Consider the following 70,613-nt stretch of genomic DNA (forward strand, 5'->3'; position numbering starts at 1 on the left):
AATCACATCCATAACGGGTGAACAAGTTTCATCATAGTTAATCCCGAGGCGTTGTGAGAAGCTTTGCGCAAAGACGAGCTTTGTAATGTATAATTTCATTCTTCTCATTACGCTTCCAAACGAAAATCCACTTGTAGCCAATAGGCTTCACATGTGGAGAAGTAAGAGCTATAGGTCCAAACATCTTACGTTTTGCAAACGAATCGAGTTCAATTTGGATTACTTGTTTCTAATTTGACCAATCAGTTCTACGTTGACATTCCTCAATAGAACTATCATCGCTCAACATGATCTTAGTAGCTACTGCATATGTTAATGCATCGTCGACGATCATCTTATTTCTACACCACACATCATCTAAGCTAGCATAATAGACTGAAATCTCACGATTCTCGAGAGGTAGATTCATCTCTTCAAATACGCTTCTGTAATCTAGAATTTCCTCATGAGTTAGATAGAATGAGTAAGCGATGATCAAATTCACGATAGGCTCTTCAGGTGTTGTGCAGCGGGTTTCCTCTTTCGAGGGTGTGAATTCTTTGAACCAAGCGGTCTGCCATGCTTTTGTGTAGGGACAGATGATTGGTTAGCTGATAACATACTTAGATTGCCAAAGTTGGCATCCCAGGCTTCTAGGAGGGAAGTCCGTCGTACATTTGGTACATCCATCTTTGCAGGCACATTCACAGCTGGAATATGTGATCTTGTCACTCATGCTAAATCGGTGAAAGCATCTGGCATGCTCTGAGTTATGCTCTGAAGATCTAATATGCAATGCACTTTAGTCTCAGACTGAGTGGTGCGGGGATCTAAATGAGACAAAGTGGGAGTCATGAACGATAATTCACGTCGTTCTTCAGGAACGTTGACGTTCTTATCTCCCCTTAACGACAGGAAGATTGTCTCATAGAAGTGACAATCTACGAAACGAGCAGTAAACAGATCGCTTGTCAAAGGTTCTAAGTAACGAATAATCAAAGGAGAATCATATCCAACAAATATTCCCATCCTTCGATGAGGCCCCATTTTTGTACGTAAATGCGGCGAAATCGGCACATAGATCGCATAACTAAAAACACGCAGATGCGATGTCATGTTCATATTTGGTAACCAACTAAAGGGCGCTAAATGGTTGGGTCGCAACAGGCCTCAGACGGACCAACATGGCTAAGTGCAATATTGCAAGGCCCCAAGCAGCGATCGGGAGCTTGGTACGTATGACCAACGATCAAGCAATCATTTGTAAGCGCTTAATGAATACCTTTGCTAGGCCATTTTGGGTGTGAACATGGGGTACAAAATGTTCAACTTCAACCCCAACCAACATACAATAGTCATCAAAAGTTTTAGATGAGAATTCTCCAGCATTATCTAATCGAATATATTTGATCGAATAATCAGGGTGGTGAGCCCTGAGCTTGATAACCTGAGCCAACAGTTTGGAGAATGCAACATTCTTTGTAAACATCAAACACACGTGTGACCAATGTGTGGAAGCATCAAACAAAACCATAAAATATCTAAATGGTCCGCATTGAAGGTGAATCAGTCCACAAATGTCCCCCTGAATCCTTTGTAGAAAAATAGGAGGATTCGAACAAATATTGTCATAAGAAGGCTTAATAATAAGCTTTCTCATAGAACAGGTTTGACATGTAATTCCTTGAATCGAACCTAAACTTCGGGTTAGTGGATGCCCGTGTGATGATTTGAGGATACGGCGCATCGCTGTTCGTCCAAGGTGTCCCAAATGATCATGCCAAAGTGTAACTTCGTGCGTGGTCCCAGAGGTAAAGCCGGCCACATAGTGGCTTTCTATAGGGTGTATGGTCGTAGTATACAGACCACTTAGGATACGCTTAATCATCTCTAGAATACATTTCTGACCATATTCGTAGGAAGTTACGCACATAAATTTAACTCCATTTTCTACATAGGTTTTAGCGTGGAAATTATTATCTCTAATGTCCTTAAAACTCAACAATGTTCTTCCGAAATGCGGAGAATAAAGTGCCTCATCAATGGTCAAAATTGTACCATTGGACAACATTATACATGTCTTACCGTATCTTTCGATCAGGTTGGATGGGCTTGAGAGGGTTGTCAGAGGTGCATTCTTAGGTATGAAGTTAGTGAAATATAAGCATTCAAATAAAACGGTGTGTGTGGTTCCACTATCTGCCAAACAACTAACTTCCCCACTAGTCATACCTAGAATGAAAATTAGTTTGAATCGGTCACATGCATAAAAGTTCTAAAAACAAATATCCATTCAAAATAATTTAAGTATCCAAGGATGGTAATTAATTTAAAACTTAATATCCAAAAAACAAATCACCAACAAATAATCTAAACATAAAGGAAAATTGTTTAAAATTAACCAAAAACAAAAAGGGGGGTTCAGCCATTAGGTGGAATTCGGTCCCATTGTCTAAATTTCAACTAGAAAAATAGTTTATGTCAAAGATTCTAATCTTCCATAGGGATAATAGCCTCTTGAAAGTCAGAAATCTCCATCTTGGTACTCTACGGTTCATCCACTTGCACAAAGTTTGATTCAAACTTTTTACGACGAGAATGATATTCAGCTACAACCTTCTGGGGAGCTTGGCAAACATTGGGACCATGGTCATTTGAACCACAGTGATATCACATATCCGCATCCATGGTTTAGGTGCTTTGCCCTTATTCTTGAAGTTTGGGGCCTTAGGAGCGAGATTAGGGCGTTTCTGGGCTTTGTTTCCTCCCTTGGATGAGTCTTGGCTCTGTTGACCTTGACGACGTAGCTTTTGGCCACCCCTATTTGGCTCTGTTAACCTTGACGAGGTGGCTTTTCGCCACCCCTACCATGCTTATTTTGGCGTTTTAGGTGTTTGTTTGTGTTATAGTGTGCATCAAGCACATCAGTCGCCCTAATAGGTCGAGCTTGATGATTTTTCATCAACAGCTGATTTTACTTTTCAGCGAGAAGTAAAACAGAGATCAAATCCAAGAACTTAGTGAATTTTGAGCCCTATATTGTGTTGCAAGACAATATTAGTAGCAGAGAAGGTTGAATAGGTCTTCTCTCGGAGATCCTCTTCGATTAAGGTCTCGTTACAGAACTTGAGAAGTGATCGGATTCAACAAACTTCATAATTATATTCCTTCACAGACTTTAAGTATTGGAAGCACAAATGCTGCCAGTCATGTCTTACTTCAGGAAAGAAGATGTTCTTATGGTGATCAAGGAGATCAACCAAAGTGACCCAGAGTGCTCGTGGATCTTCCTTAGTAAGGTACTCGGTTTGCAGTGCATCATGAATATGTCTTCAGATGAAGATCATGGCAATGGCTTTCTCAGCTTCACCAACCGAGTTGTCCGTCTCATCTTCAATGGTGGGATGTAAATTCTTTGCAGTGAGGTGGAGCTTTACATCTTGGACCTACTTGAGATAATTCCTTTCAAAGACCTCCAAAGCGGTAAAGTCGAGTTTGTTTAAATTTGACATGTTCCTATCACAAAATAAATGGATAAGATGTGATTAGTGTAATGGATAAAAAAAAAAATCAATCCATTCACATAGGAGTAGAACATTCAGGTTCTAATAGACATGTATTGGTTTAAATTCGCATGAAAAAAGCTTCTGGTTTTCATGAGTGATGTTTTTAAGAAAAACTTTAGGTTTTCAAACAAGGCAAGTTTGTAGAAACTTTAGGTTTCAAAATAATTACGAACTTCAGGTTCATATATTCCTACAGACAAACACAAATATATATACAGAAATATGCAACAAGGAAATATGCAAATAAAACTTCAGGTCTATAATTATATTTGAATTAATTATTTAGAATTCGGGGCAAATTTAAAGTGTGGGTGAAAAAATAATAAAACTCAAATTGTCTAAAAAAAAATAAACAACTAAGCTCAGGGCCCAAAAACATGGGCCAAAACCCACGTGTGGGCTAAGCAAATTTGCACCTTAAGGTCTAGGCCCAAAACTGGGCTGAGGTGGGCACAGGTTGATCATGCCTCAATTGGTGTTTGGGCTGCAGACCCAATAGCAGGAAATAGGCTACAAGGATTGGGTCTAAGAGAGGCCCAAATAGCTATCAGATGCAACGCGATGCAGGTGCACTAATGCACTAGCTGCAAACTAAGATCCGGTGCATCGCGGGTGCAAGGACACCATAGCCCTCGGGCTAGTGTCACATGTTGGACTGAGCCATGGTTTTAGGCCACATCAGACGAGCCCCGTTACCAAAAAAAAAAAAAAATTGCCCTCGGGCTAGTGTCACATGTTGGGCTGAGCCATGGTTTTAGGCCATATCAGACGAGCCCCGTTACCAAAAAAAAAAAAAAAATCCTTTTTTTTTTTTTTTTTTTTTTCCTATCATAGGCCGAGATGGACAGCCTAATTGGGCTTGGGGTTTTAGCCATAAGAAAACCCTAGCTTCATTGGGTGTGGTCACCGAGGACGAAGGTCCGCACCGCCGCTGCAGGCGATTGTGTTCTAGTCAAAAGAACTCGAAACGAGTTGTTGTGTTTGACATGGAACTGGGATGGTGTGACGAAGAAGGTCTCGACGTCCAAAAACCAAAGAAAAACCTAGGATTCAATTTTGGGTTTTCGAAATCCGTGGAGATTCATACGAATCTCAACCAAAAACAATGTCAGCGACGACTGTAGGTCGTCAGGGATGGTAGCCGTAATGGCTAGGCATGGCTGCAGGCCATGCTTGTTATGCCGTGAAGGGCGTCGGGGTTTTTGGGCTGGGTTCCAGAAGTTTGGAGCTTCGGGCTCATGCTGTGGCTTGGGTCCCTAGAAATTATTTTTTTTATTTTTTTTCTTTATTTCCATATTATAATTCAATGCATATTGACAAATAATTTAATGCATGAGTAGATATAGGATGCAATTTATGGAAAATATCAAATTCACATAATTCAACAATTATGGATATAATGCATATACAATTTATGTAGAATCTAAAATTCAAAAAACATAAAGTTGGGTCATGCATTATGGTGAATGTTCATGCTATCAGGGTTGCAAAAATATCGACATAAAAACCATTGTTTTGGAAGAACCTTATTGTGTGATGATATTTGTGAACTGGTTTGATGTAGAAAGCTTCCACGTCAGATTCCTAAGGGCAATGGTAGGAGTGTGCGGATAACGTGTTGTGGCCTATTTTATCTGACAAAGGAAGGGGGCCGGCAACATAGAGAGAGAAAATAGAGAGAGATGTGTTTGTAGGGTTGTGTAGAGGAATGTGTGTGTTATTCCCCCTACACAGTGTCTTTATTTATAGTAATAAGAGAGAGAAGAAATCATTCTCCTCCAAGGAATACAAGTCCATATATGAAAGAATAACTATAATCAAATCCAATCTAGAATTTACACAATCACACTTAAACTAGAAGTTTACAACATATATATCCTACTAAAATCTATATTATTTTTTATCACTTAGATAATTTTGGTATTTAAAACATAGGCATGTTTGGAAGTGCTTTTAAAATGATTGAAAGCACTTTTGGCCAAGCACTTAAAGTGCTTTTCCACCATTTGCTAAGATTTTTACTAAGGATTGGTTTTAAAAACATTTCGCTTTCAATCATTTTTTTTTATAGTAACGATAGTAGATTCCATTCAACGAAAAGAAATCGATGAAACAGCATGCAATCAAGCCATTTACAAGCAAAGCCCAAGTCAATTACAATCAGATAATAAAAAGTTCGAAATGAAATCTGGTGGTTCCTCAAATCATGAGTAGATGGTAGAGTCGTTGTGAAGGAATAACGTGCTAGATGGCAAGAACAGTGGGGGAGCCAGCATGGGGTCATTGGTCGCCCTTGACCCCAACAACGTAAAAAACTCATGTACACTTGTTTGTGTGTTCAATGTATTAAAAAGTGAAGGCATGGGCAAGGCATTTCATGGATAGCCCCCTCCCTAGGCGAAAGCCTTGAGGCGTGAGGCGAATCATCATGAGACCTAAAATTTTTTAATATAAGTCAGTGAAAATTAGGTCATTGAATTGATTTTTCGGTAAAATAAGTCCTTAAGTTCATTAAAAATTGCTAATTTCATCCTTACTATTACATTCAAAGTTATTTTACCAATTTTTTGTTAATTAAATCACTTGACACACTTTAGAGTGTAATATCATCATTTTCTCTCCTATAAGCCCTTAACATTTCATATAGGTTGTGAATCTAATGTCTAATTTACCCTCTAAAGTTAACTCCATGCACTATTTCTTTATGAAAAATTACCAATCTACCCTCCAATGTGTCTCACATGCAAGTAATATGACTTAAATTGACGGAAAATTGAATATAGTAGCTTCAAATATAATATTAGGGATGTAATTGGCATACTTTTATAATTTCAAGGATTGATTTTTTTGAAAAAAAATAGTAGAGTGACCTAATTTTCACTCTGGTGATAATCTATGGACTAAATTAGCAGTTCACCTATGTATATATATATATATATAATATACAATTATATATAATAAATAAATAATATAATACTTTGTAAAACAAATATTCACTATTATTCAAAAATGCATAAGTCACAAACTCACATCACAAACAAGTTTAACAAAGCAATCAAATTAATCAACAAACAAACAAATAAAGTAGAAATCAGACATCTAGAATCTTAAGTAAGTGCATATATATGTGTGTGTGTGTGTGTGTGTGTATGAGAGTTTTGAGTAATACTTGGTTAGGATATGTAGTCTTAAAAAAAGAAATAAGATCATAAAGTTTCTTTTCAAAAATAATAAAAGGTTAAATAATTAAAAACAAAAAGATGTTTACTTTTCTACTGGCAGAATATTCAGGAAAATATGCTTCTTTATCATAAAAAAATAATAAGAACAAAAATTAAAAGATGCTTATCTATCTTGTAGATGAGAAAAAAATAATATAAAAATTAAAAAGTGAACATAAAAGAAGATAGTAAGGTAATAAATGTTAGAAAAGTAGGGTCATTTTAAACTTTAAAGAGAAAAAAATATAAATAAATAAAAAAAGAAAAAAAACCCCTCACGATTCATCTTCTTTGATGGGAAGACAGACATCCTACAACTAGAAAATTTTTAATTTGAGCAACTCAAAAAGTAAAACAAGGACGCCCAGTGAACACCTCAGGCGCGCCTTGGCCGTCCAAGCACGCCTTGACAAAGTTAGGCAAGTTTTTTGCCCACTCACAAAACAGAGGCGATTTTTCTCCCGCCCCCCTCTCCAAAGCCACCTAGGCGCGCCTTGGGGCGAGGTTTTTAAAATGCTGATTGTATTTCACCCCTATAAACAATTAAGGTAAACTAAATTACAAACTCATCCTCCTACTTCTATTTTCTTATGTTATATTTGTCTTTCTTTTCTTTTCTTTTTTATTTTTTATGTGCGACTTTATTGTACGTACCATGTACTCGATGAATTATCCTAGTTGACAAGTCTTGGCAATCTTCAACATTACTCCACGGTATCATATCCACGTTCAACAAGCCTCTACAAATAATAGTAATTGTCGACATATATTGGCACAAACTTTTGACATATGTTGGCAGGTATTGGCAGGATGCCTGCTAGGTGCTTGATGAAATAGCCCAATGAAACTTTTTAGTTGATATTATGACCTCATTATTTGAAAATCCTGGCCACACCACGGGTGAGCAATACAATTGGCTACACCACTGAGTGAGCAATACAATTGGCTTCATGACGAGTGTGGTCAACTATAGCTCCAGTGATCCTGAGGAGCAAACCTTCGCATCATCCACAATATGCCTCGCATCAGACATGTTAGAAGAACTTTTCTAAATGAGTCATACATGAATTCTGTTCTCTTTTTTCTTTTCCTTTTTTTTTTTTTTAGGAATACTAATGAAAAAAAATTTAAAATTTTTTTGTTTTGATCAAAATGACAAAAAAATATTGTAAGTAAATAGTGCATGAATGACTTTTTAAAGTAAAAATGTTTTTACCGTTAAAACTAAAAATATTTTTATTTTATGGAACTCTTGTTACTCTACGAAGAAATTGTAATACCCCAAAGGGCCTATAGAAAATAATTTTCTTTTTCTTGGTGACTCTCTTGACAGCCAAGCAGCGAGCAGAGGGAAATTAACTACCGTGAGTTTGCACCAAATCTTTCCGCCTTTAACCTCCTTTGCATTACGCTTCGAATTGAACATCCGAATCCGAAGTTATTAACTTTCATGAGGCCCATACAGCTTCCGGAGCCGCCCGGTCCCAAACTGCGCACGCCGGAAATCTTCGAAGGCGGTGTGTACGGCGTCGTTAGGCGCGCCGTCGTGATTGGCAACGGCTCCCCGGGTTCGGAGAATCAGAGCATCGGCTTGGTTTGCGCTCTCGGCCTCGCTGATAAGCATGTCTTATATGTAAGTTACGTGATTAAACCTAATCATGGGCTTAATCCTTTTGATTTCTCCAAATTATGGTTATAATTTTGTATGCTAAACTACCCATTAAATATTTCGTACTAATTTTTGTGTGATGGTTGTAATTTCAAGCTCAAGAACATATCGCAATTGTATGAATTTTAGTCTTTTACAACCTAAATGCATGTTTTACTAGGTTCTTATTAGAAATTAGTATACTTTTTGTTTGTTGAAATTATTTTAGTTGAAAGGAATATAAAGGTGTTGGCAACTTACTGAAGTATAATGTTTGATTACTCTAGCAGTTAGACAACGATGTTTTATTGGTGTCCAGTACACGAATCTGTTATAGGTTTATTTATTTGTTGCATACTACTTTTGAATGTGTTTCCACTGAAAAGCGGCCGCGTTATTCTTTGAATCTGTTTCCGTTCATTGTTTCCTGTTTCGTTAAAAGTTTAATAAGGCTTGGTTTTTGCGAACTGAATGATTTGTTGTCGTTGTTTAATGTTATAAACTCCGTATTGCTATTCAACTTGGATGTTTGGCAATCCACAAGACCAGCCAGGTTACTTGTAATGGAGCGAGTTTAAATTAATCTTCTGAAAAGAAAAAATGCTGTCGACTTACATATGTTGGGGTCAGTGCCAGTTCAGAAGTTTTCCAGTACAAAGTTGGTATTCAATATCTGGTTTCATTAATTGGAAGTGAGGTTTAACCATCAATCCATTGAGTTGTACACCTTGACGGAGTTAATGACAATAGTTCAATTCATCTTATCGACCAAAAGGAAAACATACACGATCGCTTAAAGAATTATAACCATTCAAGACTAACAATGAACTGCAAAACATATGACATTCAATTTTTTGTCAATTAATCCTACTGGACGGCTGATTACAAAATGTGCCCCTTGTGTATTTCATCCTCAATATTTCATCCCCACTTTGACTTTAAACTAGTTTAGGCTGAAATAGATTTCTCTATCAAATCCAACTAGAATTGGTGTGAACCAATTACATTTTTCGAAAGCTGCATTGTTCTTCAAGACGTATGAGATGTTTTATTGGTTATTGGCAGAGGGTTCTGTGACTTGCTTTGTTACTATTTGTCAATTTTTATAAGAATAATTAGTTGGTCTTTGATGTATTGGTGTCTTCATCAAAGGTGGTAGCCATAGCAACTAGAAAAGGTTTTTGTTTTTAGATTACTTGTGTCTTGTGTTTGGAGGTCATCCTTGTGATTGCTTGTTACAGTACCTTTCTTGCTGTAAAGAAATTATTGCTTCTAATACGCGTTTGAAGCTTAATTTTATTATAAATTTTGCAAGTTTCAATTAATAATTTGAGCATGCAATATGCATGTTAACTATATCTCCTTTGTGATGCAAATGTCTGAATTATTATCTTGCATTGTTACTTTCTTCCTGTTTTTATAATATGCATGTGATTCCCCAACTACTTTGCGATTTGAAAAATACTATTAATATCACAAGTTGCAACAAATTATTGTCTGGAAACACGGTGTTAACATCACTGTAACCTTTTGTAATTAAGAGTCCCGCCCCATCCCCAAATTTATTCTGACATCAGTTTCACTTTTTGACTCTGTTTATCTTTTAATTTTGACAATGTTATGCAGCGGGTTACAAGGCCGAAAGGAGGATTGAATGAGTGGCTTCACTGGCTCCCAGTTTCTCTTCACAAAAATTTATATTACATTGTAAGACAGATCTGTATTTTATTAAAGTATCGGGGGCAGAAAGTTTTGCCTCAACCTGCAGAAAATGGTGGCAGTGTGGGGTTGAAATGTGTTTTAGAAGCTGATGTCCAGCAGATTGTGACAATGGTTCGTCAGAATTTTGAAAAGTAAATATTTCTTCTCCTCTTTCACAGTTCACTGTTAGTTATAGGAAGTGTATTCTTCAATTGTTTGCCTAAATAATGTATTCAGCGGCATGAGTTGGTTGAGTGGACCTCAGGTTTGCTTCCACGCGGTCTGGGGTTAAATTCCTTAGGGAACCTATTAGCTATTTTCTGGAGTTTCCTGTGTCCAAAAGATTGTACGGTTGCTGGGGGCATAGTTTCGATTCTGAGTCGGCAATGCGGTTTGGGAGATTTCTGGGTAGCCTAAAAAAAAACAAAAGCAAAAATAAAAAAGTTTATTCAGGAAATACACTTGCTAATATCCAGAATAGCATTTGCCTCTTAAAATTTAGAATGTGGTGCTTGACTTGATACCTGTCTAACTTTTGGTACTCATTCTTTTCTTTTTCAGGGATGGACCTATATTGGTGGTAGCTTCTGGAAGGGATACCATTTCTGTTGCAAGTTCTATTAAACAACTTGCATCTGACAATGTATTTGTTGTTCAGGTTTGTCAATGGGACCTTGTTTTTCCTGTATCAGTTATTAGCTATATATTATATTCCGAAATGAATTTGGACTTGATTTTTTTATTAAGTTACATGGTTTAGCGGTAAATGCAGAAATGACAATGAATGAATATGTCACAATGTTTATATTTATTGTGACAGTACGCTTGCAGTATCCTGTTGCACTAATGATTTCATGTACGTTTTGCTTGAGTTAGGTCAACTTGAGATAGTTTCTGGATATTTTACTTTCGAGTTTTATTTTTGTGGTTAAAGTAGTTTGGAAGTGTGGTTTTTATTTTTTAACAAAGAACAACCTTCTTGGTGGTGATTATATATAGTCATCCATATTATTTGTTTTCAACATTTCCTTCTACCTTTCCTATAGTTTTCTTGGCTTTACCAGGCCTTTGAATTATGTAGCAATGGCCACTTTGAATTTATATCTGTATGCTGTTTCTACATCAGACTGATGCTTGTTATTATGGAAAACACTACTACTGCTACTCGCTGCCTTTTGCACCTAATTCTGTATGAGATTTTTGGTCCCAGATATACTGTTACTGTTGTAATGGATAAAAAGGGTAATTTAAGATTTTAGATTGAATATCTGGCTTTCAAAATCTATGTATATCATGGTTTCCCTGACTCTTACTTTTGGCCTGTGCATTCTAAGTGGTTTTTACACATCTTCTCAACTTCTCAACCTTACAGGATCTAAACTGTACTATGTTATTGTTTTGATTGAGTGAGTAGTTTTGGGTATATGAGTACACAAATGGGTTTGGAATTGACCCTTTTCTTTGTTTATTGGTTAGTGTCAGATTTCAGTACTCTTTGATTTGTCTTTAGGGTCATATTCTCTCATTGATTTCGTGAAGTTAGTATCTCCATTTCTGTTATAAAATTTCAATTGATTTCATCAAGTATGTTATGAATTTGCTTGAGTATGCCTTTGCTCATCTGTTTTGCAATGAGGGTTTAGTTTTTGGAAGTGCACAATTTTCTCTTCAAAAGAAGTGCACAATTTTCTCTTTATTCATTGCTAAGGTTGGAGAGATCTTTGGAGTGGATGCCTCTTTAGTTCAGTTATGGAAATCATTTGCTTGCTTGCCTAGAAAGGACTTTTAGTCTGTGAGTAGGTTCATAATTTTCAGTAGCTCAACAATCCAATCTTCTTTTCTTTTGGTGGCTGCGGCCATTTTTGCCATGTCATTTGAATACCCAAAATGTTCATTATCTTCTAATTTTTATTGACACCACCATTTTCCATCTGTTTCGCAGATACTACATCCCAGGTTGCATCTAAATAGATTTGACTTGGTGATTACCCCTAAGCATGATTACTATCCTTTGACACGTGAAGCACAAAAGCAGGTTCCTCAGTTTATTCATAGGTGGATAACTCCACGTGAACCTCCTGACAGTCATGTGGTATGTATGATGATTGATGACTTTGTTATATGCATGCATTTCATATATTTAAGAAACTTTAACCTTGTTTAATATCAACTGCTCCCAGTACTTCGAAACTGGAGGCTATCTTAATTTCCTTCCCCTCCCCCTCCCCCTCCCCCTTCCCCCTCTCTCCCCTCCTCCAACATATGACATACTAAAAACTTCTAAAATCAGGTTCTCACTGTTGGAGCTTTACATCAAGTTGATGCTGGTGCACTTCGTAATGCAGCTAGTGCATGGCGTGATGAGTTTGCACCTTTGCCGAAACCCTTACTTGTTGTGAACATTGGTGGCCCTACAGGTAATTTTTGATATAATCTGAATCTTTGTTGCTTAATGGTTTATGGGATTGATATATAAGTATTTGAGTACTTGATATATAATGTTTTGATATAATCTGAATCCTTGTTGCTTAATGGTTTATGGGATTGATATATAAGTATTTGAGTACCACATCATGATTGATATATAATGCCTGCTTCATGTTAGGTTAGATTAAGCTCTGTATGCGGGGCAGCTGGTAGACTATTAGTGTTTGGATGTGATGCTTTTCTTTCTCCTTTCTTTTGTTCTTTTATATATTAAATGTGTTACTAAAAAGGGGGACTAGAATGGGTGCTCAGTATACATGGTGTTTTGATTTGTAAGTGTAGTATATCTATGAACTTTAAATACCTGTACTACCTGTAGTTCTAGCATTGGAACAATCAAAGCAAAGACAAAATATATCTCTAAAGGTTACGACAGTAACTTTCTTGTCCTAGAAATACGTCTATTCCTCTCCTTCGAAAGGGTCCACAACACTATGTAAGGAGGAGATTGCCAAGTCAATGGCCCAATTTTGTTACAAGAACACCCTTGCTAACACTCAACACCGAAGGGCTAACAAAAAAGGCACTATGCACTGGATACAAAAAAGGCACTATGCACTGGATACTTATCCGTTAATTTGTTTTGGGATTTTCCTTTATCAACTAGTTTTTTATTAGATGTATTGTCTAAGCCAATAATCAGACTCTGGAAGTCTATACCAATTCATTATTTTTCTTATAGACATAGTATGAAATGTGGCAATAACCTGATACTGGCACGTGTCTTTCAATGTCACCAAACGAGCATTTAGTTATTCTGGAAAAACTTTGGTTCAAATTATTTGTGTTCTTATTTATGCACAAGTTCGTGCCATCCTGCCAACAAATGTTGTTTTGGAGGTCGGGATTTCTTTAGAAGAATGCATTCCCTTTGACAAAGGGAGTGACTTGTGTTGCGTGGTATACCCTTTTGTTTTGTGTAATATCACCGACCTAGATTTGAATCCAAGTTTATTCTACGATGGATAATGGAATTTGTGTCTTTTTTTTGTAATTTGTTTGAATCTCGAGTTGAAATCATTATGGCCTAGTAAAGCGAATGTAGGAAATGTGAAAATGTTTTATGTTTTTTTAATGTTAAATAGATTTTTGTTGCACGTTAGTGTTCACGATTTAGTAGAGAGATGATTACTTTGAGGAGTATTAGATCATTCATTTTCTGAGTTTTCTGAGATGTTTGGAACTATCTACGTTGTTATTTTTGTTGCAGTAGTCCACTTATTCCAGTTGGGGCTTGTATGATTTGTATCCTTTTTTTTCATTCAATAGGCAATTGTCGTTATGGTGTGGACCTTGCAAAGCAATTGACTACCAACCTGCTCAGTGTTCTTCCTAGCTGTGGGAGTATCAGAATATGTTTCTCTAATAAGACTCCTGAAAAGGTATTGCTACAGATATACAAGTTCTTACTTTGGTTTTTTGTGATACTCAATTTTTCCTTTTTGCTCGTCAGGTATCTAATGTTATAGCGAAAGGGCTTGGCGGTAATCCAAAAGTTTATATCTGGGATGGCCAAGGTATCATGTGACTCAAAAACAATTTTCAAGTTTTAGGCCTTAAAAACGTGTTTGGTAGGACGATTTGCAAAAATTGAACTCAAGACTAACTAAAAAATATAGTCTATTCTCTAAAAATATAAACAGTGAGTTTTTAGAGTTTTTAAACTTAAACTTACTCCTTTCTTTTTCTCTCACTCCAAATCTCTCTTTTCTTCTTTCTCTCTCTTCTTTTTTTTCTTTTTTTACCTTTATCGTCTCTCCTCCAATCTGCTCTCTTCATTCTCTTAGTTCTTTCTCTCACTCATCTTCCTCTCTTTCTCGTCGGATCCTCTGTCTTCTTTCTCTTTCCTTCAATCATCTCTTATTTTCTTTCCTCCTCTCTCCTCTTTCTCCTTCTCCTGCGACCCCCCTCTTTTTAGTTCTCTTTGTCTAGTTTAAGTCGTAAGATATAAAAAATTGAAATCGCAAACCAATCAAGTTTTTGAGTCTTAAAGAAAATTATTTTCAAGAAATGTTCTTAAGAAATGTTTTGAGAAATGATAACAATTTTCAAATAGGTTACCAAACAGGCCCTTAACTTTTTCTGAGTTTCAGGTCGTTTTTAACTTTGATATGAATTGGGCTTTTTGTGCTGTACTGATGAATATTTTGGTCTCCAGAGCCAAACCCACACATGGGCCATCTAGCCTGGGCCGATGCATTTGTTGTCACTGCAGATTCTGTCAGTATGATAAGCGAGGTTTGCAGCACTGGGTATGATTGAGGAAATTATGTCTGTATTCATGATATTTTCTTTAATGTATTCTTTATTTAAGCATTTTAATTTTGTCTGTCCATATTTCTAGGAAGCCTGTCTATATTATGGGAGCTGAGCGATGTACTTGGAAGTTCTCAGAGTTCCATAAATCACTTAAGGATCGAGGAGTAGTTCGGCCATTCACAGGTTCTGAGAATGTAAGTAAAAACCAATTTGTTTCCATAACTCTTCCATACAAGGTAGCAGATTATAGAGGATGCCCTTCTTAGGATTGCATTATTCGTTCATCATTCTCTGTCAACATAGATGCTAATAGAATAAATTGACAGACAACATTGGGAAATAAAAGAGACTGGGAGTACCGAGGAGGAGAGGTCATTTGTTTTTTTTCCCTTGTAAACACTCACAGACACACACACTCTCTGTAGAACTGCTACAATAAAATTGCTTTGTTATCCATTCCAAAGGATACCAAAACTGAAGGAAATATTCTTGCTTGCACACATTGTAATGGCGGATTTTGTCATGCAATTCGAGGATAAGGTTTTTTCTCTTTCTTTGGAAGGTTTATGGGCCATTAATAGTTTTAAAGGTGGTTCTTCCAAGTTTTCTTTTCTTGATGGAATCACAAATGTCTGACTTCAGTTTGCTAATAATGATAATATATCCATTTGGAATGGTTGGAACTTCCGTATATTTTGACAAACCTTCCGTATATTAACTTCTTTGTGCTTTTCTTTTTCTTGATTCTAACCGCATTCTCATTTATTCTTGATCACCATCTTTACCGAATGAATATTGGTCTCAAGTATACTTCTGGCTTTCTCTATCTTACGATCTTTGTTGCTTTGTATATTGACAGATTTCAGAGAGCTGGAGTTACCCTCCGCTCAATGAAACCGCAGAAGCAGCCAGTCGAGTGTATAAAGCACTTGCAGAGCGTGGATGGAGATTGCGACCATAGCAAGTGAGTTGATAACCATTGTTACTTGTAGACACACTCAAATGTTATGTTGAAAGACACCCATTGAAGGTTAAGCTTTTTGTGATAGCACGTATAGGAATGACAGCTAGGCTGTTGTAGCTCTTATCTTTGATTCTTCCCCTTCCGGGGGGTCTTGAGATAGAATAAAGGCTTTCTGTAATTCTGCGGCTTGTAAATTACGAAGAGGGGCGAGCATTTCTTTAGTCTAAAGGCGGGATGGTTCTTGTTCGAAAAATAAATCATTTGTAATTTAAAGTGGTTTTCTAGATTCTGTTTGATATTATCGAATTGGCCTTTGTAAACCAGTTTTCATGTAAGTCTTTTGAGATTGGACTTCGATTTGGCACAGTGACGGTCTGTTCGCTTCACCCATCACAACCAAGATTGAAAACGAACCAAATCAAATTGATTTGGTTCGTTTAAGTTATGTTCAATCAATTTCATTTGGGTTGTCCAGCTTCGCTCCCCAATCCATCAACGATGTTAAACAGAAAGAGTGGATGACGGGTTGGAGGCGCGGAGGACAGGGTCGAGGCGTGGATGGAGGTTGAGACGTCGCAAAGGAGACGAGGGATGTTGAGATTGTGATGGAGGAGAGTGAGATCGTGAGGGAGATGAGGACTCTAGGAAGGTAAAGGTCGTTCATAAGGAGGAAGATAACCTTAGACGACATAATTTCCAATTGTTTCGTAACAAAAAGGAAGTAAAGAAGTAAGACGATGATTTCTTGGAGGGATTTGTTATAAACGCTTCAAAAATATTATCATAAATAATGATATTTCATTATCTCATTGCTGCTTAATCATCCCACCAATAACTTGATCCATCATCCAATATACTAACATATATACTAGTAATTAAGTAGGGATTATACTCACAGCATGATCATAAATATCAAACTTAATGCTTTAGCTAGGTTAATCTTCATAATTAAACACTTTGATTAGCATTTGCTCATGATGTTGCTTAATTAGTGGAGCAAGTGAGCTTTTCGGCAACAACTCCTGTTCCTCTATTCATCTCCCAGTTAAAAACAACATTAAAACTAACACATTAATTAATCACTGCATATCCCTATATAAACCCCATCCCAGCATTCCTTTGATCATGAAAAACTAATTCCATAACATGGACTCTAAAAAGAGTGGTGAAACAGTAGCAATCAGTACCGATGAGAAGGCGAATTACGGTGCAGAAGGAAAGACTGCTGAAGTTGCTCCTCCTCCTGCTGTGGTCACCACAAAAGCTACCAAAATCCAGAATATGGGAGGAGGATGGAGAAAGGGTTTGGCAATCATAGCCTTTGTGCTGCAGCTTGGTGCCGGTTCAGCTGCTCTTGCTGCTGCTTACATTACGGGGAATACCGAACAGATTCTTCCTTTCTTCACGCAGTTCTTCCAGTTCCATGCTCAGGATAATGATCTTCCAACTTTGACGTACGAAACATATATATACGCTTCGTTTAAATTTTGAAATTTTCTTTTGAGCAAACAAATTAGTAGTGTGTTTGATTAGGGTTTTGATGGATTCCTTGATATATATGGGCAGGTTTTTTGTGGCTGCGAATGCAGTAGCTGTGGGATACATATATAGCCCTCTCCTTGCCCTTCTCTATAATCTGCATTATTCGAACTCATGCAATAGGGCTAAGGCTACTGCTCGTTATCCTTGACACAGTAATATGACTAACAAATTCTACTATTCCATACCCACATGGCATACTGATGAGTCCCCTTTTTTATTTCTTTGTCGTGATTGACGAGTGTATATCCGTTCAAATTGTAACACGTGTCAAATATTGTTAGTATTTAAATTTTTTAAATCTAAATCTGAGACTAATTAGTATACGCATAGTAATCTGAGTTGATTACACACTATATATACACTACATCAACATGTCACGTGATTCATCCTTTTAAACCTAACTAATAATTTTTTTATCTATTAAAGAAATAACGCTCTAGAGATGATCAGTTACATGTATATGGGAAATCATAGGTAAACTCTTTTTCTCCTCACACACACGACACACCCGTGTTGAATCATATCCATTATATTTGTTTGATATCAACCAATTGCCATGAATAAAGAAGGATATGTCGTGTGTGAGAGACTAAAATGGATATGTGAAAATCAGCTACCATGGTATATATCGCAACTCTATCGTTAAAGAGCTCCCCGTTTTCTCTTTCCTTAATTATGTATATGTTGATCTATATATATTGACTTACTGAAAACATTGCAAAAACTATTCCTTAAATGCTTTGCAGGTGATGGTTGCTCTAATCATAGCAGCAGATGGTGCTTCATCTGCAATTGTGTACTTGGCGCATAACGGGAACATGAACGCAAACTGGCTTGCTATTTACAGGCAATACAACGACTTCTGCCAGGCACTCAGTGGGGCTCTTGTGGCTTCACTTGTCGCAGCAGTCTTTTTTGTGTTTCTGGTTGTGAATTCTACTTTTTCTCTTAAAAGAAAATGAGAAATTAAGGAGCTTAATTACTGTATAATGGTATTGTTAACACTTCTAAATTTCAGACATGCATGTTGTCCATTGTGTATATTATTAATTCCATTAAAATTAGGGTGAATGTAAACTGATATAAGTAATGATAGATTTGTGTGGATTGGCTTCAAGACATAGATGCTAGCTAAAAGTAGTTTTTTGTTCGTTCGTTTTGTTTTTCTTTCTTTATTTCCCTTATTTTTGAGAATCTTTCATGCTAATTAACAACTCTCGTACTAAAGAATTCTAAAATCATTTTATATAATTTTCTAAAATTTGTGATGATTTTTGTTTGATTAACCTAATAAAGTTTAAGTTTCAAACCCGGAGCATGTGACATATAGCAATCTACTACAAACATTAACCGTGTAGGTGAATTGTTATCTTGTGGTGGTGGGGTGGTGATGGCAACAATGGTTGTAACTTGTAAGGTGGGGGTTCTGGCAATGTTGGGGACTGCTAACCATGGACATATGGTGGTGGTGGTACTAGTAATGGTGTGTTGTGATCTTGTTATGGTGGTGACGACGATGGTGGTGGTCATGGACAATGTGGCAGTGATGGTAGTCGTGGCAACAACGATAATAAGGGTAGACATATGTAGTTGGGTTTTTTTAATTTAAACTCTTACTCATGAATTTTAGAAAGAAAAAGGCTTTTTTCTATTAGCACCCCACAAAATGTTGAATGCACCCCACATTAAAATTTAATATTAAATAACTTATTTACCCCGCTATGCAATGACAATTTTGACCTTATTAGGTTTAAAAAAAATAAAAAATTTCTAAATGCACCCCAAATCACTATTAAAACGCCTTCCACCCTCCATTGTTGAACGGAATCCTAACCAATGAAACTACACACATGTTGATTGAGAAAAATTATTTTTGACGAATGGAACACTAAATCGATGTACCTTCCACTTGTATTGAGAGAAGGTAATTTTGAAAGTCTAATGGAATCATTTGGTGCCAATCCCCATCAAATTTGTTGGTTCTTTTATGTTATTTGTATTAGAAAGATGGAGACCTAGTTCTTCAATATATGAATGACAAAATATACCTGGGAAAACCCGCCTTGTCATCCCAAAGAGAAAAGTTTAGCAATTAAGAAAGGCAACATTTTCTATGGCCACCCTTGAGAAAAAGGGTAGCAACTATAGAAATCTATTTCAATTGAATGTTAGACAGTGTCAAAGAATGTGAAATGCAATTAAAAGACACATAACCCTCTAACCAAGAGAAATCGAAGAAAATGTTCACATTCAACAAGAAAGGGCATTCTTTAAGTCATTAGAAATCGTGACCCAAAACAATTCCCAATACTTATCCTTTATTTTTTTAATTCAGTCTCCAAATGTATGCTTAAACATCATGGTATTTCTTTCTAGACAAACCATCCAGAACATTACCATTGCACCAGTTCCATAAAACTCTTACCTTTTTCTCTCCATTATTGAAAAAGTTCAAATGAATCTAAACATTTTTCATATCATTCATTTTGAAATCATTCGGCAAACTAGAAGTTCAAATGTTTAGATTCAGTCCCTGAAAATTAAAAATGAGTGTTATAAGATTTGAGAAATGTGGGGTGTATGTAGAAAATATAAGGTGTATATTGAGAATGTGGGGTGTGGGGGTATTATGGGGAAGTATGTGGGGTGTATTAAGATAATTTTTAAGTGAAAAAGTAAATGCGAGGTGTATTAAGTATGTAGGGTTTATTCAACAATTTGTGGGGTGTTAATATAATAAGCCTTAAATTATATAGGAATTCATTCAATTTTTTTTTGGGCTTTTTTAACTTTAATTCTTCAAGAAGATTAAAATTTAAAATAAATCTGGTGTTAGATTACATATTGATTATAATCCCTTGATGTGTCCTTAATTCAAAATAATTAATGTGCATTTTATTTAATGTCTCCCATTAAATATTTAAATTTATTAATATACAAATTTGAATTCATTGACCAAAAAAGAGTTTTTTAATTTTTTAATTTTATTTAACATCTTCAAACTTGAAAGATTCAATTAATGTACCTAAATATTAGTACCGAAATGTGTGTACCAAAATGTATTATATTGAACTAATGTATTTAAATGTTAGTACCTAAATATATGTACCGAAATATATGCACCGAAATGTATTATATTAAATTAATGTACCTAAATGTGTGTACCGAAATGTTAGTACCTAAATGTATTATATTGAATTAATGTACTTAAATGTTTGTATCGAAATGTATGTACCGAAATGTGTGTACGTAAATTTATGCTCCGAAATGTATTATAATGAATTTAATGTACCTAAATGAAGAAGACAAAGTACATTGAAAATATATTGCATAACAAAAATTAGTTTATTTAAATGTTTACAACAAAATATATTACGATAAATGAAATGAAAATTATAATTATAATGAAATAAAATTAATACATTAAAAATTTGGAAGAAAAAGAGAAATAGTTAAAAAATCAAAATATACTTAATAAATGAGGTTATTAATGTATTAAGGGACTAAAATTAGATTTTGATCTTACACATGGTTTTAATCTAAAAATCATCTTTGCCAAGAATATATATATATATATATATATATATATATATATATATATATATATATATTATCACACGAAATTTATAAATCTTTAATTAATAATAAATGCCCTTCTCTCAAGAAATACCAAGAAGTGGCCTTCGTTTCAAATTCACTCTTATATATTCGAAAATCTTATTGATCTCTTCAGGAGTTCCAATTAATTTCATATTATCAACATATACCACCATTGCAAACCCATAATTTAAATTTTCCTAGTCAAAATTTCATTAAGACAATTATACCACGTCCTAATTGATGGAGTACATGTTCTATGATTGCGTAGTTGTTTTCGGCGAATTTAGTCATTTTGGCACTTTCATATAGGTATTGGCATCTAATTCCGCATATAAGTGTGCAGTGATGATGTCCATAAGACGCATGTCTAATTTTTTCTAAAACTACAATACTTATTAACTAACGAATAACAAGAGAATATTGTTGAAGGGCTTTCCTATTGGCTAGTCAGACGACCACCTGTTATACTACTAAAGTTTCGTTGGATGATATTTGCCTCCCAAGAAGGTTTGGGTCTTTGAAGGTTGCATTAGTGGAATAAAGTTCTTATGTGTAGACATGTTTGCCTTCTTTGTAAAGGTGACAATAATTTGTGGGTTAATTGGGTATCTATGTATCATCTTATGAGTAAATGCTTCGGGACTAGTATTCCTTCTCAATCTTGCTCTAGGTCAAGCTGTAGTTGACAGTAATATGAGTTGAATATTAGAGTGTGCGACAAACAAGATTACAAAATAATAAGAATGTTATTAAAGAAACAAAATGTCAATACAGAGCCTGACTTACTTATCAACCTAAATTACAAGCTATAATTATAGAAAACTAAACCTAAGAAATCCTAACTCGGATGGGCTAGGCCCAAATCCTAAACTAAGAAGCATAACTCAAATACTAAAATAAACATAAATACTAATATTTTCCAACAATATGAAAGTGAGTAGCATTGTAAACGATGTTCGATGAATACTTTTGAGGCGAGCCTTGGAATCAGAATTTTCATCAACAATATTCTTAATGTCAACTCTCGTAATAAAGTGAGGCCGCTCTGATAAAGTAACGGTATGTTCTTCACTTGGTCGTCTTGGCAACAAAGAGCCTCTGAACCTAAAGTTTCTTGGTCTAATCCGGCATGGTTCAATCAAAATGATCCTAGTGAGGCCTTTGTTCTTTGGCTTGCTACTACAGATATAATTCATGTTTACAACTTCAACATTGATCAAAGGTGTCCTTTGTAACTCTTAATTTGAATCCCACCAGCACCTCTTATTACTTTAGTCTAAAGTAAGGGGAACGCACTGTGCAATTTTGGCTCAATTTCCCTTTATTTACGAGTTTTCCACGGGGCTGAGGGGGTAACGGCATTGTGCAATTTTGGCCCAATTTCACTTTATTTAAGAGTTTGCCACCAAGCTGATTTCAGCCTAAATTTTGCTTTATTTACAAGATTGCCATTGGGCTTAAGAATGGGTCTTCACTCTTTGAGGCTTTTGACTCGAGGGGAGAGAGGGAAGGGCGATAGAAGGGTTGAGAGGGAGACGTTCGTCGGGATTTCGAGGAGAGGATTTTCAGGAGAGACGTGCGTTTGGATTTTGAGGATGGGAGGCCATGGCGCTACTTTTGATCCACGAGTGTGTGAGTCGTTGCTTCAGCCAAAACAAGTGCTCTCTCCATTTTTCATCTCTTCTATACTCAAACCCTAGCCACTCCACCTCTCTCTCCCAAACATAAGCAAACTCCATCTGAAGGCCAAAGAATCCAAAGGTAAATCCTTCGAACTCTTCGATTATGAACATCTGAAAGCCGAAGAATCCAAAGGTGCTCTCTCCATTAATTTAAATCGTCTTTTTTCCCTTTATTTCTTTTTCCTTTGCTTCGCTTTTGCTACTGCTTCTTCTTCTTCTTCTTCTTCTTCCCCCTTTTGGTTCCCCCCTCTCTTTCTTTATTTCTTCTAATATTTTCTCTCTCTCTTGCTATCTTCAAATCCCACAACAGTCTTTGGAGTTGGAGGCTTTTGCTCTGTTGGGTTTTTTTCCAATAACTCAAAGGGCCAAAAGGTATTCCCTTTTCATGTTCTTCTCTCCTAATTTCTTTAGGGTTAATTTCAGTTTTCTTATGCTATTTGCAATGGTGCTTTTTAGGGTTTAACTATTTGATTTCACATATTCATATTGAGGCAAATGCATCAATATCCAAAACTATTAGTTTGTTATAACAGTAAAGTGTTAGTTGAGATAAGTAGTGGTACAATATGTAATTAGTCGTAGTTAGCTAAGGGTATTGTTGTACAAAGCCAAGGGCTATATATATACTCTAGTGTAATAACATTATCAATCAATGAGAAACATTTTATCCTAATCCAATCTCTCTCTACTTTTCTCATTTTCTTTCTGATCTATTTTCTTAGTCAGGAAGATATTGGTTTTTACATGGTATCACGCTACCCTGCCTCACGACGATCAATCCTTTTTTGCTGTTAAATCGATGAATGGTCATTGATTTCTCTACTGATTTGTCTATTCTCTCTGTAATTTGTGTTCTAATTTGATCTCTATCAACTATGGCGTCGCCCTCGGATTCATCTTCTCCGATTGAATTAACATTGCCAAACCCTAATTCTTCCGGAATTTCTTCCACTTTCGAATTCATATACCTCTCTGACAATTTAGAATATCGGTAGTAGTCCCGATCAAACTGAAGCAATCAAACTATCTTTCATGGCGTGCCTTGTTTATGTTGATTCTCCACCGGTACAAACTCATCGGCATCATTGATGGCACTGAATCATGTATGCCGCCGCTCTTGCCTGATTGTTCTCTCAACTCTTCCTTCGAATTGTGGTATGAAAATGATCAAAACCTTCTTATTTGGTTGAACTCTACGCTATTTGAAGAAATTATTCCCTTCACTATTGGTGTTTCATCATCGTGTGATCTCTGGTTAAAACTTGAGCAGATATTTGGGGAAGTATTTGATGCTCACATTCATCAATTACGCTTTCATCTTCAAACTGTCCAAAAAGGTTCTCAATCGATCTCGAAATATCTGCAACAAATTAAGGAAATTTCTGATTCTATTGCAGTTGTTGGCGCTGCAGTTCCTGATAGTGATTTAATTGTAGCGATTCTTCATGGTTTACCTAAGGAATTTGAGTCCTTCATTGACTTGATTATGCTTCGAACCTCATCTACTTCCCTGGATGAACTTCATGGTCTACTATTTACAAAGGATCTATCTATGGCCCGCCGAAAGCAAGTTATATCATCCATCACCACTGAGCCCTTTCAGGCTTTTTCTGTGCAGTCTCAGGCACTTCTCCTCCCCACTCATTCACATGCATTTTCTATTCAACATGAGCCTCTGAACAATTCATTCAAGCATAATTCCAATCACGGTCGCAATAATAATAGCAACACCACCAGAAGGTTCAATCGAAGGAATTTTTCTCGTAATACCTATTCAGGCAACAATCAAAGCAATTTTTCTCGTGGCAACTATCAGGGTTCTCCTGGCAATTTTTAGTACTCATCATCTCACACAGGTTCTAAAGTTCCCAGTCAAATTTGTGGTTCCACCAGCCATGAGGCCATTAATTGCTTCGATCAGATGAACCCCAAGATCTTTGGAAAAGTACCACCTGCAAAATTGACTGCCTTCTGTGCTCATTACTTTTCTAAATCGAACCATTCTTGGTTGATCGACTCTGGCGCTACATCTCACATAACAAATGACATTTCTAATATCTCAGCTCATTCTCCCTATGCCGATGAAGATAAGGTTTATATTGGCGATGATAAAGGTTTGTCCATCTCTCATGTTGGTCATTCATCTTTGAATACTCCTCATGCTTCTTTTAAATTGAGCAATGTCTTACATGTTCCTCACATGACTCATTACTTGTTGTCAGCGTACCAATTCTTAAAAGACAATAATTATGCATTAACTCTTGACCCTGATGGATCCACTGTAAAGGATTGTATTTCGGGGAAGATGCTTTTGCGGGGTCTGGTTAAGGATGGATTATATCTCATTCAAGCATCCAACTCAACACCTACATTTCCTTCAGCTTTCATAAATGTCAAGGCTCCTGTCCAAGTTTGGCACCAACGACTGGGACATCCCTCTTCATCAATTTTTCGAAGAATCTTGTCTAGTAATAAAGTTGCACTACACGGAAAATCTGTTGTCGATTTCTTTTGTAATGATTGTGCTCTTGCTAAGAATCACAAACTTCCCTTTTGTGTTTCTAGTTCTTCATCCACTCAGTTTTAGAGTTGCTTCATTGTGACTTATAGGGACCTACCTCCAGTGTTTCACCTAGTGGTTTTCAGTATTATATGTTACTTGTTGATGATTACAGCAAGTATAACTAGTTTTTTTTTCCTTAAAAGCTAAGTCTGAAGCTTTTCATACATTTGTTGTATTCAAGTCTTATGTAGAGAACTATCTTGGTAATAAAATAAAGACTTTGCGTATGGATTCAAGGGGTGAGTTTACTTCCAATGTTTTTAACTCATTTCTCCAAACTCATGGCATTCTTCACCAGTTAAGTTGTCTCCATACACCTGAACAAAATGGTTGTGCAAAGAGAAAGCACATACATCTTGTTGAAACTGCAAGAACTCTACTTGTTGCCTCCAAGGCTCCTCATCTCGATTGGGTGGAAGCTTTCTCCTCAGCTTTATATTTGATTAATAGGCTGCCAATTTCTAGGTTGTCACAGTCTCCATGGGAATTACTCTTTCACAGGCCTCCTGACTATTTGCATTCCCTAGCTCAAACCTTATGTTCAATCAAAATTGGATCCCAAAAGTGAAGCTTGTGTATTTCTTGGTTATAGTTTACAACACAAGGGCTACAGATGTCTCAATCCAAATATTGGCATGATGTATATATCTAGACATGTTCTCTTTGATGAAGGCACTTATCCATTTCACAAGTCCACCAACCTATCATCAGCTCCCAATGCTTCTATTGGCTCACCATCGGTTAATTCACAATTTTCTGTGCCTATTTCTTAAATCAATTGGATATAAGCAATGTCTTCCTTCATGGTGATTTAAGAGAAGATGTGTATATGGAGCAACCTGCAGGTTTTATTGATCCCTCAAAGCCTCAGCATGTTTGCAAATTGAGAAAATTCCTTTATGGCCTAAAACTGGCACTAAGGGCATGGTTTGACAAATTATTTCAGGTCCTACAAACTTTTTGTTTTGCCCAATCTTCTTCATATGCATTTTATTTGTTCTCAAATGACCTACCTTGGTAATAGTGCTGGTATATGTAGATGATATACTTGTTACAAGTCCCAACATTGCCCCTCTATCAATCTTTTATTCAGAAATTGAGTGCCATTTCCAGTCAAAGATTTGGGCCCTTTGCACTACTTTCTGGGACTGGACGTTTAAATAACACCTGAGGGTATCTTTCTTCACGAAAGCAAGTATCTCATTGATCTCCTTTAAAAAACAAATATGGAAGGTTCTAAACCTTGCTACACTCCTCTCAGTTCTACCAAACTTGATCACAATGGTCCTCTTCTATCTAATTACGCTAATTACAGGTCTATTGTTGGTGGTCTCCAATATTTGCCTTAGACAAAACCTGATCTCTCCTTTGCAATGAATCAACTTTGCCAATTCATGCATGCTCCGAGAGACCAACATCTGCAGGTTGTTGAACGAGTTCTTCGATACTTGAAAGGAACAATTTCTTAAGGCATTTGGTTTAAAAAAAGTTATCTTCATCTCACTGCATACTCAAATGCCGATTGTGCAGGTTCCCTATTTGATTGTAGATTTACTAGTGGTTATAGTGTCTTTCTTGGTTCAAATCTAATCAGCTGGAGTGCAAAAAAATAAGCTATTATAGCTCGATCATCCACCGAAGTTGAGTATTGGTCCTTGGCACACACAGCTGCAAAGCTTACCTAGATATGCAAAATATTTCATGATATTGGCTTTCCTCTCAGTTCTACTCCTACCCTATGATGTGATAACGTCTCAACTATCTCTCTTGCTTCAAATCCTGTTTTTCATTCAAGAACCAAACATGTCGAAATAGATTATCACTATATTCGAGAGTTGATTCTTACAAATCTTATCAAAGTTAAGTTTGTTTGTAGGGAAGATCAGTTGGCCGATATTTACACCAAGTCTCTGTCCAAAAACAAGTTTTGTTACTTAAAATCCAAGCTTCCCATTGGCATTCTTGCTGAGTCCAATATTAGCTTGAGGGGGTGTATTAAGGTAAATGCCTCGGTATCTAAAACTGTTAGTTTGTCATAACAATAAAGTGTTAGTTGAGATGAATAGTGGTACAATATGCAATTAGTCATAGTTAGCTAAAGGTATTGTTGTACAAAGACAAGGGGTACACACACACACACACGCACACACTCTAGTGTAATAACATTATCAATCAATGAGAAACATTTTATCCTAATCCAATCTCTCTCTACTTTTCTCCTTTTCTCTCTAATCTGTTTTCTTAGTCAGGAAGATATTGGTTTCTACAATTCATTCTAGACAAATTAGGATTTGATAGGATTTTAATAGACTTTGAAATCTAGGTGTAGTTAATTAAAATTTTAGAAGAGGATTTTAAAATATTCTGAAATCATGATGTAGTTAAATTAGGATTTAAGAGGATTTTAAAAATCCATTCAAATTCAGAGGTAGTCAATTATGATTTTAAAAAAGTCCACACAAGTATAGGTGTAGTCAAAATCTCAAAGATTTAGTAGGATTTAATTAGGTGAAGGATTTTGATGGATTTTAAAGAGGTGATATAAATACCAAATGCCATCCAAAATTTAATCCTAACCCCTCTAATTCCTTTTCACGCCAGACGAAGATGAACAGGCCATTCCATCTATCTGTCAAGAAACTATCTTTTTCACCGATGCTCATATCGAGCAGAAGAAAGTGTCTGATGCCATTTGGCTTTTGATCTCTCTCAATACGACGCTATTCCTACTCCAGTCAAGTTGATTCTCTGAAATATCTCAGGTATGATTTTTCACCCAGACCTTGAAAATTTTCTTTTCATTTCTTCCAAACTTTGAATAATTTTTTTCTACGTTGTATGTTTCGAAAATGAACTTGTGGTTGTTGATTGAAACGGGAATCACAATTTATCTTTGTTTTGTGACTCTCTGCATTCCCAGTTCCACTTTCCACTTTTGTGGGTACTATGCATATTTAGCCTCCAAGTTGTTTGATTAAATGCCTCCAAGAAGTATATGGGAATCATATTGGTTGACTACTGCAACCTGCAAAGGTTCTAATAAGGGCACCTTCGAGTTAGGTCAGGTGACGCACTCAACTGCTTCAATGATTAGTAAATCTTTTTCCTTGTGTGTGATGCCCATGTAATTCATTTTGGTTTGTATATTGCACTATGTTGAATAAATAAGCAAGACATAGGCAACTGGTTGTACTTAAGGACAAGAAAAGCATTTATCAGTTGAGAAGAAGATGATGATGAATTGCTGGACAACAATTCAATTGATGTTAATTTATGATTTCCTTCTAGCTTTTATATAGTAGGAGTTTGACTATGACTGCAAACTATATTTATAATTGAATGGCTTTTGCTAAAACAGTTAGCAGACTCACTGATGAAGTGAAGAATTGGAAATTGAGACGCATAGAATAAGTGAGACAAATTCAGGATCTCCTCATCCAGTTTCATCTCCTGTACTTCGTGGAAGGGCTCCGCTGGCTCACAGGGACTTGTTTAGTCCAACTGAATATGTTAGTGCAAGGAGTCCAGCTCTTTCTGGTAGTAAGAGCTGAAAAGGTTCATAATGTAGTAGGAAGTCTGGACGTGTTCCGTTGATATGCAGTGTTTTAAATATAGTTATGCCAGAACGGATTGCACCTTATATGCAATGAAATGTGTTCTGAAAATTGTTGGTGGTGTAGGTGCAAACCTTTTTTTTTTTTTTTTAAACAAATGTTGCACTTTTGAGTAAATGGGGGACAATCATCCAGCAAATTCCACTTGTATTTTGCATGCAGATGTAATGAAATTTTTTGTTAAAATCAGTTATCATTGTATAGATTTTGGGTTTCGGATTTTGAATAAAGTAGCATTGCAACGAGGTTACGTTCTTATCTTCTTTTCCTTAAACTAGGAATAAGAAAAATTGCACCTACGTCTACTAAACATTGGGTTGTATCCCTAATTGCCCTAGGAAATCCATAAAAATCTTAAGAAATCCATGAAAAAACTTCATACAAATCTGTCAAAATCCAAAAGAATTGTAAACTCTATTAAAATCCTTTAAAATCTGTCATTGAAAAACAATCTATTAAAATCCTGAGAAATGCAAATTGACTACATCCCCTACATAGTTACATTTTAAATTTGTATTTCATAACTTGGTTACTTGATTCTAATGTCGATTCGTTACAACAGTAGCGAACTTTTTCTTTCAATAATTTAATCTGATGTAACTATGTTTTTGTGCTCTCATGTCTAGGTTGGTCGAGGACATGGGGAGAAGAGCATTTTGGAAATGGGTACGAAAGGAAATAAACTTGCTGAACTGCATTGTCATCTGTTGTTCTGGTTTTTCTTAGACAGGTTAACTTGCTCTCTCTTTGCAGTAAGGTGCACAAATATGGGAAAAGCACGACAGGGGAAAGCTGGGATATTGTTGTGGATGAGGAGACCTATTACGAGTAAGAGGCTGGACTTGGTTCTGGTTCTGGTTCTGTGCGCATATAGTATGTTGAAGCAGTCAAAAGGATTTCAGGGGAACCAAATATAAATAATTTAGATTACATCTTCTGGTATTGCTCTTACTGTAAAAGTAATTTTGATCTTTCACTTTTTGATGAAGGGCTGAGCCGCCTTACGGGTCGGCAGATGTTGTTGGTGACTGTAGCCAACTGCTGTCAATTAAGCCTCGGGAAAGGCCAGCCGGCGTCTACCTTGCCCTTGATATTGGATCATCGTCACCTTCAGTTGATGAACCACCAGATGGATTTTCTCCAATATCGTGTGGCTCAAAGAATTTTGTATGCATTTTTGCGTATTTTTGTACTCTGAATAATTCTAATCAAATTCCATTGCTCCTAAGCTAAGGTCAGAATTTGTAGCATATAAGGGAAGGTTAGCAGATACTTGCCAATTATCCAAAGCTGGATATTAAGGTCTTTAAGCTTAATATCTTTTGGTATGTGTAGCATCTGCTTGGAAAAGGTTTCAACTTTGATGTCTGTATGTGTTATTACTCTTCACTGATTGTCAAGAACTAGGATTAAAGAAAAGCGTCCTTTAAAGTTTAAACTGGAAGGGGGCAGGTTATAAATTACAGGTGAAATGAAACTAGAAATATATAGTCTTATGATTTGTGTCTAAAAACACAATAAAGAATATTACGTCCATCCATGATAACAATAAGATTGTTTTTTTATGTGGTTCACCATGAACCACCTCTTTTTGATCAGCTATTGTACTTGAATATGATTTTCAATTTGTTGGTGCTACAACAAAAACATGTCCTTAACTGTGACAAGTAAGCATTATAATTCCACTTTGTGGATTGATATTAAGTTGGCTTATGGAATAATATAAGGTCGTGTCATGGCTGAACATTTCTACATTCTTTATAGCTAGGATTTTTTTTTTCTTTGTGAAATTTTGACCTCGTGCTTTTCAGTTAAGAAGCCCGATTACTGTTGCAATTTGTTTATGGGAAGTTTAACAAAACACTCCTGGTACTGTTCACTTTTAACGAAAAACCACATTTATACATTTCTCTGGCATTATTCACTGTACCTTTAAAAATGACTTTTCATTAAAATTGAAGTTTTTTTTTATTTTTCGTTAGTTTTCCTATTTTATAACACGTCACTAATAAATATTCGTACATTATTTTGATTAACCAAATTTCTAGGAAAATGGCTTTTGTGAATTGTGGTTAGACATAGTATTTGAAATTTTTTTTTTTTTTTTCCTGTTGAAAATTGCATGGCACGGTTAATAATTTCTCTATCATTATTTTGTTTGAGAAATTAGCTTCTCTATCAAATTTGAAGTCTGAATATGCCAATAGAACCATATAATTATAATAGTTGGGACAGATCTTTTTGTGACTTTTTAATGGGTATATTGTTCCATTGCTTTCTTGCAGCCTGCAGGTATATATATTTTGGCTATTTGAGAATGTGAAATAAAGCAGTTGTGAAATAAAGCAGCAGAGTGTTGGGCAAACTTTTTTGTAAAAGTGCTTTTGAAAAAAAAAAGAGCAGTATTGGTCTTTGAAGATTTTCTGTTTTCTGATTGTGTTTCTTGCTAGAATTTGAATGCCGATATGGTTATTTGTAGAGATTTTTTCGGTATTTATAGGATACTGATTGTATTATGCATGGTTGGTGAGAGGTAATACCTAGGCGTTCGACTAAACACTTTTTTTTTTTCCTTTTTTTTTTTTTTTTTTTTGTAATAACGCTTTTACTTGTTTTTTAACTGCACTTTTTAAGCAGTATGAGAAACGTGGGAAGAATTGAAGAGAACAGATTAGTGATCCTCAATTCTTCCAAACGAGGGAGACCAGGTTATTCAGGCTATTGCATTTGGTTCAGACTCCTATACATGTGTTGCTCGTCGTGGAAGGAAAGACGGATGGAAAAGCCGAGCTCTCTCTCAAGCATGCAAGAAGGTTCGACTCTCTCCCACCCTTCTCTCGCTCCCAAACCTCGACTTCTCTCTTTCATTTTCTTGTTGAAAACGATTGTTTCTTCAGTACTTTCACTCTTAAACTACAAACCATAATGTATTCTCGCTGAAAATAGTGAATATGATGTCGATTTGAAGAAAAACTTAGCCCATAAAAGGTATTGTTTTCTGTGAGTTCTCCGCTAGAGTAATTTTATGTTTTCAATATTATGTGTTTAGATGTGTAAATTTGGATTTACAAATAGGTTTTGTGTTCAAATTTTGTTTTTGTAATTTTGGGGGGTTTTGTTTCTAACCTCGGATTCTATATCTTCGTGTTTAATTTGGTTTTGTTTTCAGACTCGGGAGACTTTTTTTTTTTTTCCTTCAGATTTTAGGGCTTTTCTGTACTCAAGGTAACATTGGCCTCGAGGTGACATCTATGAATCTGACATATTGCTATTTAAATTTAATGAAAATAAATATGACTTTAACCCTTCAAACTCATTTTCTTTCATATAAAACCCGACATAAATTTTTTACTCGAATAAAACCTAATGATTAGACTCCACATAAGCAAATTCATTAATTATGTTTGACTTTACACATTTTAATTTTTTCGAATGCCTATAATACCCCTTTTTGCATGTTTAATGTGCATAATTAAACATATGTAGATTTTAAGGAGGATTAATGATTTTACAAAAATAAAAAAAATAAAAAAGGTACTAATATTCTAAATGCATTGCATGTTATATGAGAATTCAAGATTTCCACATTTTGTAATTAATTTGGTTGATTCATGTTTCTCTCACTCCATAAAATTTGCTTCTAATTTGATATAGGAATTAATTTGGCAAGTTTTCTTAATCTTAACAACATTTTTTCAATTTAAATATATATTTTTTTTTCGTGAAATAGTCTATCTTTTAAAATATTTATCAATAAAATAATGTACGTATTGTTCAAATTTTAGGATAAAAATTTACTTGTTCTTATTTAACAATAATGTATCCACAATGTTATTTTTGTATGAATATAATTTACCTACTTTTTGATTTTATATGAATCTAATACTGTGACAATAATGCATCTACAATACTACATAAAAGATTTACCTTTTTTAACAACAATAGTGTATCTACAATTTTGTTTTTGTATGAATATAATTTACCTACAATTTAACTTTTCAAAAAATATATCTTCTATTTTATGTTTTACTATCATATGTATGTTTATGTGTTCTCAATTTTATGTTTTACTATCATATGTATGTTTATGTGTTCTCAAAATAATATAGTTAAGAGATATTGTAATGCATTTATATTAATCCATTATTAGACTGGTAAAAGAAATTGTTAAAAACGTTAGCCATAATGGTTGGCTAATAATGGTTGTATGAGAACAGTTATAGAAAGTTGTGGCATAAATTGTAAATAACTTATATTAATAGGTTACTTGTTTTCTTATGTTGCAATTTATTTCAATTTTGGGTTTTTATTGGATGTTGATTCATAGATGGGTTTTTATCCGAGATATATGAGTTGTATGGGCCTATATCTAAACAACCCCTAATATTATGCTTGGTTTGAGCAATGAGGAAATTAACAAGACTGCTGTTTTCCTTTATTAGCTTTCTGTTGAAAGGTTGGGTTGAATGAAGAAGTATGTACATGTTGTGTCCTTGCCTTCAAAGTCACTTTTCAGAAAGTGAGTATACTTTCTTCTTATTTTTTATCTTGTATTTTGTATACACTTCCATTTCTATTAATCAGTAACTATGTTTTATGCCTGACAGCTTCAATCTTCTGGATTCCCACGTATGGCTTGAATTCTATGGATCCCCATCTGATCGCAATGTCGATCTCTTCGGAAATTTATATCCGTCCACCTACTTTCTTTATGTATTTTCGACATTCAACATCAAACGCTCTTCTATTATTTTTACTAATATGTAGGTTTATTGGGATATTTGTGCAGGTTATTCAGTCATAGTGTGTCATGGGATGCTTGGGTGCCTATATTGTTAGTCCTGAGTGATTCTGCCTAATTGGTGATCTTAGATACATTCGAACAGCCATTCATGATTGATTTTTCCAAGTATAAACATTTGAATCGAACTGTAAGGTAATCGTGTTGTAATTAGTGACTCGAATTGTTTTGCTTTTGTCGTCAAATTATGTAGCAGTAGCCAAATATAAACATTTGAAATAACATTGCTTGAAAGAGCGGTTTTAGTCCGAACTCAATTCTTTTCGGGGACATATTGTAGGTTGATTCACATTCTGGGATGTAATATAGTTGGCGTGTTGGGGCTGATCGTGGAGATTCTGTTTACACTGTAATTGCTGTTGTAAAGAGTCCATATATGCTGCTTAAAGGCTGGTATCGACTGATTCATGATCTGATTACTCGAGAAGGTCCATTTCTTGAAATAGCTTGCATCCTTATTGCTGGTTTGACAAGCATTCTGTGGCTAATTGTGGTTGTTTCAAGTATCGTGTTGGCAGTTTTCATGAACATTTTAATTGGATTGTATGCATCAGTTGTAGTATATCAGGTTTGCTTACACCAGACTATAATCATTGTAATCTCCTTGGCCTTTCATGATAAGTAAAATTATACATTTTTTTAACCGTTTGGAAATGCAAGAGAGATCTTAGGAAAGGTGTGGTACATGATTGCAATGATGGCTGAATTTGATGAGTACACGAATGATCGGCTATATCTTCAAGGGGGATCAATCTTTCCAAAGTTAATGACTTTCCCGCTTATGAAATATTGTTCCTTAAGCTCATTAAGTTTTACCGCAGAAAGTTACTTTCAGAAAGTGAGTAAACTTTCTTCTTATCTATCTTATATTTTGGTCATTTCCATCAATCAGTAACTATGTTTTATGCCTGACAGCTTCAATCCTCTTGATTCCCATGTATGACTTGAATCCTATAAAATTGGCCATTGGGAATGAAAAGTCGCTTCATTGCTGTATATTTATCATTTTTGGTTGTATTATGTGAAATTAAGTGTCGCTTGATGAGCTTAGATTCCTAAAAGGTTCGATATTAAAATGACATCAATTTGCACAATGAATGATTCAAGAGGTCTCAAATGAGTTTTATCGATATTAATAACAAAAAATCTTGATATTTTAGTATAGCTAGCGAAAATGAACGGTTCGATATTAAACTGTTCAAATTCGTGGATTTGGGTAAGAAACTAAGAAACCCTGATATTTTCTTTCGGCTTTAAGAGCTAAAATGGACATGCATGTGCTTTTCTTTGTGAGATATAAGAAATTGAGAAATTTTTTGTTTATCATTCTGGAGTGGGAGGGGTATTGTCAGAAATAAGAGAATTAGCAATTTTAATCAATTTGATAAATTAAGACTATAGAGGTAGCGATCTACACAAAATATGTTAATAAATTGGTTGATGGGTTTTCAATTCCGTGTTATTATTGGCTCTGATGCTTTTGTTTGACTTATGTGTATGATAGAATTGATATGTTCTGTGTATGTGAGCTTGCTTAAAATATAGCTAGGAAACATCTTTCCTTTTTCATTTGGGCAAACATTTATGTCCTACACTGTTAACTTTCTTTAATGTTTACTCTGGATTTTATAAGTTCTTTTTAAAGTTTGGCACAAAATTGCTTTTCTTTTCTTGGGGTGCAAGGAAACGGAGGAAGGGAAAGAATCAAAGTCTGGATTTATCAAATACTTGGTAGATATTCCATGCATTTTGCAGCTGGAATCTTTTGGTAGATACTTAACCCTTTAATCAAAGCCTATATATCCCAATAAGTTTTGTAAGTGGCATCAAATAATTAATTGCTTTTTTCTTGGTAAGTACCAAAATGTTTACACTTTCAGCTTAACAGAAAATGATAAATTGAGACAAACTTGGAACCTAATAATCAATATTAGCAAACCCATAAACTTATTTCGTGACTACCATGATATTGTTTCAATATTCTAATTTTGCTTGCAATTTTGTTCTTTCTAGGACATTAAAGTGCATTTTTGGTTTTTAAGTTTCACCATCAAACACCAACTGTTTGATTGTGATCTCTCTGTGAGATTGGATATATGACTTAAAAATTATGTTAATAAATGTTAATTGTGATTCAATTGTTTTTTCAATTATGTAGGGAGACGCAATCTAAGTGACTGTAAAACATGTCGACTATGCTTTACTTGATCAAAAAAATAGAAACTGCATGTGTGTATTATGAGAAGAAGCGGAGAGCAATCTGTCTCAGTTTTGGAATGTATTGGAATCAAAGAAACTAACTCAAGGTGCTAACTTTGAATTTTCTTGAAATATATTAATTATTTTAGACGTAGGAATTCCCCGTGTTTTATTTGGTAGTTGAAAATATAAATTTGGGACTTCTTCCATTTAGTTATTTGGGAGTGTGAATTTATAAATGTAGATTTTTGTTTGTTTGCCCAGTTGGTATTTCAAAGCTGGAGGAGGCATTGTGGATTAATAATAGGAAATATGATGCTATGTGGTGCTGGGAAATGCTTAAACTGCTTGCGCATTATGCACTCCGGACCAAATGAGGCAACAGTTCCAAAAGGTGTTGCAGTGCTTCTAGAAGGCTTTCAAATAGGTACTTCCACTTACAAATCTCAAAGAAACTATATTGTTTTTTCAACTTTCAATGTGTAATAAGGAGGGTAGTGAGATTGATTGCATAATTTGTAATTTGGTCTTAGTGACTTATAAAATTGCAATTTCAAAGATCTTAAATTATAGCTTAGTTATCCATTTTTGAAATTCCTGTGCAGAGTAATTGATAGATGTAATGCTATTTAAAAATTGTTATTACTGTGATTGTGCAATGCTTACTATGTATTTGCTTAGCTTAATTATAAATTACGGGTGGTTGAAAGTTAGAATTTTATTCATGCAGTTTGTGCAGAGAAGAGTGTCTCATTACAAGGAACTCAATCCAATAGAATATTTACTACTTTTAAAAGCATTTTGTGAACTAGCTCAAGTGAATCCTTAATTTTCATCTACTTTTTTATTTCTTTATGTCTAGGTGATTTACATGGTTTGTAACCATTAAATCACTCAACTTTATATTTACAATTATGTTTCTAATTGCTGATATCAATTAAAATACTATTATTCAGGTTATTAGATTTTATGCTATATGTTAACATATTCATTTTAATAAGTACCACTTGGTTTGATGCATTAAAAATGCTAATTTTGTGACAAGAAAATAATCTTATTTCCTGTTTAATAAAACTTATAATTAGAGAAACTGTTAGAAGAGAATGATACATAATTACTCATGCAATTTGTAATCCCACAGCAACGCTCAAACATTACTAGCTAGTTACACCTATTGTGATGGGATTTGTGTGAGCCTTTTGAGTAAGTGTAATGAGAATTGGCTTTGTTGTCCATTGCCAAATTTTTATTGAGAAAGTTTTTGATAAGTGGAAGGGTAAGCATTTGATAAATTTGATTTAAAAGCTTTGCCTAGCTTCTACTATTTATGCCGTATGGAGAGAGAAACAAAATGATCTTCAGAAATGAAAGCAAGAATTCAATGCACGACTCTAAAGACCATCATCAACTCTATTTAGTACACTACTAGGCTGCTGAAAGTTCAGCACAGCAGCCATTCTTGCTGATATCTAATGACAATTGAATACGTGCTTACTTTTTATTTACAATTTTAATTATTTAAACACATGTTTAAATGTAATTGAATATCAATAGGAGCTGTGTTGAACTTTCAGTAGCAAAATAGTGTTCTTTTATTAAATTGATCTCTTTCAATTTTAAGTCTTTGGTGAATTGGTGTACCTTTTTGAAATGGATCCCATCTGGATCCAAATTGTGGGATCCTAGGATCCTCACATTTTAGTCATTCATCTTGCATTGTGCGGTCAGAAATCATTTGATTTTTTTTATTTAAAATTAAACACAAATAGTATCTGATGAAAATTGATCGCACGATGTATGATAAACATTTAAAATGTAGAATTCCCTAAGATCCTTACAAAGTAGATCTAGAGAAGATCCTTTTCCTTTTTTGTTGCCTTTTTTTGAGCTGGTCGGCTTTCGTGCCGAGTTGTTTTCTTTATGGATTTTTTTACATGTCTACGTGCCTTTTTGTTTGGTGTTAGTCTTCTTGGGGCTATAGGTTTTTTGTGATTCTCCTTTTTGTTGGATTATTGTCTTTTTTTTATTTTTTTTTTATTTTAAAAAGACTAGTAGTAAAAGAAAATGATGATACAAATAATTAGAAGGACCGTATTTGATACCTAGGTTTCACGCCCCATCTTAAGAATTAGCATGAATCTTAAATTACAACGTGAATTAGCGTAAATCTTGAATTAAGACTATTAAACTTATATAAATAATTTTATTTTTTAAAACAACGGACTAACTAGTAGCTTCTCCACTAAAATTATCACTCTGGGGATTGGGAAGATTTACAAAAACATTTCAACCTCTCATGTCCATCATCGTGTGATTCATCAACACCAAGAATCAAACCCATAGCATGCCTGTGAAATATGAGTCTAAAATTCATCCCAACTTCTGGGTCACTCTGTGATGGTTTACATATCTTAATAATTCTTCTTTTGAACAAACAACATTACCTACACTAAGGGGGAGTGGATAGGCTAAGCCTCACTATAAGCTATTAATAATGTGGTTCAAATTCGCCTTTGACGAGAATAAAATATAAGACCTCTCACTTATAAGTAAAGAGAAATACTACTTGTAACATCCCACATCGCCCAGGGGAGTGGATATTGTAAACCTTATATGTATATTCTCATCTCTACATAGCACGAGGCGTTTCTGGGAACTCACACAAGAATTTCCCAATGGGTCACCCATCCTGGGGTTGCTTTCGCGTGAAATCGCTTAACTTCGGAGTTCCTTCGGAATCTGAAGCCAGTGAGCTCCCAATATGCCTCGTTACATAATCCACTCCTCTGGGCGATGTAGGATGATACAAGTAGTATTTCTCTTCACTTATAACTTATAAATGAGAGGTCTTAGGTTTTATTTTCGTCAAAGACGAATTTGAACCACATCGCCCAGGGGAGTGGATCATGTAAGCCTTATATGTATATTCCTATCTCTACCTAGCACGAGGCCTTTTGGGAGCTCACTGGCTTCGGGTTCCGTAGGAACTCCAAAGTTAAGCGAGTTCACGTGGAAGCAATCCAAGGATGGGTGACCCACTGGAAAGTTCTCGTGTGAATTCCCAGAAACAAAACCGTGAAGGCGTGGTCGGGGCTCAAAGCGGACAATATCGTGCTACGGTGGAGTCGAGCCGAGGATGTGATGGGGACCCAAGCCGGGATGTGACACTACTAGACCGTAGTACTAAGTAGCTACTTATTTAAATAATTAAATGGGAAGAAAACATAAATAAGAAGAAAAAAAAAAACATTTTTGCTTTAAAAATTGAATAAATTACATCTAATTTCACAACTCATAAACTACTAAAAATTTGCACATGAGTAGCTCTTATTTCAAACAATAGAACAAAAGCCATCAGAGCCTTCATTTTATTTTATTTTTTGTACAAAGCTACATATTAAAATTCTAAAATGGTATGAATGAATACAATTTGAAACATCTTAACCGAATCCGTTAATCAATATAATTGAACACCCAAACCATGTCTTTGTCCAAAAAGAAAAAATAAATAACACCCAAACCATGTCTTATTTAATGCTTATACCACATGATTTGAGTGATTGAGTTTGGACTCAATTCGGCTCAAAGAAGTCCAAATGGACAAAATTATTAATTGTCTAGGTGACCTTTTTTTTTTTGTTGAACAAATGATGTTATCTACACTTAGGGGGGATGGGGATGGGCTTAGTCTCATAATGGGCTAGCAATAATGTGGTTCGAAATCACTTTTGGCGATAATCGAACCTAAGAGCATCTCCAATGTAAGTCTCTATTTAGGGACTCCTACCACCACTTTTGAGTACTTATTTAAGGACTTAAAGCAAATCTTTGAGCCCCTAAAAGAATATTGCCTCCTAGGGCTGGGCAATTAAAAACAAAAATCTAGACTGACCAAACTACACCAACGGTTTAGTTTGGTTTTTTGTTTTTTTTTTCTTTTTTTTTGGTGAGTAAACCAAACCGCACCGACTAAATTTGGTTTGATGAGTGGTTCCTATAATTCTTGAACATTGGTTAACCGAACCAACCCGTGTGTTTGCTTTTATTTGTTTTAATCAAAATAGAGACCTTAGTGGTGATGGTGGTGTTTCGTCTGTATGTCTAGGATGACTATTTTGTTGCCTAGTTTGTGTCGACATCACATTTTCTTTACTTTTCTTGCCTTTTGGTTGTTTGTTCTTATGGCCCCATTTTGAGTGTTTAATGGATAACACTTTTTGGCTATTTGTTCTTGTGGCCTCTTTTCTCTCCCCCTTTTTTCTCTCACTTTCAGACTTAGTTCTCAAACCTAGCATAGCAGCCTCCCAGCCGCGTCCTCCATTCTTCCTTCCTTCACCACCATTGTGAATCTTTCCAGATGACAGTTTTCTCTCTCTTTCACTCAGGCGTCATCCACAAACCGAAAACCAATCAAACCAACCTGCCATTGTTGGTCAACCGACATGATCAGTTTTAGACCCAACTTGATTGGTTTTGGTTTGAAATTTTGGCCCAACCAACTAGCTCGGTTTGGTTTCGGTTTTGACCCAAAAGCGACCCAACCCAACCCGCGCACACCATTATTGCCTCCAATGGTAGAGTCCTAGGAGAATTCCTAAATTTGAAGTTTTTACAATTTTATGTAATAATTTGATTAGATGCGCATTTTTTGTTTATGTTAACTTTTTTTTTAATTAATTAAAACAATTAAAATAAAAAGCATTAAAAGCATTAAAATCTTCAATCAATATTGTGGGTGACACACTCCGACCCAAAATGTCCACTAGGAATTCGAATCGAGCTGTGCTGACCGACACCTGAAAGGTGATGAAGCCATAAAGTACGGTGATGTGGAAAATGTGAATAAATTTAAACCTAAAAGTGCCTAGGGACCAGAGTGCACTACGAGCGGGAATGAACCCCTTTCACACATGACATCAGAGTATATGCGAAGTACAGTAATGTGGGTAAGGATCATACCCTCGGAGGTAGCCACCAATACTGAGATTTTCCAAGAATCCTCGTTGATACGGACCTTCATCAGCTAAAACCTGAAGAGCGCAAAAATAAGGGTGAATGGGCCTGAAAATAAAGTTTTTAATAAAAACCTTTTGAAATCGTTATAACGTCTCGCTGTAGAACACGTATAACTTTCCAGAAAATAATAATACATACGTATATAGAAATCATGCTGAGAGTACTAAAAACCAAGTATATGCCATGTCAAGTATCACAGCAATGAAATAAGTAAGTTGGGTGAAATAAATCAATGTAAAATGATATGCCAACCAGAGTCACCTAACGTGACCTGTATGGCTAAACCTATTGCTCATCAATCCAGCCGGAGTCACCTAATGTGACCTGTACGGCTCTAAACCTACACACGAGTCTGAACCATCTAATGTGGTCTGTACGACAGGCTGGGTGTAAATAAGTATGCTCAAAAGCTACGATCACGTGAAGGTTGTGCGATGAATCGTAGGTCACCTACGAGTCGGAACCACCTAATGTGGTTTGTACAACAGATTGGCACCTGACTTGGATCCAAGTTGAGTGTGTGGTGCGAGAGGTGAATGATCACGTGAAGGCTAGGCCTTAGCCACGGGCAAAGCACTAACATCGGGGGTGCAGGACAATGAGCTATACGTGCATCAACTCATAATCAACTACCATGCAACCATACTGTCAATATATACTCACCTGAACTTACCTGGGCCTCCGCAGCATCATGCAATATTATGCAAAGCTATACTAATGCATATGCTAAAATGTGAAGCAACCATGACATGGCATTTTAAACGAAATTCCATTTAAAACCATTTCTAGGAAAAATGGAAACATATATACGTATATATAAAAAACCAAAAGCCCGCTCACCTAGAGTCCGCGCTACAACTCCTTAGCACAAACATCAAGGCGTCACGAACGATCGGCGCCTAGAACAATTTATCAAATCATGTCTTAGAATTCTTATCAATAGAACTCTTAACTTACATATCATATTCGGGAAGATCCGTACGTCGGATTCCCGATCCGTACGTCGGATTCCCAATCCGTAAGTTTCCTAACATCCTCAAATATTACGTATTATAACGTATCAAATTTTGGTGATGATCCAACAGTCGGATCGTCGATTGCTATAATAATCAAGTGGCGGACCTTAATGGAACTACGTTCAAATGACGGAAATTCGTCAATCGGACTTCACCAATGGAATCATGGTATTCAAATTTAACCTAGGAAGGTCAGTGGATGTCTTGGCCCACGCGCCACCGCAGGTGGCGGTCGGCCGCCCCGACTCTCCGGAAAATTCAATTATTTCTAAAAATTACCAAATTTTACAGGGATGAAAATCTCAATGAGAGAAACAACTTTCATACATGTGGCCAATGCCAATTTGGCAAGGTAAACAATTGAAATCCACCTCAATCTGCTGGAAACCCTTGAAGTGGGTGTTCTTGATTCAACTCCAAACAAGCTTCGACGCCTCCAAGGTTGATTGGTCTTTGTTTATGGGTTCAAGGAAAGTCTAATAGTGGTAGAGATCGAAGGACTTTGCTTCAAAAATTGGCGAATTGCCACCAAGAACACCACGGTGTCGCCGGTGCCATTCTCACGAAGCCAAGACCAAATCTTGTCTAATTTCTGTGGAAAATTGAAAAAGAAAGGCTGGTGAGAAGTTCCCAGGTGATAACTCGGTGTAAATCGTCGGAAATTGGCTAGAAAACCATTGAAACCCATCGGGTTTCACAGTTTCCATGGGTCGGGTCGTAGAGAACCTGTAAGGGATTCATGATCCCGTGGTTCTCACCCTTCTCCTTTCCCCTCCTTTCTTTTTTCTCCATTGGTCACTCACCATCTTTCTCTTCTCCCGATTGGTTTCACATCCCCATCCTTTCTCTCCTTTATAGCCTATCTCCACCGCCCATCTTTTCTTCTTTAAATATGGGCCACACACGTGGCTCCACCAGATTTTACTCCAAAAATCTGGAGTATTCCAGAAAATAATAAATTTACAATTTTACCCTCGACTTCATTTGTTAATAACTCCTTCGTTGTAACTCCAAATTGCGTTCCGTTTGCGCCCACGCGTCCGTAGTGATGAGTACTACAAGAATACGGCAAGAAAACGAGTCTTACATGACACGACATGGCAGTCAACAAAAGTCAACACTTTGCCTCGAAGGGCATTTTCATAAATTCACTTAATAAAATTATTAAGATTGTAATTTTTGGGGACGGGTCGTTACAGTGGGCCTCATTTTCACTTAATATTGTCCTCATATAGTCCCTATAGGTGAGAACATACTACGTATCCTATGAGTCCCTATACCTTTAGGGACTCACCTTCCGATCTATTAGAGATTTATTTTGTCCCTGTATTTGTTTTATACCCATTTATAGGTGGTTGTCCCTATCTAGGGACTCCACAGGAGATGCTCTAAGACCTCTCACTTACAAGTGAATAGGAATACCACTAGAATTGTCTAGGTGACTTTAACGAAGTTGAGAATCAAAATCATCTCGCATGAACTAAGTTGATTGACTCCTCCCCCACATGGTAATCAACCTAAGGGAACTGAACACGTGTTAGCCTATAGGTGTCCAAGCGTAGGGGAAGGTCCCAAGGTGCTGGTTTTTTGTTTTGAACGAACGATATTATCTACACTAAGGAGAAGGGGGTGGGCTTAGCCTCACAATAAGCTAGCAATAATGTAGTTCAAATATACCTTTTGCAAGAATCAAACCTAAAATCTCTCACTTTTAAGTAGAGAGAAATACCTTTAGATCTTAGTACTAAGTGGCCAAGGTGTTGGGTTTGTTCCACTGTGTGAAAATATTAAATTTTTTATTTTATTTTGTATATTAGTGTTAATTGTTTAGTTAAGTGAGTGAACGCATGTTAAAAACTTAGAGACAGCAGACGCGCGGCCGTAGCGGGTAAGCACACGTCACGTGGCCGTCTCTCACCCTCCGTTAAAAAGCAGCCTCCCGTTTTCTCCCTCGTGACTTCTCTCTTCCTTTTCACATCGACATACCTTCCTCTCTCTGGTCTTCTTCTTCCCCTCGCAAAATCAACATAAACCCTAAAAAAATACTTGGGAATTTGAAATATTAAATTAATTTCGTTCAGCTTTTGCAGGTCTCAGACGCGTTGCGATTGAAGCTTCAGAAGAAGGCTGCGTTTCTGTACTTGTTCTCAGGTGAGTCGCCAACTCGTGCTGAGTCAACCGTAGGTTTTTTTTTTAATTAATTAATTTATGTAATTGTCAAATTTCGTTAATTGTGTGTGTTTTGCGAGTGGGTCTTGTTTGATTATCTGATTAGTGTTTTTCTTCCGTGGTTCTTGGAGTTTTGGATTTTGTTAATCGGTTATGCTGGGTTTGTGTCTGTTTGGTTGCTGAGAAAATGCTAGGAAAGGGGAACAAAATTGAGAGAAAGTAGAAAGATTAGGTTTTTCTGGTTTTGTGCTTTTTGATAAAGTGAGAAGATTACCCAAGTTTTAGTCTTGTTTGAATTTCCTTTCTTTTTCTCAGAAGCCAAGCGGATCGTTAGAAAGCTGTGTTCTTTTTTGTTGATTTGTCTTGGAAATGTATGGTGTTTGTTGCGTGCAGCTTGGGGTAGTTGAAGATTGAAATTTTTGGCAATTTTTCGGGTAAAATTCGAGTAGCTTAGAGGGTTTTCTTGTTTAAAGTTCGAGCTCTGGGTCTCATGAGAATTGTTAGGGGAATGCAGAGATCGTTTCCCGAGGAGCAGAGCGTGCTGGGCTGGAAGAAAACCTTCAGCCAAGGGATTGGCGTGACTGTGCCCAAGGCCAGAACGCGTGACAAACATAACTCTAAGTTTGGGGTTTTGTAAAGGATATTAGGCTAGGATTTTGAAGACGTTAAACATTGAATGCAATGACTCGAATTCTGGTTCAGCGAGGTTCTTCGAGTGGTTCTTCTTCCAACCCAACTCGTCCTTCTTCCTTGTCTGGGTCTTCTTCTGCTTGGGCACAGCCACAGGTTAATAATCCTCAGGTTCTTTCGGTTGTGAAAGATGAGGAAATTGTAGAGGAGGCACAAGAAAATGTTATTTTGGATGAGCTGCCAGAGTATTGTGAGAATGGTGACAATAAGGCTGTGAAAGGTGAGGATCTTTTGACAGAAAGCTTTAATGATGACAATGTGAGTCCAAGTGATGAACTAGCTGATGGGGAGAAAGTTGGTAAAAATGACATTGCAAGCCCAGGGGAATTGATGAAAGGTCTAGACGGGCTGAGGATTTCTGAAAGGGTGACAGTTGAAAATGTGGACTCGAGCAGGGATTCTTTACAAAATGTGATTGGGAGCTCTCAACCACCACCTCCTCCAGTCCCTCCCCCAAAACTTCCCTTGGCAAACTCAAATTCAAGGAGATCTGTCTCAGGAAGTTCGAATGCTGTGCGGATTGGACCTTCTAGAAGAGCAGTTGCCTGGCCTGTTGTTTCAACTAGGACTTCGCCAAATGGGTCGCGGCCTTCTTCTCCCAGGTCTCATGGTGAAAGCGAGGGGTACAATAGTGCTGATGAGCAAAGTCCTTGCTTTGTATCTTCCTATGATGACACTGTAAGTTTCTGATCTTATATATGCAAATAAATAGGAATATCTGATGTCTTCCTTAGTAGGTTTTATTGCAAAGAATCCCAGTGTTCTAGAAGGAATTGAAAAATGTGTCATAAGATAATTTTTTTTTTTTTTTTTTTTTTTTGGCGATTTTTGGTACATTGTTCAAATATTTGCTTTGGTTTTTTGGTACTCAAGCATGATTGCATCCTAAAGTTGAACTTTTTAACTATTGTATGTACATGTTCTCAGAAACTAAGAAACAGCAGCATCCCAATATCAACTTAATAAAAACTCCTCCATATCAGGAAGAAATGTTTAACAAAACGCTTATGCAGAAGCTAAATGCGGCCTCATTAAAATTCTTTACTTTTTATTTCATGCCTTGGAGGTCGCATTTGCACCCCCAGTGGGGTCTTACATTTGTTTGCTCCATTCTTCACTTCTAATTCAGAAATCTCAAATTGGCATGTTAAATCTATGTCAGGAAAGAGAACGACAGTTTGAAATTGATATTAGACGTGCAAAAGGTTTTGAAGTGAAAAAAATGCTGGAGGATGGGAATTGTCTCTTTCGTGCTGTTGCAGATCAAGTTTATGGGGATTCTGAAGCCTATGACTTGATCAGGCAAATGTGCATAGATTACATGGTATTATTCCTTACCCGTCCTCTATTTTTTATGCTATTTATGCTCTTTATTAGGCGCTGCGGATACGTTCAGATGTTTGGTACTTATTATTATGACAGCTTAATTTGGAATCTGGCCATGTAATGTTATCATATACTCACAAATAACAACTATGGGGTTGCTGGACAATGTTGTAAAGTGAATTGGTAAACCCCACAGATGTTACTAAGCGTGTAATGAGGAGAAAAATGAAAGATTTGAATGGTAAAATAGAAGAAAATCATGGAGTAGAGGGAAAAGTTTTTCATAGTAACAATACTTATAGTTTTGATTCCCATTAATTGTTAAAGAAACAAATTACTGGACACGAACATAAATATTGCTTTCTTTATCATAATTTCATCAATTAATGCTATACCATAATCTTTTTTTGTACCCACTTAATGCTATAGTCACCATGATTTCTGATACTAAGTTCTATTTATTTTTCCAGGAACGAGAGAGGGATCACTTTTCTCAATTTATTACAGAAGGATTTACCTCTTATTGTAAGAGGAAAAGAAGAGACAAGGTACGTCATATCATAGTTCCATTGATGTTTTACTCAAAATATTTTATCGATGAGGTATGCCTACACAATAGCTCCGTATAGTCTTTTAAATTGGCATCTTGAGTTCCACTAGTTTATTCCCAGAATAATGGTAATGTGGTGCAATGTTAATTGATGCATGTCCTCTTAAAGATTGTCATCCTATTACAATATCATCCCTACGTTCCAAGGTTAGTTTCATAGTAGTTATGTCTAAGTTGGAAACTGGCGAAAGCTTTTGTAGTATCCGTTCCTGTTCTTCAATGCCCTTCCCCCTTTTTTGTAGGCGAAGTTTCATAACAGTGGTATGCTTGTATGTCTCTACTCTTTCTGAAAGTGAGTCAACGCTTACTATACTTGACTTTAAAGGGTGAAATGGCTTATTTTATTGGTCTGTTTAACAATTTAATTTTATCTTATTTTATTTTGAATGTTTATAAAACAATCTAGTAAGGGTAATAAAATGGGAGTGGGAAACTTAATTCTGTGTAGTAGTCTTTGATAAATACATTTAAGTTAAACTTACTAGTTATGTGGGAAAAGAAGCAGATTAATTCCAGGTTGAGTTTTATTCATTAGATTACTAACTTTATTCCTAAACGTTTTATAAAGGTGGTAAATAATGAAATCTTTATCCTGGTAGGTGAAATTACAACTATAATGCTTGCAGAAGTAATATATTTTTCCAAAAGAGTTCACAATTGAGTGTTTTGGAGATCTAGAATTTGTTTCATTTTTTGTAGTGAATCTGGGGAAATTAATAAAGTCTTCCTTTCTTTACTGTCAAAATTTTGGTAAAAGCATCAGTTTAAATGACACAAAATTGCCACAACGAAAGCCTCATATTTTGGTTTAACCAAAGGAAAGACCAATTGTTTATAAAATATTTAGCATGAGCGTCTTGTTTATAAAATATTTAGCATGAGCGTCCTATTGGCAAATAGTTTGTAATGGTCCCTTATATTGATGGTGATGCGATTCCCATTTTTATCGAATGTAATTTTGTGTGCGACTTTTGCAAAGGTGGTGTTGGTTGAATCATGATTTCAAATTACATATTGAATTTGAATTCCATTAAGAGAGGTTGGGTTGCATTGGTGAAAACTGGCAATGGCTTTGACGTATTTTTTTATTAAATGATTCCTGGGCTATGATGATGGTGCATGTTCTCAATGGAAGGCCCTCTGCAAAAGGAGTTTTTGTCTTTCTAGTTCCTCACGACATGGTCATATCCAGGCTCAGTCGGTGATAAAAGATAAAAGACATCTTAAGAATTTAAAAATATTGTGGACGGAAACTGCCCAACTTTGCACCCTCGGTGAGGCATTCAACACCTAGATTTACACCCCCAAGGAAGTATTTGCCAACCTATCTTGGAAACTGCCCTGAATGGCTGTTGATTTCTCAGATGACACTGCACTATATCCTGGTGAAGAGTAATCAAATTTCCTCTTGAAGTTATGCTTGCTAATTGTGAGAGTGCGGAAAGGCCTAGCTGCTGAATTATGACACATTGATGAATATTGTCAATGATCGTAATAATTTTATGGTAGGTGACTTAGGTGAATTATAATAATAGAGGCATATGTGTTGACTGCTAACAAAGATGGTATGATTAGAAAACTTAAAAGGTCTTATCCCCAGGATTGCATGGTACCTATTTTACCCTCCTCACCGTCTCTTTACACACTAAGCATGGTTGTTTTTTCAGTCGCCTTTCAAGTGTTTGTCTTTCAGTAATTTTATATTATGACTTGGATCTGGTGGCTTCAGTTTTCACCATGTATTAACCTTTGTTTAGTTTTATACTTAATGGTATTATGATGTCTGTTAATTATTGGCGAGTGAAGTTTTGCACAGTTCCCCATCTTTTCCACTGCAGATGTGTTTAATAGCTCATTTTATCTTATGTCAGGTATACGGAAACAATGTGGAGATCCAAGCCTTATCTGAAATGTATAATCGGCCCATCCATATTTATTCCTATAGCACAGGTTTTGAGCTGAATAATGATTTCTTTCGTTCTTCCAGTGAAATTTTCTATTTGCAATGTTTTGTTAACCTAAAGTGAGTCTGATGCAGAACCAATTAATATCTTCCACGGAAGCTATGACACTGACACACCACCCCTACGATTGAGTTATCATCATGGAAATCATTACAACTCTCTTGTTGATCCCCGTCGTCAGACCATCGGTGTAGGACTTGGGTTCAGCCGTCTTCGTGGGGTGGGTGCATGTGCTTAATCATTCTATATTCGTCTGGCTTTAATTATGTTACTTCTAATACATGTGGATGAAACATGGATAACATAGATTTTCCTTTTCTTTCTGACATGATAAAAATAGGCTTGTATATAAAGGGGAAGGTTAAAAAAGGAAACTAAGAAAAGAATTCTGAAGTGTAACACTATTGCCAGTTTCCTTCAAAAAAGTTCGATTACTATTTACTGCCATGTGACATGGGCTCATAAATTTGTTCTGTACTTTATTAGGCTTTGGCTGCTTCCACTCCTATATAAACAAAAGAAGTTACTGTTAGGGGAAGGAGAACTGTGTTTAAGGGGTGTTTGGCTTGACTAAAGTGAATTTGATTCATTTTAAATCTTTTTCGGGGGCTGGGAGTGGGGGTGGGGAAGAAATACGGTGGGATGATGAAATTGGGCACTGAAAATGGCACCATTCACTCAAAGCATTGTCAGTTATTAGTGTTTCCAATTAAAGAAGTTATCAAAGAAAGCAAGGATGTGATGATCACATCACGTAACGGGCCAAGCTATCCAGTGGTTTTGTTTCTCACTATTTTTTCGTTTGTTGGGGGTATTGGATGAAGGGTATTTGGAGGTTTGGTAACCTAGCTGTAGTTCCGACTTTCTGAAAGATATTATTCGTTTAACTGTTCAACTTACATCTCATGTTTCATCTTTTCGTTTCTGTAGTCAAATGTTGACAAGGATCAGGTCAAGGCTGCTATTAAGGCTCAACAAGACCAACAAATTGATAATGCAAGTATCTTGATATTTGAGTGTTATAGTTTTCAGAAATACTTGACCAGGAATATCATGATCACTTTTTCCTCTCATCTTTACTATTGGCAGGCACTTCTAGCTGAGGGGCGATTTTACTCGGATCTGGAGCTTACTGAGAAAGAAATTGAGCGCATGGTGATGGAAGCTTCAAGGCTTGAATATGCAGACGGCACATTTAAGCAACAACTTGGTCGTAGAGAATCTTCCACTTCTAGTGCTGAGCCGTCATCTTCTGGAGCTAGTGAGTTTTCCGTTCCTGTGTTTCTTCCACCCGCCCTCCCTCTCTCATACAGAACTCGGTAGAAGAATATTTGTAGTTTGAGTGGGCTCAATTTTTAGGTATTAGACTGCATTTTTGGATGATATAGTTTGGCAACACTTGGGTACACGGGTGAAATTTGCATGTAGGCTTTGATTAATTCTACGCTTTTACTGACTAGAATGTCACATGAATAACAGGATCATCGGGCAGTGAGACTAAAATGGGAGGGAGGGACAAAGGATTTCAGGACTCGACCCTTAGCAGTAGTATGCAAGTCGTGCTATCGATGGGGTTCAGCTACCTGCAGGTGATTGAGGCATACAGCATATTCGGAGATGATGTCGATTCCATGGTTTGTTACTTGTTGGAAACTAGCAGCAGTGACCGGCGCAAAGGCAAGGCAACTGAATGAGCTGGTACGAGCCAATTTGGGGATGCTCGCGAGATTGTGCTGGTTTCGTTGTGCTGAAACTGTAGTGTTGGTAAAGAAAATGATTCCTAATTAATGGAGGCCTGTGAATCTTAAATATGTTATCCAAGTTTGTTCAATAAAATGGATTTACTAGTCTGTTTTTGAGGTCTCGATAGCGAACCTTTTCGTTAGCTAAGCACTCGCTTGTCTTTTGTCATCACGTTGAATAGAAATTAAACGAAAATAGCGGATATAATTAAACAGGAGTGTGTAACGGGGGGGAGAGAATGTAATCTGAGGGGTTCGAGGAGCCATTTTAATAGCTAGCTAACGTGTTGACGGACTTGTGGGTATGACAGGTAGGAAGCAAAAAAGGAATGCACTTGGGTTGGTTGGAGGGAATCACTTTTGCCGAAAGACTTTGACTCAACCAACGGTACAAAGGCCAAAGAAGTTGGATCTTGACAACTAGAAATTCAATTACTTCGTAACTGCTACATGAGAGAGTGGTCCCGAAAGCTTCAATAATTGTAGTCAAGGAACACTCTTTGAATACGAGCAACGAACTCTGGCATAAAATCACTACTAGTATTGGAATAGAGAACAAGAGCCACCACCATGCCAAAGCCCATGCTAGCCAAAGCCATCTATATGTCGAATACTTGTCCAAATACGTAGGATAGTACAATACAGTTCTCTTCACAAGAGTTCAAACTTAAAATTAAATATAATGTTTTCCTTATTTATCGAAAATGTTGTGCTTTAAAATCAATTTCCTTCGATCAACATATCGTTACAAGGCGGGAAAATGTTGTCAGCGTAGCAGCAGCACTTATGGGCGAAGTGGGAAATGGAACTTTCCAGAAACAAATGTAAAACCCCCAAAACCTCGAATTCCCTTCTAGAAGAAGAATGTCGGGGTATTTTCGTCATTGTGGATAACAGAGTCACGGGTTCGCTTGAGAAACAAGGTTAATGATGTCGTTGGACCTTCGCCTTCCTTAAATTCCGCTTCTTCCTCTGAAATTTTGCGGTTGCGGCGGCGGTGCGGTGGCGGAGCAGAAGCCCAAGTTAGAAAAAAATGTCGCAGAACGGGAAATTGACGCCGAATCTGGACCAGCAGAGCACCAAGCTTCTGAATCTGACGGTTCTGCAGCGAATCGACCCCTTCGTCGAGGAAATTCTCATCACCTCCACTCACGTCACCTTCTACGAGTTCAACACTGACCTCAGCGAATGGGTAGTCCTTCCTTTTCTACTTAATTTTTCATTATTTTCTTCTTGATATCTCATTATTTTTTGCTTATGATCTGATTCCAATTGCATAATTTTCTCTCTGATTTTTTTTCTTTCCATTTTTAGAGTCGCAAGGACGTTGAAGGATCGCTCTTCGTGGTCAAGAGGTAATTCTGTGTTGCAAGATTTGGGTTCTTTTTTTTTTTTTTTTTTTTTTTTTTTTTGTTGCAATTTGGATTTTGGGGGTTAATTTTGTTGCTGTTATTCCAGGAATGCGCAACCTCGGTTTCAGTTCATTGTGATGAACCGGCGGAATACTGGTCAGTGCATTTGCATTGTGTTTTAATTCCTGATCCGTGTCGTTTCGCTGCATTTGTAGTTCTCGGAGATTGGAAGTTTTATTGGTATTTGTGAATGGGATTGATCAGATTTTCCGAGTTACTAGCTAAACTTGATCCTTTAGTGTAGACTTCAAAAATGGAGAATTTGCTATGGTACTATTAGGTTAGGGTTTAGGGTTTAACTTAGTAAGTACGCCAAATGTCTCACACTAGAAGAAGAAAATATGTTGAAGTAGCGTATGAGCTCTCGGGTGTCCTTCCCTTAGCTGGCTTGGCCTGCTCTGGTACCAAATATCATTAGAACCAGTCTCCAATCATTACTGGAGTATGGACTCTGGACCACATTTCTGAGTTCTTTTTTTTCCTTTAATTTGATTCCTCTCTGGTCTCATGTTCTTCTTTGCCTCGTGTTGAATCCTATGCATTTGATCCTGCATATGGTGAATATCTTGTACTCCACACAGCAAGTGTGCTACATGAAAGGCTAAGCACCAAAGGGACCAAGTATTTGAGATTGAGAGATGAAAGTTCATTCACTTGAGGCTTCAAAATCTTCTGATTTGGTTATTAGCCTTTCTAGTATTGTTTAAGTCTATATCTCAGTTTATTCAGACGCCTAATGATGTTTTGCTTTTAATTTTTATATGGCATGCTTTTTATGTTTAAACTTTACTAAATTTCTGTGTTTTAAGATGATTTAGTATGTTTGCATAAGCAGAAAATTTGGTGGAGGATCTCTTGGGAGATTTTGAATTTGAAGTCCAACATCCATATCTATTGTATCGAAATGCGGCTCGAGAGGTCAATGGCATTTGGTTCTACAATCCAAGTGAATGTGAGGAGGTGGCAAATCTTTTTAGCAGGTATTGTCTTCTGGCAGTTTTAAGTTGATTGAAAAAGTATAATCTTTGTGTTATTTTTGATTGACACGATCAACAACTTCGTGGATGCAATAAGTATGCCAGTGAATGGATATTCTATTACAATAAGGCATTATGTGAACAGTGCATAACATTTAAATATCTGAAGATCTTAAAAGTAATCCGATAATGTACTATTTAAGATTTATCTCATTTTTTTTTTTTTTTAAGACAAGTAAGAAAAATAGATGAGTAACTCTAAACTTTAATACATGTTAATACATGCCTAAAATAGATATAATCTTTTTACCTGTGTATGTTTATCAGTCATTGTTGAAATACGTTGTGTGCAGAAAAAATCCTTCCAGGGAATCTACCCTTTACTAGTTTCACTCTGTTGGACATAAATAATGAAGGCTAGTTTTTGTGCCAAGATACGATTGAACTTATCGTGTATACATTTAGTTTAAAACTTTAAATGCGAGTAATATGTCTCATGGTGAGAGAAAGTTGAAGGTTATTGTGACATAGTAACGCCATGAGAAATAGTTTTGCGTACCACTCTTTCGAGTGTTTACTTTCTTATGTACTTTGTGTAACTTTAATTTATTGGTCAAGTGAAGTTCCGGAAATGCATTTTTTAGTGTTTTAATTATTGGTTTCTCACATGACATGACCTAGGGATCCTGACTGAATTGCATTTTTTACTGTTTGCTGGGATCCTGACTGAATTGCATTTTATTTATCCTTCTTGTTTATATAAAAGTTAAAAAGGAAAAGTTGAGATGTGCTAAATTATATATTATCCTTAAGTGCTTTGTTTTTAAATCCATTCTATCTTTTATTTATGTGGCTCCAGGATTCTTAGTGCATATTCCAAGGTGCCTCAAAAGTCAATGGTATCTCCAACAAAGAGGTAATATTCCTTTCATCCCTACTTAGCACTAATGTAGTTATTCCTTTACTTCTGAACTCTGTGGAATTACAAAGTTTTCCTTGTCGACAATAGTATATAAACTTCTGGCTTTGTAATATTGGTCATTTTGAAGGTGATATTTTCTTTTTGTATACTGCTGAGCTTGCAAACTTCAGGTTTGTAAAATTCTTGGAATATTTATCTATGTTCTATTCTCAATACAATAGCATAAGAAATTATGCGTTTATGCTGTTGAATATTTCAAATGTTCAGTTGTGCAATTTTGTAGAAATTTTAGTCATTTTGGTTATGATAACAACTGAAGGAAGAATGTGTTACTTTTGTAGTGAGTTTGAGGAACTGGAAGAAGTCCCAAGCATGGTTGTTATGGATGGTCCTTTGGAGCCATCATCATCAACTGCCTCTCATGTCACAGACGTTCCAGATGATCCAGCTTTTGTGAACTTCTTCAGTGTATGTTCTCTTCCTCTTAATGTTCTGCAGTTGTGGAAGTTTGTTCTGGCCTTTTGTAGTATTAACCGTCTAGGATTTCATGAATTCCTAATTTTGAGTCATCGATTGAGGAATTTTGGTTGTTCTGTACAGCTGTAGAATGAAAGTGTTTTGATTGTCTAACAATTTCTGCATTTGATGCTAATATTGGTTTACTCTCAAATACAGCGAGCAGTAGTTAATGTGGGATTGTTGGTTCTAGTCCTTTAAGAAATAATAAATAAAATTGCCAACGGAGTACCTCCTAAATGTGCCTGTTTGCACTATGTTTTATGCTCATTTCAAGGAAATATAGACTTGGTAAGTGGATGCCTACATATACATGCCGCAGCACAAGCACGTGTCCGTATACAGCTTGGACATACTGATGGATGTAATTTTGTGTTCATGCATAATGTCATCCCTGCATATGTATATATATTGGTGAACATACCGATGGATATAATTTCAGGATCGATGAAACATCTTTTTTCATTTTTCCTGTATCTGGGCTCATCTAAATTTGGACATTAATTGCAGACGGCTATGACTATTGTGACTTCTTCAACTACAGCAATTACCGGACAGCCTTACCTGTCGTCTTCAACAGTCTCTCTACCTTCTCATCCAGTCGGTGTTGCCCCTTCAAGTATTCCTGGCATGCAAATACCATCTGCTCCACTGTTATCGTCTACAACTTTAGCCTCTTACCTTGACCTCCCTGAATCCCGTAACACCACCAACTTGGCCAGTAATCTTGTAAAGCCATCTTCTTTTTTTGTTCATCCTTCCTCTTCAGCAACAACCATGCCACCTGTCTCTGCATCAATCCCTGCTGCTCCTCTTCTTCAACCTGCTGTAAGTGTGCAACGTCCATATGGTGCTCCTCTTTTACAACCTTTTCCACCGCCAGCTCCTCCACCGTCTCTCACTCCTGCTTCTATCCCGACTCCGAACTATGGGCCAGTTAACAGAGATAAAGTACGAAATGCACTCATGCTGCTTGTACAGGTTAGTCTTGTCGTAATGGTGCTATGTAGATATAATTACACTCATTTTTTTTTCAATTGAAAAGATTAAATGTTTGTAGTAATGTTCAAAATTCGTTCACATATTCTGGAAATTGTTTAAAAATGCATCATTAACGTTTTGTAGTTTTATAATCGATAAAAATGCATCAAGGAAACAAATACCTAGGTTTATATCTCCTGATGCCTTTTTCCAGGAGACATATCCGTTTGCATTACAACTTTGAATTTTTTGAATTATATTGGGTACCGAGTCATTATCTAGAGTTCTCGACTGAAGTAACTGCTTAATAATCTTTAGGTTCTTAATTATGATTATCATTAACTTGTGTTCATAATTTGAATATGAACTTTGCCTGCTCTGTAGGATAATCAATTCATTGACATGGTATACGGAGCACTCCAGAAGGCACCCCACTCATAACCTTTTCGGAAAAGCTTTACTGTCAGCATGTTGACGCAGGCCGGTGAACGCCTACCTGAAGCAGCAGAGTCTACAAGCTGGATTGTTTTTGTTCGTGGTGTGCCTTCTTCTTTCGCTCCCCCTTTAAACATGTGCATATGATGTATAGGATTTCGATTCTCATTCTCATGGGAGGGGAATTTCGATATAGGGGTATTTGTAAGTTTTGAATTGAAAGTGCCGCGTAGTTTTGAATGTTTGTTTAGTCTTTTACCTGATGCGCGAGTAAAGACCTTTGTATTCTCAGCAATCTTATACCCCTAAACACCCCCTGAACCCAAGCAAGTGAATTTTAAACACAACGTTGAAGCGTACTAATTGTTAATTGAAAGTGCACTCGACTTTTTCTTAATGAAAAGTGTGATGAGCACTTCAATTTAGTCTCGCATTTTGTTTTCGCTAGGTAAGAGTGAGTTTTTAGGTATTTTTCTGCACTTTTGTGTTTCCTTTGAGGAAATCTTGCATAAGTTTGTCCAAGTTTGTTAGCAAATAACAAAAATAGGCCATTAGATCAACAAAAACAATTAAATGCAAATTGGAGATGGAGCTTGAGTTATCAAATTTGATTTATGGCATTGGCAGATGGTTAGAAAGATTTTCTACTTGAATGTAGATATGCGAGTTTGTCAGGGAAATTGGAGATGAGAAATCATAATCCTCTTTTAATGTAAATGTACTACCTCCGTCAATTTCTGCTATAAATTTCATCAAAATTGCATCGCATGAGCCTTTTTTCGCGTGTATTTTCACTACTTCATGCCCCTTGACGACATAGAGAAAGAATTTCGATGATAAAAGGTCGTGGAAACAACTCTATACTCGTGAATTATCCTCAATCTTTTAAGCACCTTGAAGTAGATAAGTACCCTTGAAAAATTGTTTATGACAGATAAAAAAACCCTCAGCCATCCATTTGTCACGTTTTAATCAATTCCCTTGCAGGAAGAGATCCCATCCGGATCTCTCCCACCAAGTCTTAGGGATCCGGAGATCTGGACCCTTGAAATTTGATCTAATGGCTACAATTATTATAACTTTTAGAGGGACTCCATGTTTGTAGCGGTTTGATCAAATTTCAAGGGTCCGGATCTCCGGATCTCTAGAATTTGATGGGAGAGATCCGGAGGGGATAGCATCCCTTCCTTTGCCCTTCTCTCAAAGTACATTAAAATTTTGATCCCTTCCTTTGCCCTTCTCTCAAAGTACATTAAAAAATTGTTTTTATATATACTATTGAATTCTCAACACATGCTTAATTGGGAAATGTCATAAAAAAAGGAAAATACTCCAAAATGGAACAATTTCTTAATCTTGGAACAAAAATAGGACAAACCGGCCATGCACAAGCTATGCACAAAATCGAACTAAAATACCCACATATAAATGGGTTATTCCTCTCATTTTCTAATTACTCTCTCTACTCTCTCACCCTTCCTCTCTCTTCTCTCACTTTCTCTCTCTACTCTCTCTCCCTTTCTCAGATCTCTGAGCTTCGATTTCGAAGCGATGGAAGTCTAAAGAAAGGCGAGAAGAGTGAGTTGGGCTTTGGGTTCACCTCATACCTCTGATTTTGAACAAAGGGATGCGAGAGAGAGGTAAGAGTGAGCTAGATTTTGTATCATATTTTCTGTTTTGGCCGGAAAGTTCCATTTTTTCCGGCGACTGAAGCTTCAGCAGGCATAGTAAGGTAGGGTATTTAGTTCCAAGTTCCTTCATCAATGATTTATGGAATAAATGGGTTGTTTGTAAGATGAATTAATACTTAGAAGTTAAATTAGGGTTTGTATTTCATGTTGGGGTGTATGGGTTGTGGAACAAATTTCAAGTTTTGACGTGCTACAAGACTGGGATGGAAAAATTTCTGGTTCAAGTGTTCAATTGCAGAAATTTGTGAAAATTTTTCCGTAATGTGCATGTTGTGCGCATATGGTGTGCATGGCTACATCTTTATATGAGAAGCAAGAATGTTCAGTAGTTATGATGCACGTATGTTGAGCCCTATAATTTAGCAAGTATGACCACAACCTAGTTGGCCTCAACAAAAAACAAAATTAAGAAAAAACATAGAGGACATTAAGGGTCATGCGTGTTCGTGAAATAACGACAACGAGTATCATGTTTTCCACGTGCACGGTTAAGCGGTGGTTGATATACGTAACAAGATTTTTCAAACTATCACTGTAACCTTATATACATAACAATTATGTTTTAATTGTATCCACTATACCATTATGTTGCCGTTAAAGTTTCTCTCGTTCTGTGCATATCATGTGTATGTACTATACATATTATGTGCATGTGGTGTGCATATTGTGAAATCCTGTTCCTGGATTTCACTGTTTTAATTTACGTATTTGTATTATTGAGATTATATATTATTTTCGGGAATTTATATTAATTTATTTGAATTTAGATTTTAATTAAACAAGTTATGAAGGTTGAGGTTTCAAAATTAATGATTTAAAATCCGTAGACCTTTCGAGGTCAAAATCTATATTTTTGGATAGAGCTTGATCCTATGAGTGCGTAGGTAAAAACCGTTCGCAAAACGGAATTATAATGGAAAAGTTACTGGCATTCAAAATCATTTCCTTCGTTTTATTAAAACTTAAATTTATATATTAATTGAATTCCCACCAGGTGGGAATTCAACCCAATCAGAATTAAAACCAAGGCCACCAATCAGAAGGGGGGACTCGGCCCAATCAAATGGGAGGTAAAATGAACTAATCTGAGGAAATGAGGGAGGAGGACCAATCAGAAAGAGGGAAAGGAGGGGAAAGGAGAGAAGAAGAAAATAGGGGGAATCGGGTAGCAGCCGACTCGACCCAACGGCTTGCAAACTCGATGCCATTCACGGCGTTCCACGAAGAATCGATGCAAATTGCCACCTGGAAACAACTCCCTAGCCTTCCCTCTTCCTTTTCCAACCAAATTGTATTGGGTTTGAACACGGATTCGATAAGAATGAAACCCGTGGGTTCCAGGGGTGTCACGGTGGAATCCGACGATCGTGAAGGTCATGTCGAGCACCAACACCATCAAACCACTCCTCTTGGGGCCAGGAACAAAGCCCAAATAGTTTTAGAGGCGGTGGTGTTACATATTGGTCGAATTAAAGAACTCTTAAAATCTAGGGTTCCGGCGGTTTGTGGACAAATTCAGGCGTACCTTGGCCAAATTGACCTTGGTCACAGGTATGAAAATTGTTCCCCTCATTGAGATCTACATGCTTATAAAATTTGGTAATTTTTAGAAATAGTCGAATTTTCCGGCGGACTCAGTGAAGCTTTGTGGACTTGTCTAAGTGAGCGACTTTAATATATGTGATATGGTGATTACCCAATTCCTTATATTAATATCCTTTGTGGATATGATTTGGTTTTATAAATGTGTTTTCTATTAAGATGTGATTCTTTTATAATTGGCCATCGATCTATTTTTATTAAATGTGATTTGATTCATGAATTGGTAATATTTGTGAAAAAGTGATTCGAATTGCATAGTGAAATGTTTGTTAAATTGAGGGCTAATAGGGGACTATGACCCTGCTTGGTTAATCCGCGATGAGGGGTCACTAGTGGTCCTGCTTGGTTAATTCGCAATGGGGGACCATATTATTTATGGATCGCGCTTGGTTAATCCGCGATGGGTGATCCTTATGGCCATGTATACTTATGAGTAATCATGCTTGGTTAATCCACAATGGGTGATCGCTGCCTAATAGTTATGTAGGTGTGACTCTGCTTGGTTAATCCGCAATGGGGGATCACTACCTACTTTGTTATCTTGACCTTGCTTGGTTAATCCGCAATGGGGGGTCACTAGTGGTCCTGCTTGGTTAATCCGTGATGGGGGACCATATTATTTATGGATCGTGCTTGGTTAATCTGCGATGGGCTATCCTTATAGCCATACATACTTAGGGGTGATCATACTTGGTTAATCCGCGATGGGTGATCATTGCCTAACAGATTCGTGGGAGTGACTCTGCTTGGTTAATCCGCGATGGGGGGTCACTACCTACATGGTTACTCAGGGGTGGCTCTGCTTGGTTAATCCGCTATTGGGGGGCCACTTCCTGTTTGGTTACTTATGTAGGTTTCGGCCGAACTGCGTCCCTTTAGCCCTAGTTTTTAATGTACATATGAACAATGGTTTTTTAAGAATCTTGTGGTTTTGAATTAGGAAAATCGTTGGATGTCTGGGTGACTCATTCAGAGTTTCATAGACTTGAATATGTTTTCATAATTATAAACGCATATTTGAGGTTTATAAACTGTGATCGGTGGTCTTTCCTTTTATTGAATATCACATACTTGTATTATTGTCACTCACCCAAGCTTCACAGTTTATCCAAGTTTTGGTTGGCCTGTGCACCGTTTCCATGATGAAGGCACTGATTATACATGTGATAGGCCTGGGTAGATTACGAGAAACCGCTTGATATTTTGGATTCCGTTGAGCGCTCCGGAATCCTTGCTCTTGCTCATTTCCATAAGGTTAATCTAAAACCCTAGATTCGAGTGAATGAGAATTAACCCTAATAGACGTTGTGAATATAAATTAGAATTACCATGTTTATTACTCATAATCCAAGTATGGAATTATATAAAGTTCCTTGGTTAAATTCGTGAAATGATATGTTATTGCATTGATTGATTAATGTAATTATGCTAAGATCATGCATCTTTGATTCATGAATTGATTAATTGACAGGATTGTGGAATGACGCTGAATATGATTGTTATTAGTATGATTGTTTTAGTTGATCGATGTGGCTAGAAAATAATATTGTGCTTTGTTGATTCTTTAATATGTTTCATGCTATGTATTGTGATTTTATGTGGAGAAACATGATGATTTATGCGATGGATGAAGTGGAAATAGTAATGATCATGTGGGATTGTTATGTAACCTTGAATCTAGAAATTTCTAGCATGTCAAGTTCTATTAATTGATTGATGAGCGCTATGATTTTCCACTTAAAAGTACTGTGATAAAAGTTGAGTATAATGTTCGGACGAACTGTGAATGGCTTGATCCCTATTGAGGGTACGTAGGCAGTCTAACGGGAGGTTAGATGCAGCCATAAAGTGTACGAAAAATTACTACGCAATCCGAGGATTGGGATGTGCTTGGTATATATTCCGGAGGCGGGTATGTTAGATATACAGTTATTTGATGATGTCACGTGTTGATCTTGGACATATATTGGGATCGGGGCGTGACAACTTTTGTGCTATCCTGGACGTATGTTGGGATCGGGGCGTGGCACATATAGTGTATTATGTGTAGATGATGCATATTTACATCTTTGATACTCTTCGCATTAACGTAGTTTACTACTTTTTTCTTTGATTTAAAGGCAAACCCTGGAAATACAAAAATAGCGAACGAGTTCATGAAACAATTTTCTTTGATTCAGTTGGGTTCTTTCGTGCCCATTCAAACTACAATTTTTTCAAATCCTTGAAATATTTGAACCCAATCAAATTTGATACCAAATTCAAATTAATGAATCTTCGATTCTTGATATATAGTTTAGGGTCATTTTTCTGATTTCGAAGAGAAAGCTGTGAGTTATGGGTTTTTGGGTTGAGCCCAGATCTATGAGCATAGCATGAGCATGTCATGTGCATGTTGTGTACATACAGTGTATGAGAAAGCTTAATACGAAGAGAGCAAACGAATATGCGAAACAATTTCATCCATATCATTCTCTCTTCTTTCCACTCTGATTTCTCTCTTTTCCGTCAAATTTATCTCTTCTCCAAAAGGCAACTGACCTTTAATACGTTTTTTCATTTAATTACAGCAAAAGCCAAACCCTATTTTGGTGCTTGTAAATTGGATCAAGAGAGGAAGCAGAGGGAGGGAGAAGACAGAAGAAATGAAAATCCACGTATAAATCAGAGAAATGATAAAATAAAAATTCAAAAAATCAAAATTGAAGGATTTGGGTCTCCTCCAAGAAACACCAAACCAATCACTTCAACTCCATAAATCCATCGATCAAAAAGCAAAATTAAGCAAACCCAGTTCGCAAAACCTACGAATGAAAAGGTAAAAATCAAAGAAGATGAGTGGGTTAGAGAGAGAGCTCTTGAGTATATTCGAAATTCGAAATGTAGAGAGAGAGAGAGAGAAGAGAGAGAGCTTGGATGAAGAAGATGGGTGGGTTAAAGAGAGCTCTTCAATGAAGAAGATGGGTGGCTTAGGCTTCTTTGAACTAGAATTGGGGGAGAGAGATTTCTCTCTCCTCTCTGTTTCTCTCTACAAAATGAGAAATAAGAGCTGAAATTTCTGGATAACTCATCTATATGGAAGGACAATTTGGTCATTTCAAGGTGTAGGAAAATTCACTATATTCACACAAAAAATGATAACCCACCCCTTTATCTTCCCCTACACACTCCTGTTTAATTCTGCTCGTTATTTCTATGTACGACAAACTGAGAGAGGTTGTAGGAGGAAAAAAATATGAGACTTACACTACTTGGTTGGACATCTTGTATTCAATTCACAATCCCATCAAATTTTTTGAAGCCGTGCTTTTCAAAATAAATAGTACTTAACTACTTAAGAATTAGTAGGAATTCCTTGAGATCACTTGAGATTCGAGTCCTATTGCAAAAGACACGTCAGTAGAGTATCATACTTATATTTTGACATTGTTACCATTTAGGTGTGCTAAAGAAGGTATTGGCTCATCTAACATTGGAAATGCACTTAGACAAAAAAATAACCCAACTTCAATAACCAGGCTTTGAGTTTCTCTCTCACCGAATACCACCAAGGTTAAGTATGCAATTTTTTTTTTTTTTTCTAAAGTTTTGTCTAAACAGATAAAAACTCGTTTTGAATCTTGAATCGTTAGCACAATCTATATATTCCAAATCGACTCGTTTAGGAATAACCAGTTCATGGGGCGGTTGGAATATCGCAAGGGGTACTGTAACGAATCCGGGTACTTGGAGTTACCAAGGTGCGGATGGGGCACATACTGTGTTTTCAGGCTTCTGATTTTTGGCAGCTATCTGGCATTGGGTGTATTGAAATCTAGAAATATTTACTGATGAACGTACACAAAAACCCTATTTGGATTTATCTAAGATCTTTGGAATTCAACCAAAATTGGAGTTATCCGCTAAGGATTACAGTAGAGCAGTTTATGAATGTCTACGCGGTACACTTGCTTTTACCAAAGACGATGGGAATGTTATATTAATTAGAACAAAACACAAGCAAATGCAGAACAAAAATGGACCAATTCGAATTTCACTCGAAAACACATCGCACTTTGCACATTCTATAGGAGTTGAAACAATCGCGTGATAAAATTGATCACTCCGAAATTTTTTGCTACCACTAGGCAACAAGCGAGTGGAAAAGAAAACATCTAAGATCGTGTTGCTTTCTAGCAAAACCAAGTAAATATCTTCACCTTTGCCTTATTTATTCGACCCACTCGATCGAATTCATACAAGTTACCAGAAATATTACTCGGGTAAAATATGAAACGTCGACAAAGAAAAAATTCTCAGCACCTTGATGCTTTTCTGGCGCAATAAACTATAAGCATCTTCCTATAACGAACATCTGAATGATCCTCGTGACATGAACTAGGCCAAGACATGGATGGAACCACTAACAAACTAGTCAATTGTCATTTTAATCTAAGCCAGAGAATCTTCAGTACCAAAAATGCAATTTTCTGGCGCAATCCTACCTTCGGTAATCAAGCTGTTTTCACTTTACGCGAGGGAGGTCGTCGGAATAAACTGATTAGATCATCAAGACCCTGTCAACGAGCAGCACAAGCAATTCAAAAAACTCAGGTATCTGGCTCGATTCCATTCAATCTACAAGTAAAAAGTGAGAATGGCAGGACAAATATACGATGCTTTGGTATTGTAAGGATTAGGAACAATACCCTAGTTGTGATGACAAGGAAACTGAAAAGTACGATCAAATATGATCCCAAGACCAGAAGCAACAGCAAATCGAATGTCACACTAGCCACCTGAAATAACATGGTTAGGCTGATCAGTCTTTACGCCAAGAAAAGAACTGACGGGTAATTAAAAAGATAATGCAACATATTTTATGACGGACAATTCTCAAACACTCCTACCAGCATGTTTCTATGGCAGTTTAAATATAAAAGGCGTCATGAGAAATTTATTTAAGCTCGAGCACTATAAAGGAGATTGTACTACCAAAGAAGATTGATATAAGAGCTGAGAGTTAGACTAGAAAACTAGCAAGTATAAGCTCTTGCAGTAGGAAGAGCCGAAGAGGCAGTTGTCATTCAATGTAATGCCCCTTGTATAGGGTTCAAAAATCAACATAAATAACACAATCAAACAATTTTGTTTTTTCATATACACAATTAGTACCTGATATACGTTAAGGCTAGCCCTAGTTGAATCGTAGAAAGTAAACATCCCATCAAGCACCTCATGCTGCACATTCACCTCATCTGTGTTGTCTTCCAATTCCTGTCGACAATATCAATTCTGATAAGTTAGAAACAAATACCAAGGGAATGAAAAGGAAATCAATTTTATACAAGACAAGTTGGTTTAAACTTTCCTCTTTTATTTGAGGTTCCTCCCTTCCCTCCGTTTTTTAATGGTTTCTATGTACTTGATTATCCCATAGTCTACCACAATATATACCCAACCCCACCTAAAATGGCAGCCTGAAGCACACCAGGTGCTGTCCCCAGTTTCTTTACCATGATGTCTCTGAGAAGTTTTGCATGCTCGCAGTTTGATCATATGCCACGAATGATCTCTAAATATAGGTAACTTGAATTCAGAAAGACAGTTATTTTAAGAAACTCAAAAATTTTATTACATATATTGCATAATCCGACAATTACATGTTGAGCCCATAAATGAAACTTATTAACCCAGCAAAGTAGCATTGCCAAACTTCTGAAGGTTGAGCTCAAAAGACTGTCAACAACAGAGAAACCTTAGATGCATCCAACATATCTTTAACTTTATAACTTTGTTCTTCTTCATACACTAAGAAAAATTAGAGAGCATATCTGTAAATAATTATTTAATAAATAGTGAGCAAATTTTAGCATAATATCAAGGCAATTGTGAGTATGAAGATATAAACCATGAAATGTATGTAAAATATGAAGATAGTACAACCTTCTTCAATGCCAAGATAAAAGGGTCATTCTTTGATAAAAATGGCGCCACTCGAGGTGTTTGTGACAGTAGATCCAACCACGATTTTATGTAAGAAGGATTAACTGCTAAACTACTGTTGTCAGCAAAGATTTGAACGTTCTTTCCTTCATGACCATAGATATGCCTCTGAATAAAATAGAGGGAAATAATACATTAGAGATTATAAATAATTATGGTCAGGAACCAATTACTTCCAACCCATTAAGTAATTTTTCTGGCTACCATTTTGAATTCTATTGGACAAATATAACAATTAATATTCCAGAATTCGAAAGGTTACACACTTCCTGTTCAAGCAACTATTTCCACATCAATGCTAGTTGATGATGACCTGAATCAACTGCATCCATAATGCAGACGATGCGGACACCATTACGTTATAGATCCTTCTAAATTCTATATCGAATGACATGACAATCACCAGGTGCAACTGCTTTTACAGTATCAAGTCACAAGTTTCTATACAGCATAATGTCAAAGTTTCTAAGTACCATGATCCTGAAGTTTCAACTTCGATAACTCAAGTCACCCAAACATGCTGCTTATCTAGATGGACTCTACCACTCCTCTCAGACCTACATGTCTAGTTGTCAAATGTATGGAATGTTAACAACATAACAGACAGAAGATTCCACAAAAACTTCTCATACTTCGAAGCTTTAGGTATCTACGAAGCATGGCTAAACGTTCTCTCTCCTTAAGCATGACAAAAAATAGAGAAAGTAGAAAACTTACAAACTATAGTATAAGTACTAAAACCATGATTGCATTCTTATAAAGATAGTACTAGAACCAAGAGAGATATGTGAAAGAAGGAATGAATAAAGAGTAATTTCCAGATAGATTAACCCTACCGCAAGGCTCTCAGCAACTAGCTTGACACTTCTGATGATTGCAGTTTCATTCACAAAAGGTCTGCACAAACCAAGATCTCAGCAAAAGACCATTTATTTATAAGTTCCAGAAGTAAGAAGACGTGGGTATAGATAATAACCTGCCATCAACAAGACTGCCAGTGCTTTCTAACAGTTCAGGAGCAACGGGGAGTCCAGAAAGAGTGGCAGCAGTAACTCTCAGCCGTGAAAATTGTTCATGCTCCCAAGCTACCTACAGCAATAAAACGGTTTATCACCTGATATAAACAGTAGGGTACAGGAGTGTGATGAAAATACAGCATGTTTCTAGCAATGGACTAGTACTTTGAAGAAGATGCACCCTGACTGATTTACAGTCCCACAAAAACACCAAATCAGTAGTGTCCTGTTTGGTTGCAGCAGCAGAACATACAATTTTAAAAACAAATCAACAAATTGTCTGTGTAAGGTATGACCTCAACATATACCAAACAAGCAGAATATTCATGTCGATGATCAGTAAAGATGACAATAGATTAAAAGTTTGCAATGAACCTCATGCATAACAATGATTAGTTTGATTATCCTAGAGCCAGATATTAGATTAAGGGGATTCTAGTTATTTTCTCAAGTCATAAACATTTTCCATGAAATTTCAGTATAGCAAGATATTGGGCCCTGAGGATTTCCATATCAAAGTCAGTAATGAAATTGATTGCAGGTATCACAAAATTCCCCAAATACAAGATTTTCAACCAACCCAGATACCAGTTTATTACCTGAGGAAAACCAAAGCAATCTACTTCCAGAGCTATAATAAATAATAGTTATATTGCTTCCAAGAATAAAGTGCAAGATAACCAAACATCTTTCCTAGTTTGAGGCATTTAGCAATATACTTATTCGGGGATTTGAAATATTATCATTAAATTGTTCGGCCACAACATAACCAAATATTCTTAGTTCACCAAAAAACGGGTGCTTACTCGGGGATTTGAGATATTAATCTTCTTGTGCTTCAGACCAACTTTAAGGCCCAGTTCTTCTGCTACATTAGAGAAACCCTACAGCAAATCCCACATTTAAACCATACTAGCAGAACTCAATGTAATTCAACATACAACTTGTAGTATATTCTGTAAAACTTTATTAGCTTACTTCATAAATTTGCTTTATGTAGGCATTTTCTGGTGGTTTAGACACATGAATCCACAAGTCCTTGTCCCATGAGCCAATACTATTCAAGCATATAGCATAGTCAATACTCTCACGCTGGCGTTGATCAAAGCTCCGAAGCCACTGTAAATGAAAATAAATAAGAAATACACAAGATAAAGAGAGGAAAAATATTTAAGTGACTTGGAGACAAAATGCTAGCTGTAATAAACCAGGAAGAGATGAGCACCTTATGAGTTCCATTGTAGTTATAAGGTCCTCCTGATGTTAACCCGAAAAGTAAATTATACCTTCCTCTTGTCTTAGGATTGGAGTAAAGAACAGAAAACAACCTAGCAATCTCAAGAAGTGCCACAACACCGCTTCCATTGCTATCACTTCCCACTGATAAAGCCTATAAACATAAGAAAATTTAGACCTTTATGACGATTAAAGTAGCTGAAGTTATTGACAATATGCAGTAAAGTTACATACAGGAGCTGCCCCAAAAGTGTCATAAGATGCTACTATAGCAATAGTTGGAAGCTGATTTGCTTCCCCCTCTGTTTTCAGTCCTGACAACCATCCCTATATTCATCAAAAAGAAACATTCAATTTCCAAACAAAGTGAAGCAAACTAAACACAAACAACTGCATGTTCAATCTTCCAATAAAGGGTTTCCAATTACAATGACGCTCCTATGAAAACATTTGCTGATGCTAATTGCAGAATAAGGTTACAAGACTACAACTAAAACCGGACCGACACTCAGAAGTGTGAAAATATTTAGTACAGGTGACGTACCATGTTAACAAATATTTATCTCCAAGATGCTAATATGAATACAGAACTGAGAAACTAGATAATCTTGGCCGGCCATTGAGTTTTACAAAATGGTGGAATATATGTGCAATGACCTCACTTCACTTTAATGTATTACAATGAATCACAATGTCAACCAGCTCCTATGCATACTAAAGGTATTCTGGTTGCAACATAAGTTGTCAAGTTGTTATTGCAACATAAGTTGTCAACTTGTTACTTAACAGGTTTGGAACACTTTTTGAGCTTAGCATAGCTTTAACACCTCTACCATTGCAGGAAAAGACTGCAAAAACTCAAATCCTATTGAATACAACTAATCAATACATAGGCAACAAATAAATCCTGGGGGACTACTTAAGGTAATATGATAAGCCAAAATTATTAACAACTTCTCCATCACTTAACTCTTTGTTCCAATCAGCTAAAATGCAATCCATAAAAGCAGTAAAGCTTTAGTCGTGTACAGGGAAATGTACCCAACACATTATAAGAGCAGTCCAGGGTCAAGTAGAATAACAAGTCATGTTCTAAAAACAAAGCAAGTCTTTTACGGAATTGTAATCAAAACCTAATACTCTTCGAGGGTGCATTGGAGTTACTAGTCATGTCTTGAAGCCTAATGATGGAAAACTCATTTTTGGAACGGATGTGAAGATTATTGTTAGGAGCCTCTTTTATCGTTTTTGACGTAATAGTCTTCATCATCCTCATCGACAATACTAGTCATGTTCTTGAACACTCTGAGAAACTCTCTTGCTACCACAAACTGGGGGTCATTTTTGTTGCCATCATTTTTACGTGTGCTGTTTATATTTGGGAAAAAAGAAACACTCATCTTCCATAAAGCTTAGAATATATATCCCAAACAATTCGATACACTTATACGTGCCTATTAACTTCAATAACAATTAGTTACAAACACACCAATTTGGTTTCACACGTAAACAGTGCATGAATTTTGTTAAAAACTTGGTGAAAAGGTCAGACCAGTAGAGTTATTGTAGAACCTTGGAGAACTTTATGGACCCAACTACAATGATTCAACTTGGAAAAATTTCCCCATGGAGCATACTCATAACTATTATCTATCTCAATACCCAATGAAAGAGGACGCCAACGGCAAAAGAAATAAATAAATAAAAATGAAAAAATAAACAAGAAACTTTTTTAGCTTAAACCTGAATGTTTGTGATGGTGGGTGATGCGCGCTTTTTAGGTTCTGGCACTGAAACAACAAGCTTGTATCTGCGAAATGCGACCAGAAAAAGAAAGTGATTCAGAGGTGTTCCATGACTAAACATTATAAGCCTCCTCAAGCTTGTGCAAAACAAGGATATACAAGTATAGTGTGAGTTGTTACTGATATACCTAAAAGGCCTGATGCGAACAATGACAATCATACAGAAGTAACAGTACCACAAACAGAACCATATGTATGCATTTAAAGCATAATTAAGATTAAAATATTTTCCTTCAAAAAAGCACAATTGAAATCTTTAGAATTGAGCAGAAGAAAAATAATAGATGAGGTCAGAAAAATAATGATATACAAAGGAAAACAAACAACGAGGATAAGAACAAAAGCTTATTGCTGTATAAGTTGTACTTGTTTTCTAGACGTCATCGAAAAGATCTCCTGAATCAGCAACCATATATGTATTTTCACACTACAAGTTTCAAGTTTCTAGTCCCCCAAAAAAACTCTTTGTGGTTTTGCACAACCACCTTTAACAAACTCGGTCTCCAAATATTTTGTCTACAGACCTATGTTCTTTTATTCTTTTCCCCTCCAGCTGTCCTAGCCAAAACCAGCTCACATCCCATGGGAATTAAGATTCCTTTCTCTAAACCTCTAACCCTCCTATGACCAGAAAGCTGCACCAAAATCCACCTTCTGGAAGTAGCTATAAGTTTATTTATTTCAGGAATTCTGATTGCCACCCCTCTAGAATCCTGATGAACTTGTAACGCAATGATTCTGTGCAATCTTTGCATCCTTGGTATGGCATTCCAAGTAAAAGGTATAAGGGCCCGAACTCGCTAGAGGGACCACCCTCCCAATGTAACTCACTCTCACTAGAAATCACTCTCTAAGACCAATATTTTCTGGCATATCATCGATTTGAAATTCAGAAAATTCTAATTTAAGATGCACATTATACTCTGCAGCTATCTGTCAAATAAGTTTCATAATATTAAGGGAGTTTTAACGAAAAGCCCGCGGTACTGTTCACTTTAACGAAAAACCACATTTTTACACTAAAAAGTCAATCCTGGTACTATTCACTTTACTCTTTAATTTTTCCTTATCGTTAAAACTTAAAGTTTTCAAGCCCTTTTCGTTAGTTTTCCTTAATATTAATCATATAGCCATTTACTTACCCGCCAGTAGTTGCAGTAGCAGGTTGACCAGTGGCATCATTCCGCTTGACATCAGCCAACACAGCCTCAATATCATCATCTTCAAAAGCAAAATATACAGGATACTGTAACAGAACACACCACCACAAAAATATCTTTTAGAAAAAATAATTTAATAAACACTTAAATAAGCAAAACGCAACTAAGACTTAGAATTACTCCCATCCTAATATATGAATTCTCCAAACAAACAAAATTCAAACATTCAAATAGTGAATCACAGATAGGAAAGAATTAACATGAACCAATACAATTTCATTTATGAATGCTGAATGCAATTAATTGCTTCTGAAACTAGAACCTACATATTAGTTTCCCATTGACTATATTAGAAAAGCACATAATAAGTTTCCAAATAAAGTTCTTACAACATATTGTACAACAATCAAGGATCAATATTTCACCCTTATTGGTAAGCATAGATACGTATAAAATACTATGCATATTCTAAGAAATCCTAGAATAATTCATTGATCCTTCTTTGGTCAATAACAT

The 70,613-nt window shown here is 36.3% G+C and overlaps 5 protein-coding genes, 1 long non-coding RNA gene and 1 pseudogene across 24 annotated transcripts in view; 6 read left to right on the forward strand and 1 right to left on the reverse strand.

The window, feature by feature from the left end:
- Window positions 1-8,077: 8,077 nt before the first annotated feature.
- On the forward strand, window positions 8,078-16,126 carry LOC137742480 (mitochondrial fission protein ELM1). Its single transcript, XM_068482361.2, has 10 exons — window positions 8,078-8,399; window positions 10,041-10,267; window positions 10,677-10,773; window positions 12,058-12,207; window positions 12,406-12,532; window positions 13,872-13,984; window positions 14,056-14,119; window positions 14,761-14,854; window positions 14,947-15,055; window positions 15,721-16,126. Exons 1-10 carry the CDS (start codon window positions 8,217-8,219, stop codon window positions 15,820-15,822), a joined length of 1,266 nt encoding a protein of 421 aa, XP_068338462.2. The 5' UTR covers window positions 8,078-8,216; the 3' UTR covers window positions 15,823-16,126.
- Window positions 16,127-16,836: 710 nt separating this feature from the next.
- On the forward strand, window positions 16,837-18,457 carry LOC137741640 (casparian strip membrane protein 2-like; annotated as a pseudogene). The gene is made up of 3 exons (XR_015953335.1): window positions 16,837-17,279; window positions 17,392-17,519; window positions 18,114-18,457. The product of XR_015953335.1 is annotated as a casparian strip membrane protein 2-like (transcript).
- A 9,330-nt stretch (window positions 18,458-27,787) lies between these two features.
- Window positions 27,788-30,219, forward strand: LOC137741423 (uncharacterized). The gene is made up of 6 exons (XM_088680270.1): window positions 27,788-27,974; window positions 28,133-28,277; window positions 29,453-29,492; window positions 29,580-29,654; window positions 29,816-29,993; window positions 30,162-30,219. Exons 2-6 carry the CDS (start codon window positions 28,191-28,193, stop codon window positions 30,217-30,219), a joined length of 438 nt encoding a protein of 145 aa, XP_088536396.1. The 5' UTR covers window positions 27,788-27,974; window positions 28,133-28,190.
- A 1,178-nt stretch (window positions 30,220-31,397) lies between these two features.
- Window positions 31,398-36,636, forward strand: LOC148692932 (uncharacterized). 3 transcript variants are annotated; one of them, XR_015953088.1, is made up of 8 exons: window positions 31,439-31,639; window positions 31,773-31,814; window positions 31,996-32,051; window positions 33,269-33,345; window positions 33,434-33,762; window positions 33,908-34,465; window positions 35,786-36,253; window positions 36,557-36,636. It is a non-coding gene; the product is annotated as an uncharacterized LOC148692932 (long non-coding RNA). The 3 variants fall into 3 exon arrangements; XR_015953087.1 differs by having other exon boundaries at window positions 31,398-31,639; window positions 31,773-32,051; XR_015953086.1 differs by lacking the exons at window positions 31,773-31,814; window positions 31,996-32,051 and having other exon boundaries at window positions 31,441-31,639.
- A 7,082-nt stretch (window positions 36,637-43,718) lies between these two features.
- Window positions 43,719-50,467, forward strand: LOC137742161 (OVARIAN TUMOR DOMAIN-containing deubiquitinating enzyme 6). Of its 16 annotated transcripts, none has more exons than XM_088678928.1 (11): window positions 43,789-43,857; window positions 43,949-44,009; window positions 44,343-44,461; window positions 44,542-45,395; window positions 45,880-46,041; window positions 46,514-46,591; window positions 48,525-48,603; window positions 48,692-48,837; window positions 49,548-49,613; window positions 49,707-49,878; window positions 50,097-50,467. In XM_088678928.1, exons 4-11 carry the CDS (start codon window positions 44,709-44,711, stop codon window positions 50,309-50,311), a joined length of 1,605 nt encoding a protein of 534 aa, XP_088535054.1. In that variant the 5' UTR covers window positions 43,789-43,857; window positions 43,949-44,009; window positions 44,343-44,461; window positions 44,542-44,708; the 3' UTR covers window positions 50,312-50,467. The 16 variants fall into 16 exon arrangements, with proteins under 16 accessions (XP_088535056.1, XP_088535054.1, XP_088535052.1 ...); XM_088678926.1 differs by having other exon boundaries at window positions 43,806-43,857; window positions 43,940-44,009; window positions 44,532-45,395; XM_088678927.1 differs by having other exon boundaries at window positions 43,806-43,857; window positions 43,940-44,009.
- A 203-nt stretch (window positions 50,468-50,670) lies between these two features.
- LOC137741304 (mRNA-decapping enzyme-like protein) lies at window positions 50,671-56,023 on the forward strand. The gene is made up of 8 exons (XM_068481027.2): window positions 50,671-51,551; window positions 51,674-51,714; window positions 51,818-51,867; window positions 52,607-52,751; window positions 53,608-53,664; window positions 54,012-54,138; window positions 54,697-55,167; window positions 55,552-56,023. The coding sequence occupies exons 1-8, from the start codon at window positions 51,393-51,395 to the stop codon at window positions 55,606-55,608; spliced, it is 1,107 nt and encodes a 368-aa protein (XP_068337128.2). The 5' UTR covers window positions 50,671-51,392; the 3' UTR covers window positions 55,609-56,023.
- Window positions 56,024-63,064: 7,041 nt separating this feature from the next.
- LOC137743314 (uncharacterized) overlaps window positions 63,065-70,613 on the reverse strand; it is a 9,388-nt gene continuing 1,839 nt past the window's right edge. Inside the window, exons 3-14 of the mRNA XM_068483181.2 lie at window positions 70,080-70,183; window positions 68,876-68,942; window positions 67,367-67,459; window positions 67,122-67,286; window positions 66,875-67,015; window positions 66,703-66,780; window positions 65,857-65,969; window positions 65,717-65,777; window positions 64,821-64,988; window positions 64,050-64,151; window positions 63,584-63,673; window positions 63,065-63,451 (exon numbers count right to left, since the gene is read on the reverse strand). Coding sequence (XP_068339282.2) covers window positions 63,389-63,451; window positions 63,584-63,673; window positions 64,050-64,151; window positions 64,821-64,988; window positions 65,717-65,777; window positions 65,857-65,969; window positions 66,703-66,780; window positions 66,875-67,015; window positions 67,122-67,286; window positions 67,367-67,459; window positions 68,876-68,942; window positions 70,080-70,183 — 1,245 coding nt within the window. The 3' untranslated portion in view covers window positions 63,065-63,388. The remainder of the gene's footprint in view (window positions 63,452-63,583; window positions 63,674-64,049; window positions 64,152-64,820; window positions 64,989-65,716; window positions 65,778-65,856; window positions 65,970-66,702; window positions 66,781-66,874; window positions 67,016-67,121; window positions 67,287-67,366; window positions 67,460-68,875; window positions 68,943-70,079; window positions 70,184-70,613) is intronic.

Source organism: Pyrus communis, chromosome 11 (genome assembly GCF_041283825.1).
Source record: "Pyrus communis isolate YQ-2024b chromosome 11, ASM4128382v1, whole genome shotgun sequence".
NCBI classification, from domain to species: Eukaryota; Viridiplantae; Streptophyta; class Magnoliopsida; order Rosales; family Rosaceae; genus Pyrus; species Pyrus communis.

Bases quoted from the DNA above. Each gene is read 5' to 3' on its own strand.
- LOC137741304 (XM_068481027.2), top strand. From the start codon at position 51,393: ATGTCGCAGAACGGGAAATTGACGCCGAATCTGGACCAGCAGAGCACC. The intron at 51,552-51,673 runs GTAGTCCTTCCT...TTCCATTTTTAG, and splicing joins ACACTGACCTCAGCGAATGG to AGTCGCAAGGACGTTGAAGG. The intron at 51,715-51,817 runs GTAATTCTGTGT...CTGTTATTCCAG, and splicing joins TCGCTCTTCGTGGTCAAGAG to GAATGCGCAACCTCGGTTTC.
- LOC137741423 (XM_088680270.1), top strand. From the start codon at position 28,191: ATGCCTCCAAGAAGTATATGGGAATCATATTGGTTGACTACTGCAACC. The intron at 28,278-29,452 runs GTGACGCACTCA...TCTCATGTCTAG, and splicing joins GCACCTTCGAGTTAGGTCAG to GTTGGTCGAGGACATGGGGA. The intron at 29,493-29,579 runs GTACGAAAGGAA...CTCTCTTTGCAG, and splicing joins GAAGAGCATTTTGGAAATGG to TAAGGTGCACAAATATGGGA.
- LOC137742161 (XM_088678930.1), top strand. From the start codon at position 44,709: ATGACTCGAATTCTGGTTCAGCGAGGTTCTTCGAGTGGTTCTTCTTCC. The intron at 46,592-48,524 runs GTACGTCATATC...ATCTTATGTCAG, and splicing joins AGAGGAAAAGAAGAGACAAG to GTATACGGAAACAATGTGGA. The intron at 48,838-49,547 runs GTGGGTGCATGT...TCGTTTCTGTAG, and splicing joins GGTTCAGCCGTCTTCGTGGG to TCAAATGTTGACAAGGATCA.
- LOC137742480 (XM_068482361.2), top strand. From the start codon at position 8,217: ATGAGGCCCATACAGCTTCCGGAGCCGCCCGGTCCCAAACTGCGCACG. The intron at 14,120-14,760 runs GTATCATGTGAC...TTTGGTCTCCAG, and splicing joins TTATATCTGGGATGGCCAAG to AGCCAAACCCACACATGGGC. The intron at 14,855-14,946 runs GTATGATTGAGG...CCATATTTCTAG, and splicing joins AGCGAGGTTTGCAGCACTGG to GAAGCCTGTCTATATTATGG.